Source organism: Liolophura sinensis, chromosome 8 (genome assembly GCF_032854445.1).
Source record: "Liolophura sinensis isolate JHLJ2023 chromosome 8, CUHK_Ljap_v2, whole genome shotgun sequence".
NCBI lineage: Eukaryota > Metazoa > Mollusca > Polyplacophora > Chitonida > Chitonidae > Liolophura > Liolophura sinensis.
The window spans coordinates 26,524,707-26,596,795 of record NC_088302.1 but is presented as its reverse complement, the minus strand read 5'-3'; the positions used below and the strand labels follow the sequence as shown (position 1 = coordinate 26,596,795).

The 72,089-nt window shown below is 39.1% G+C and overlaps 2 protein-coding genes across 4 annotated transcripts in view; both read left to right on the top strand.

Annotated features, from left to right (window-relative positions):
* Positions 1-6,328, top strand: part of LOC135472773 (acetylcholine receptor subunit alpha-type acr-16-like) — an 11,673-nt gene extending 5,345 nt beyond the window's left edge. Inside the window, exons 3-5 of the mRNA XM_064752441.1 lie at positions 447-556; positions 2,406-2,938; positions 5,564-6,328. Coding sequence (XP_064608511.1) covers positions 447-556; positions 2,406-2,938; positions 5,564-6,141 — 1,221 coding nt within the window. The 3' untranslated portion in view covers positions 6,142-6,328. The remainder of the gene's footprint in view (positions 1-446; positions 557-2,405; positions 2,939-5,563) is intronic.
* Positions 6,329-29,855: 23,527 nt separating this feature from the next.
* LOC135472826 (neuronal acetylcholine receptor subunit alpha-10-like) lies at positions 29,856-68,819 on the top strand. 3 transcript variants are annotated; one of them, XM_064752517.1, is made up of 7 exons: positions 29,856-29,993; positions 41,135-41,469; positions 43,943-44,166; positions 52,824-52,868; positions 53,748-53,857; positions 54,539-55,074; positions 67,359-68,819. In XM_064752517.1, the coding sequence occupies exons 2-7, from the start codon at positions 41,400-41,402 to the stop codon at positions 67,967-67,969; spliced, it is 1,596 nt and encodes a 531-aa protein (XP_064608587.1). In that variant the 5' UTR covers positions 29,856-29,993; positions 41,135-41,399; the 3' UTR covers positions 67,970-68,819. The 3 variants fall into 3 exon arrangements, with proteins under 3 accessions (XP_064608587.1, XP_064608588.1, XP_064608586.1); XM_064752518.1 differs by lacking the exon at positions 29,856-29,993 and having other exon boundaries at positions 41,060-41,469; positions 43,946-44,166; XM_064752516.1 differs by lacking the exon at positions 29,856-29,993 and having other exon boundaries at positions 41,060-41,469.
* Positions 68,820-72,089: the final 3,270 nt, after the last annotated feature.

Here is a 72,089-nt window from a genome sequence, read left to right as displayed (position 1 = left end):
TTGTTCTTCCCTTTGGATTTTTGTGCAAAATCAGATAAGGCTTGGGAGAAATAGTCATGTTGGTTGGAAAGATTTTTTTACGCGGTGAGGCTAAGGCACTTTTTACGTTATTGGCATTGCGGGACCATAGAATGCAAGTCAAACTCATTAAAACGCTTGCAGAAGGACTATGTTGTTGTAAGAAGGGTCGTAAATAGTGAAAGGAGTCAGTATTGCGGATTTATTCTGTAGTTTGGCGATCGCATCTGGCCAACGGCTGTAAGAATGACCTTCTACATTCGCTTCGATAAAAACAACAGTTCAAGCATGCTTGTCATGATCAACGTCAAAGAAAATCTGAAAAATTATGCGCCGAAAATTTGTTACTCATGTTGTATTCTCTATCCTACAAAATAAAACACGTACAAACACTGGAAGTCGATTGTGTGCTTTTTATCTTGCCACAGGAATGGACTGACGAAAAGTTACACTGGGACCCGTTACTGTACGGAAATCTTACGACAATTAGGGTCCCATGTAAGCTGATCTGGAAGCCTGACATTGTACTCTACAACAGGTAAATGCCGACGTACAAGAGCACAAACATACACTTACTGTATGAATGTATCCATGTGTTCTTATAATCATATAATCACACGTGTGTAGAGAAAATATTCTGATAACAAATGCTAGAAAGTAGCAGATTATTTTATTTATTCCTCTCTTTGCGCCATTCTCAAGAATAAGTCGATATTTGGTGGAGGAATATATCGACCTAGGCCCTTTTTCGATATGAATTATTATTTATGGACCATCGATTAGGGAATAAATCTACTTTCTGACATGAACATGTGAATCTAGGCGGGCGAGCTAAACTGCGTGTACATGTAACTCTGTCTGCAATCATCATTATGTCAGTCAATATTTCAATAAGCTGTTAATAACACAAGACCGATGGATTTTCTAGCATGAGACAAACAAATTTCAAAACTTCCCCCACATACAACTCTCGTAGAATGTGTTTGAAACTTACATTGCATGCTGGATATTGAGGATCTAGATATTGATATTAATGAAAGATGATAGACAAATGAAATTACTGACATAAATCATTTTTGTTACATGTTTCAAAACGGGAGAGTCAGTTATACTATGGAGGGGCCCGTTATAAATGACGCATTGCGGAATCAGTTGTCAGATGAGGGAGTCAGATATGAGATAAGATAGTTATGAGAAATGAGTGTTCGTGATTAGATAAGGGGACTTAGAGGAGACTAGAGAGTTACTTATCAGACAAACGAATTTTTATGCGATAAGGTTAGTTACAAGATAAGTAAGTTAGTTAACTGGATGAAGATAGCTAAATGACGGATTTGGACACGACATAAATGAATTTAATAAGGGAGGAATGAATAATAAGTCCGATTGCATAAGCAGCTTGTTCCAGTAGTTTCCATCCTTAATGGTGCATTTGTAGTTGGTTAGTTCACATGAAATTCACATGAAAGACAAGAGAAACGGGAAACACGAAGCCACCGAGGGCATGTCATGAAGCTGTGTGCTTCGGGACAGTGTTTAGCATCGACTTAATCACTAACGTCAACGCTCATGGACAAAATTTAGCGCTTCTCAGTGAATTGTGATACAATATCTGTTAGAAACATAATATACATCCTCTCTAGGAATGAATACTTTGAGCCATCCAGGTAAAGTACATTAAAGAAAAACACTGAAACTGGTCAACCGAATATATATTTAAACAATTTCTTACGTTGCAACACTCATCAAAGTGCCTTCAACAGTGAATGGGGTGAGAGTACAGACATGGTATACAATCAGTGAGTAAAAATCATAACAAAGGCATAAACCTGTAAAACAGGAACATATTGTAGTGTCGGACTAGAATTCAAGATGAAACCAGTTAAACTTTTCTACCTTTTGTTTAGGTTTTTGATGTTTTTGTTCCATGTTTGTGTGGGCGGGGGGGAAGCAAATTTTGATGAAGATTAGTGTACAATCTCTGTTGGTAACATTTTCAGGTGAGCGGCCGGTTGAGCTAAGCCCTCAGATGTACGCTGATTACCAAAATTGATTATGGATGGCATCTGTCAATATAATTGTAATGAATTTTGTGGGAGAGAATGGACATCTTCAATATCACCGCCTACACTTGTGTACATGTAGCTTGGGATGTTGTATACACGCAATGGGAAGCTTGGTTATAAGTAACATCTGAACACCATGAAATCGTTTCCATTTACAACAGACATGTTTCTAAATTCTATTTGTTTTGTTTGTTTTGTTTTTTTTAACTAAAAACGACTTTGGTGTTAAAACTACTGATAAATAATTCGCTTAGCAATTCGATTTAATTACAGCGTGTTTTATTACGTACATGGTTTTAATGCTATTTTGGTTATTTTCAGCGTTGAGAGCCACGAGGGTTATATGCAATCTCTGAGCATGGTGCAATATGACGGTCATGTGTTCTGGCCTCCAATTGTGCGCATGCGCAGTTCGTGTAAGATGGACATAACTTATTTTCCATTTGACGACCAGATTTGTTTGCTGAAGCTTGGGTCGTGGGCATACGATGGATTCCAGGTGGATGTCATGAATCGCACCACCGATATAGACTTGTCCAATTACGTCGACAACGGCGAATGGATATTAATTGACACGAAGGCTGTGAGAAAAGTCGTTCACTACCCCTGCTGCCCTGAACCATTTCCGGATGTGACGTTTTACATACACATGCGCAGGCGAACATTATACTACATGTTTAACGTAATTGTGCCCTGTATTCTTTTGTCTACACTCTCGTTGGCCGGATTTTACCTACCCCCGGATTGCGGAGAGAAAATCACCCTTGGACTGACAGTGCTTCTAGCCCTGTCTGTTTTCATGCTGCTAGTTGCGGACAATATACCAGCCACGTCCGAGTTCGCGCCTTTGATAGGTACGTATAGTCCATTTCATCGTTTTCATCAGGATAATAAATCTGCAGGCAGCTCTGTGACATAAGCTGCATAAGGAGCTTGTTACCAGTAAACTCAATTAGGTACACGTAATTCAAAACACCTGTGAGCGAAGATCCTTTGATCATGAGCTAAGTTTATTAGAAACATATCAAGATATAATGGAAGTGTACTCAAAAACCTGTAACTCTCTAAGCTGGCTTGACTGAGGTTATCACAGGTACAGTATAACATTTTCTTCATATATTTAGTTTAACTCCGTTAACGGTGAAACTGGAGTTTTCATCCATTATTAGGTGTTTTATGGTTGATGATAAGTGTTTTCCACGTTCTTGTATCGGGTAAACTTCCCAGATGGTACGGTTTTCGAGGTGAAGAGGTCAGTATATTAGATCAGTCTCGGTATATTAATCGGGATTTTCTTTTTATTAAAATGAGAATTTTTTTTTCAAATATACCATAACAATCACACACTTGGTGTGATTTTAGTTGTGATTAAGCAGATCCTTCCTTATATTCTGGCCCTCCTATCTATTAGCATAACCAATTCATTTAACGAAAGCCTCAGTGCAAGACGGCACGAAGTGCTATGCAGAAGATGCCGCCGCTATCGCAAATTTGCACTTGTTTAATCAGACTTCAGCGTTATTGAAGTCCTTTATAACAAAAGGTTATTCAGTTAACACACCGATCAAATATATCGTTGTAAATTTACTTACCATTTAACGGCTTACAATTAGTGGACATTAAGTGATGAATCCTGGTTTGTGACCGTGTAAGTTCAGACCACTAGCCCCTGACTAATCAGATCACGTGACTAATCAGATCACGAATCCAACTCCCGCTGATTCGGCTTCTGTTGGAGTTTAGCTGTAGTCATCTACCGTCGCTTCATTCAGTTAGATATGTAAATAGCAATTTATATTTTATTAATAAGTAATTTGCATAATGGCTTTACCTTGTAACCCACGATAAATACATGTTTACTCGAGTTTTTCATATGTGATTTTCGCGCTAATGGATTTTTTTACAGAATGTGAACAACTGACACATTTTCAACATCATTTACTACAAAATTTTCAGCCAGTGAATCCGCCAAACGTTCCTTACAACGATCTACATTTGTCTGAATGTCAGATTGACAGACGGCTCAGTCGCTATAACTTGATCGTGACCATTTGTGACCTCATAGTGGCTTTTCAACTGCACGGAGATTTTACATCAAGAGTTTCGAAAACACATAAGCGTCTTCATTAAATTAGCAAAATCTCAGGCGGCTTCGCCTCTCCGACTTGTCAGTCAGAATCCATACAAGGATTGCTCATAGCCAACACCAGGCTTTTGTACGATTTTCTTGCATTCTACACATTATGTTCGCGCTGGAGCATGCGGTATTGAAATTGAAAACAACTAAATTAGCTAAGGATAGGAATTTAACGGGTCTGTTGCGTCCAATATCATGCTGATGCTTGTTCATTGAGATTTCTGGGATCAGCAGCGATTGAATTGTTCACGTAAATCCTAGATGCCCATGCAAAGGTTGTTTAGCGCCATAGTGACATAACGGAGTACTTTTTGTGTGCAGCGGTACTCCGTTAGCGTTTTCCCACAGTGCCTATGCGATTCTTGCACAGCGGAGTACCTCGGTTCCAGATGATATAAAAAAAGGAAGCCTTCGGCCCACTCAACCCTTATATCCGCTCTCTAATGTTAACGCGCCAGGGCACGGTTTCCTTCGCCTGGAATGATTTCGTTGAACAAGAAACTGTATTAACGCTTCACACTTAATAGGCAATTCTTCCACGTGGATGGTTATAACGATCACACACATGTCTGCCAGACCTCTTTCGGGCTTCGCCTGTAAAGGCCAAACTAATTGAAACTCGTTATCAACGCGTGTAAACAGCGAGGGTCATTGAAAGACATTCCCGGGAAACCAAATGGACTTTCGTCGTACATATAGGAACTGCTATGTTCTCAATTTCCAGCGTAAATCACGCACTCAAAGACGACTAACACTAATTATAATGATTATGAACTTGTGACCTTGATAGTGTGGCAGATGGTTCACACGTACCTCTGACTGATCAGTACTTTGGTTATTGACACTCGAGATTCTTGGTACTCCGGTAGTTTCTATTCCGACTTGCGATATCCTTTCTGTCTTGTTTAAAAATTTAAGTTTTAATGTGTGATTACAAATGGCTTGGTACTGGCTTTGGAATTGAAGCATGTGTTTTGCCTTCGATGAATGTAATACAAATGTGAGTATAAATCAACGACTTTGTTGGTGTGGAAAGTTTGTGCTGTTGTTGGTTTTCTATTTCTTGCGTGTTTTTCTTGTGAGTGTGTTTTGTGTGTCGTTTAATTAGATTTAAGATCTTTCCTTTGGGTTTGAATGTTTCATCAAACCGTTCAGCGACATTGCCATAGCCATTTCCTGGCGTATCAGGATCAGGCTGATTCGGTTATTGCATTAAGTAGTTCACTTCTGCCTGATAACAGCCTGTTTCAAGTGTTCCGTTCATGTATCTTTGATAAAAATGACATCGTCACAATCCATTTTGTGATGCATGCCCACTTTGATGTTTATTTCTTTATTTCAGGGATATACTTAACCATAGTGATGGCCATCAGCGCAATCTCCGTGGTTTTGTCTGTTTTCGTTTTGAGTCTACACTACCGAGGAAATCGGTTCAAAAGGCCTCCACTCTGGTTAAGGCGGATCATGTTCCAGTGGATCGCCAAGATCTTGCGGGTACGAATTCACGACCACAACAACCACGACTGGTACGAGAAAACACTGACTCATCAACTCTCCGACGATTCTCTGAATTCTTTCATGACCGAAATAACAAAGTGTGATTTACATTGTAACGGGTTAAAACACCCCTTAACGAAAGAGGAGATTCGTCATACAGTAGGTGGACAAGGTCACCGACAGTTGGCGCCTGTGCACATGACGGAAGAGGAGGTGTTAAAGTATTTTCAGTTGGTTCTTGCAGGCCATGACAAAACAATGATGGAGAGAAGCCTAATTGAAGAATGGCAAGATATTGCCGTCATTGTTGATCGAATCTTTTTCTGCTTCTTTTTAACTGTGACTATTTTGTCAACAATCATTTTGCTCGTGATACAACCGATGACAAAGCACATAAACATTGAGCAAACAATCCAGAGTTAAATATAATTCTAAAAAAACGTATAGTTTTTTGAAAAACAGTTTTGAAAAGTAGAAAGTGTTAGATATTGTTAACAAGGACATTGTCAGTCCGATTTTGATACAAGTAAAATAATATGTGAGCTGGGCTGTTCCTCACCTTAATGTATATTACTCCACAACGGCGAATAAAAATGCTCAATTCTTTGTAGTTTGTGTGACATATTGTTTATCTTCTTCTGGCGGCTGATGGATGTCTAGGCCGGCTCCAGCATGAAGGCTCACTTCAGCACTTAATAACTTGTAGCACGCAGATCTCTGGCTGAGGTCTTCAATCCCATATACTCATTTACCGTGAAAGCGATTGTGATGCACGCCTTTTTTCAGTGCTGCAGGGAATTTAGATGGAAGACTGTTCTATAACAAAATTGAGGGTCAAAATAAGAAAGAACTGGAGAGATCTGTCATTAGACAGAATCAGTGTGCACAAAAAAAATTTTAGGTGAATTCTGGTCAGCCTTGCCTGGCGTGTCCAGATAACACACCATCAATGCCCTTTCTCCTAGCCTCGGTGTATTATCTAGTGAAAAAGAATGAATTTTCATGGAAAGTTGACTACCTGATTTTTAAATATTGATTTTAAATTTTGAAAAACTGCAAAGAAATCGGTTTGAATTTATGTGACAAGAAAACAAACCGTTAGCGTCCAGAAACGGCTGAATAAGAATTCCTAAAATATGATTTTGTCGATAAAAAAAACTGCTGTTGCAAGCAGAGGCGTTTTTAATATGGGAAGGCTTAGGTGATGAGGAAATGTTTAGGATCTTGTGTGTCAAGCTGATTTTAACAGAGGCTATATGACAGCAGGTCATTATTTGCCCGTGTAGATTTCGTAGGAACTCTGCATGAAACTCATTTTTGCTTTTCAGATATTTTAAATATCATTTGTCAGAGGTACACAACCCTCAGGAGTGGCTGTTGGCATAAAACTCACGTAATGAAGACCTCTCCGAGTGAAGACAATTTCTGTGCTAGGTTACCATGGGGACGTCCATTGTCCTTGGCGGTATTTTTTTTTTAACCACAACTGGATCGATAGTCCAATTCATTTGTCCCGAGCTACCGGTTAATATGACCTGCTGCGGAACTGTACCATTAACATGTCTCCTTAACAAATTAAGTTATCATTACATGCTATTAGAAAAGACCCTCTTGATCACATCGATACTGCGTTCATTGTTACATCGGATTTGGTGAAAATTTCTAAATTTGCTGCCCCCACAGTAGAAACATAAGTCAGCCTCAGGGGCATAAATGTTATAACCCCATAAACAATCATACGTGTACTTTAAAAGTTATTGTTGAAAACCAAGTTTACCAAATATGTTAACAGCGCTACCGAATGTATATTTATGCCCAGATGTACTCTTGGCTAAACTACGTACACAGGTGTATTCTGCTTCTAAAGTTATAAGGACACACCTGTCTAAAATGCCACCACATGGCGACCGCTTCTGTTCATATTTATTATGCTAACAAGGAGCACAGCATTTAAAAGTTGTTATGATATCATAGGAAAACACTGAGGGTCAGTGAATTGCGTGAAGATATTTCCCGTTGAAATATTTATTTTTTTATTTTCATTGATATTTTTCGCCATACTTGAAATAAGTCGTTAGATTTATACCATAGGATGACAAAATACGGGTCTAGACAGTTGTGTGTGTCTTGTGAGGAAAAATGCCTTCAATGTCCATATTGTCCCTTGTTACCCATATCAGACTGTCCCTTTTGTTGAAGGCTGAGTCCATTTTCAAAAGGCTTCCTTGACGTTACGAACACTTAACTGGAATAGCGATATAATGCCCTACAGGGCTGGTTGCCATGGTGTTTGTAGGTATATGCATGTAACGCTACTGGACCTTTCGTGCGAGCTAGCCTGTACGTGCAAAAATTGCAACAAAAAAAAAACAAAAACAAAAAAAAAGCAAATTTGGTAAAACTATTTTCAATTCTGCTTTCGTCATACATTGGCAATGTTTATGGTGTTACTTTCTTGTACTTTCCTCTCCACAAAGTTTTTAACTTGCAAGCGTAAGGGGCATGTCTGTTGTACAACAGTCAGACCCTAGCAATGCGTATGGTCCGGGGTTTATAGGCCGAAAGCTGACACTGAATTCTGTGTTTCCATATATACAGCGGAAAATCACATTGCTGCCATTGGGATTCTGCCTAATCTAAGTTAAGGCATCGAGGTAACAAGTAAAAGCTGATAACGAATGTCAATCGATTGGTTCAAGGTCGTATATTTTAAGATTTTTTTAAGATGCGAGAGAACGAGGCCCCTTGGAATCTGCCCTGAGATCTGAAGGGAGGGTCGGAAATACAGCGGATGAGTGCATCCACCGGAAATTCCACCATTGGACTGATTAATTAGCTACCTTCACTGACATGGCCTTAACCAGGTCCCAAACTTGGCATGTTCTGAAGGCAGTAACGAGCTATTTATCGTTTAATAGAAAATCGAAGCAAGAAACGTTTGCCAGATAAAAAAAAAGTCTTATGGAGATAAATAAAGTGTCGGTGGTTTGTCTGTGTGGGTACATCGGAAACAAGCGGCCGGGTAGAAGACAGTAGGCTTCTTTTTAAAGTGCACTGTCCACTGGGGCTATTTGTATCACCTCAGCTTTTCCGCCTGTAGAATTCCAGCTGAATGATTGACAAAAAACGCTAAATTTCCTTTAATCGATTCAAAGTCTATTCACAACAGAAAGGGTGTCTCTCAAAGAAAACCCCACAAATCTGATGTTCTTCACTGAGTCTTGTATATACATACTTAGTATATGGACGTGATGCGCTTTTTTTGCGTGCCAATGAACTGTAAATAAGTGAAAGACTAGTTGAAAATTTACAAATAAACCTAAAAAATTATTCACCGTGTCCGAAATTACTCTTCTATGTACTTACAATATAACTTGTAATTACATTTCAGAGAGCTACACGTCGCCTGTAAATTGTAATTATTACAATACCACAGGAAGTTGTAACTTTCCAGCTTGGCGTTCAGCGTGAAGGGGATAGTGCAACGACTGGTTGACCCGTATCAGTATAATGGCTCGGGCGTGGCGCATTACTTGCCTGCAGTAAGTCTTCTCAGTGAAGCAGCACTAGATAAAAGAGCGGTGGAAATGCGTTCTGCAGCAAGGAGACACATCACATACACCCTAAGGATTCCTTCGTCGTCATATGACTGAAACCCCAAGTACTCACTCACTCACTTACTCATGGGAATATTACGTCAGAATATTTCTTAGCTGACTGGAGAGAGGCGGTTCTTGCTACTGTAAAAGCTCCTCTTTTTGGCATAAACCTATAACGTCGTATAGGCTGTCCTATACACCGACCTATACGACGCTATTTGAAGCGACGTCAGTTCACTTAAAGACACGGTTTTCCTTAAATAAACTGCGGAACTAGTCAGTTGTACTCGTCTTGCACATAGCCTAGGCTCACACAGTGTAAAATTCCACCACCCCCCCCCCCCTCCCCCCCCCCACCTCGACAAAAACTGTAGTTCAACAATTAAATTTATTACATCCTAGAAATGTGCCTAGTATTGATTGCTTAAATTCAGTATATTTTCAGCTTCAAGGAAGAACTTTGCTCACTTCGTACATCACACATCGATATTAAAAAAAAACAGGTGCCAGTCATTAGTTGCATACAAAATATATTAGGCTATATCCTACACACTACAAACATGGCACATTATCGATACTTAGTGTGGGCAACCACGTGATGCTCATGTGCACTGTAGTCCTTGATTACAACGCTAAGTAGCGCCTCTGAGAATAGCAGTCTGAATAGTTATATGCCCTATATCTCCACCAATACCACACATACAGACTTCACATTTAGTGCATGTATATTAAAGAGGCCATACCGGTGATTTTTGGCCAACAAAATTGCTCAGCGAATTCCAGATCTTTTTCTGTTTTTTTTAGAATAACCTTAATCGGTTTCCAAAGTTCCCAAAATTTATAATACGGGTCCGCCTTTATAGCTTTTTCAAACTTCAGAATCATTTTAATACCATAAATAAGAAGAGGCAGGAATCTGACATTTACGGAATGCTGACCTATTTGATATACTTTAGATCAAGTCCGAAAATTGTATTTCTATAGCGAATATGGACTATGGACATCTTTACTATTGTGTTGTATGATGTGCTTTAATCTTTACTAATTCCTGATTCCGGCTTGGAAGACGATATTAACTCTAGCTCACAACGCCATTTTAAGTCAAGTATGAAACGTTCAGCAGAATGTTTTCTTCTCGCCCGATCTTCAGAAAGCTTCGACCAAATACTGATGTCTTGGCCACGTCTCGAAGAATCAAACCAATCCTGTCCCAAGAATGTTAAAGTCTACAGAGGACAAAGCTAGGTGACCTCATACAGCATGTTAGCAACAGAAAGGTTTTAAAATCTAGACATTTACTTTTTTTCAGAAGTATGTGCCCAGTAAAGTGTTGCCTGCCTGGTGTATCAGGGGTGGCCAAAAGCAGATAATTTTACGCAAGAGTGCAGAACAATTCGATTTGCTGAGATTTTCCTGTGTTCTTGCCCGATATGTGCACCTCTACATTATTGAGATAACACCAGACTGTTCACCTTCAGCCTTAAGCCATGCATGTTCTGAATTAGCTATAACTGCCACCGACGGTTGATCATTTGGCACTATTGGCAATTGTAACTTTTCTTCACAAAATCCTAACTGCCAAATTATTCTTGACATTTCAGTTGCACAAAACTACTCAACAATAGATATGATCATTTGGGCAAGGCACAGTATTCTAAGCCTGAAGAGGGAAAGTCGCTTACTTCTAAAATAGACAGAATAGGGTTTGATTAATGAAAACCCTTGCCAATCGAACATTCGACTGGGTAATTAAGGAAACGCGTGGCTTAGGAAAAGCTCTCAGACAACAATACGACTTAACCATCCAAACTGTTTTTTTTTTAATTGCGGGCTTCACTTACTTTTCCTCGTGGGGTAATAATGAATAGCGAGGAACAATATTGGCAACAAACAACGTTTGTGTAAAAACTTAAATTCATTTTCTCATGAAATGGATTTCTGATTTTACGTGAGGGGTTGACCTTTCGCGAGAAAGAGGCTGTCAATCACAAAAATTGTAAGCTTTTTTACGAAAGTACACATAGACAGTAGGTGTGAACAAAATCAATTCTTTGTATGACTGATTCTCAACGTCTTGGCTACACATAATCACCATGTTTGATTTGCTACCGTACCCAATATTTTGGGTATTGTGCGTGGCGCTGAATTCCATGTATAAAATCCTTTTCGTGTCCGCTCCTGTAATACATTTAGCTCCATCGTCTCATGGAGTGTTTGTTGTCTGACATTGAGGATGAATTATCACATAAATGGACATAGCTTAGGTATACGAGGATAAAGTGCTCGATGAATGCATCGCAAACAGCTCGCGGGAGCCGTCGATATTTGGAAACTGTCATCGACCTGCTTCAGCCAGACTCTTTCTTCTGAAAGCCATGCCTTTAAATTGTTTCCAAAAGAAAGCAGGACTTACGGTCTGTTTATACTGGCCAAAGACCTTGCTTGACAGGAGGAATGGTTCTTCACATATGCATATATGGATCTACAAGGTCTCTGAAGGTTTCCTGAAGGTTAGCATTGCCCTCCAAGAATCTAAATGTCCGAAATGGACCGAGGTCTTTATGTAGAGTCTCCTGAAGACACCGAACTTAAGTTACCAAAGTCAGCATTAGCTTTTTAAGCGAGATACACCGTTCCACACCCGTTGCGTTTACCGCACCGGAAGCAATATTGACTTAATAACATGCGCTTATATTGTGCTGAAGAGAAGTTACTTCGAGGCCTGCATCGTGTGCGCAAATATACACGTACAAATACATATATGTCTAAATTAAGATGCAAGTGACAAAAACTATCAAGAAATATTGAATTATATACCTGCCTGCAAACACTGGTGGTGATGTGGGTATTATTATTCTTGGTAATCTGTTCAATTCTGTAGAAAAACTGCAATGACTGGTACGCTGCAAACTGTGTCATAGTCTGCAAGACGAGTATAATTATATGCGATACTAGTTTGTAATGATATTAATCTGCCAATATGCTTGGAGGAGCTCAGCCTCCTCTGAAAGAGTTGTAAAAACCGTCATATTTACATATTGTTCCCAACAGAATGTTGAAGAAGTCTTAGCTATGAGCGTAAGCGTTGCCATGACAATATTAACTCTAGCTCAAAATGCCATATTACATAAATAGACATGTTCATTTGGGCAAGGCTGTGTAAAGTAAACCGAAGGGAAAGTGTCTTAATTCTGAGATAGACATAAAAAGTGTTTAATTAATGAAAAAATGCAAATCAAACCATCGACTCTTTCGGACTGTTTTACTTTTGGTTATGTACATCGCATAATCACGAACAACGAGGCACAATCCTTGCAACAAAAAAACGTGCGTGCAAAAAATTGGACAAATTTTTCTAAGAAACGGAATTTACATATGGGTCTGACCTTTCGCTAGCGAAAAAGAGGTTGTCAGTCATGAACACTGTAAGCCAGTTTTATGAAAGTAAATGTATACAGTAGGTGTGAACAAAATTCATTTTTTGTTTTACTGATTCTAAACATCTGGGCTACACATAATCACCACGATTGATTTGCTACCGTACCCAATATTTTGAGCATTGTGCTGGGCACTGAATTCCATGAACAAAATCCTTTTTGTATCCTTTCCTTCAACACGTTTAGCTCCACCATCTCATGGCGCTTTTGACATCTGGCATTAAGAATGAATTTCACGTAAATGGACATAGCTTAGGTATTTGAGGATAAAGTGCTCTATAAATACATCACAAAGAGCTCACCAGCCTCTTTCTTTTCAAAGCCATGCCTTTAAATTGTTTGTTTCCTAAGAAAGCAGGTCTTACGGTCTGTTTATACTGGCCAAAGATCTTGCTTGACAGGAGGAAAGGTTCTTCGCATGTGCATATGTGGAAGTACAAGGCCTCTGGCTTTTGATGAGGGTTAGCTTAGCACTTCCAAGTCTCTAGATGTCCGAAATGGAACGGGGCTGTGGAGTCTCTTGAAGGCACCGATCTTAAGTTCCTGAAGCCAGCATGAACTCTTTAAACGAGATACACTGTTCCGTGCCCATTGCGTATACAGTTACGGTTCACCGGAAGTGATACTCGCTTAATAATATGTATTGTAACAGGGAGAAGTTACTTCAAGGCCCCCACCGATTGCGCGAAAATTGGTGCTGAGGTGGATATTAACATTCTAAGTGTTCTGTTCAATTCCATGGTCAATGACCAGTACATTGCGAACTGTGTCATAGCCTGCAAGACAAGTATGATTATATGCAATACCAGTTTGTAATAATACTAGCCTGCCAATACGCATATGGAGATGCCTTTAAAACCTCGATATTTACAATTTTGTCAGTAGCATTTACCCTTTAAAAATGACCTGTCTAGTTCATCAGGAGTAGCAAAAACAAATTCCTACACAATTTTACGCCATACCATGGAATAATTCGATTTACTGGGATTTCTCTGTGTTGATGTTCAATAATGCACCTCTACATTACTGAGTCGACATCAGACAGTCGAGTGTTAGAGGTAAGGCATCTTCTGAATTAGCAATCACTACCACTAACAGTTGATCTTTAGCCACTGTTAATAATGAGGACTTTTTCTTCACAAGAACCTCAACTGCAAAATTATTCTTGAATTTTTAGAATCACGAAACTACACCTTGACGGGTATGTTCAAAGCGATATGGGCAAGTATCTGTACACTATACCTGGGTAGGGAAAACACTTTACATCTGAGATAGACAGAACAGCGTTTGATTAATGAAAGCCTTGGCTAGTTGAAGAGTCGGTTGGATAATTAAAGAAACGGGGAGTTTGGGAAAAATCTTTCCGGCTGTTTTTAATTTAGTGACGTGCCTCGCTTACTTTTTTAATGGCATAATCAAAAACAACGAGGTACAATCTTTGCAAAAAAATGGGTGTGCAAAAATGAGATTTATTTCCTAAATTACAGATTGTGATTTTGTTTAAGTAGGTTCTTTTCTCTAAGGAAAACAAAGCTGTCAGTGACAAAAACATTTGTATTTTGTTTGTATTTTTTATGATTTCATGCAAGTTAATGAAGACAATGGACGTGAACAAACTCGGTACGTTTGATTTCGTTGTCGCACCCAATGTATAGAGCATTGTGCATGTCGCTGAATTCCATGTATAAAATCTTTCTCATATCCCCTCCTTTAATACGTTTAGCTCTATCGTTTCAAGGCGTGTTTGGTATATGACATTCAAGATGAATAATGGAGTAAATGGAGATAGCTTAGGTATTAGAGGATAAAGTGCTCGATGAATGCAGTCCAAATAGCTCGCGGGAGTCGCCGATATTTGGAAACCATCATCGGCCTGTTTCAGCCAGCCTCTTTCATTGAAAGCCATGCCTTTAAATTGTTTTCCAACAAAGCAGGATTCACGGTCTGTTAAATCAGACGCAAGCTCTTGCTTGACAGGAGGAGTGGTTATTCACATATGCATATACGGAACTACAAGGTCTCTGGTCTTTAATAAGAGTTAGTTTTGCACTGCCAAGTATCTAGATGTTTGTAAGGGCATAAGATCTTTAAAGAGAATAACTTGAAGACACTGAACTGTTTGTACGGTTCCCGAAGCCATCAATACATCTGTGTACGACATGTCACGTCCCTGGCTCTTACTGCTACAATATTATTAATAAATACCATGCACTTCTCTGCGATATAGTGAAGTTACTTGGAGGTCCTTACCACATATTCAATTGTATAAGGGTATAGATCTTAAATTTAAAATGATTTTCTTACTCTCAGTAATCTCTTCAAATCAGTAGAAGAATCTAATGACAAGTATTTTTGGAGTAGTTTTCTGCCAGCAAGCCTACACTGTAAAAAGCCTCCAATCTGTGTATCGCTAACTTAAGGGCAGTGATTGTTTGTTATGGGCTTTTAACGTAGCTGTGAACATTGCTTTGTCTTTTGACCTCGGTTTTTTTCTTACAGCAGGCTGATCCAAATATCCACGTGTTTATAGTACGCCATGGTAATACTCCAGGCATAATGCCTGTCTTCGACAAACAGACCACTGCTTGGCATATTCACCAAAACGATAACTCTATACCAAGACTTCCAATCGGCTTAGTATTGAACATTGTTTTTCGGAGAGTTTGCTTTGAACCAGTGATACTGTTATAAAGTCCTCGGGACGTACTAAGTCTTGAGAAAAGGGTGTACAGGAACGTTTGTATATTTCCTTTTTTTCTGAGTATTTTTACCAGTTGGCATTAGGATTTTACGCCGTACTCAATAATAGTTCATGTTATAAATATGATGTAGGCCAGCATTAAGGTTGAAGAAACCTGGCAGAACGCGAGGAAAACCCACGACCATGCACAGGTTACGGTAACAGATTGTGGTCTCTATGCAAGTGGTATTGTTATGAAGTCATCTGCGAAACCGCCCCGCGTTCACGATATTCTCTGGGCTAGTAAGATTAATGTAACGTCTTACACACAGACTAGGTATGAAAACCAGATGTACCTGCGTGTGAATTCTGGGCAGGAGACATTGGGGAGAAAAGCATATGTACATGCGTGTGAATTCTGGGCGGGAGACAATAGCGGGGGGGTGGGGGGTTGTTTATCAGCATCGTTGTTTACGTTTAATGAAAAGTGGTAAACTGAGTTTTTCTGTGTGTAATAGCAACTTTATGATGAATTGTTATACAAATCTTACAACCAAATTTTTTTCTGTGACCGTGTGACATTTTTTTCAAATTCTATTTCATGTTTCAATGAATAATGTTTACATGACATTCATCTCTTTGTCAGCTCACCAACACTACACGATATATATTGATAATCCCAGGTAAGCGAATTGAGAAATGATACTTGCCGCTGGGAATAAACTTCTAACGGTTTTTAATTCCTGTAAAATCGTTACAGTTGAGACAAGTTTAGTATGTTCTTAAGACAAATTACACTCGTAGAAAATCATTTGTCATTCGCTAAAGTGGCTTGGCCAAAAACGAGAACACAAAAAAACTAGAGCTGCAATAATTTCGGATTGCTCGAGGCCGCCATCATATTATTGCCGGGCTTGCATGCGCGGGATGGATGAAGAAAAATTCTGGTTTCTTCATTTCATAAATGTTTGATATAAAATAGAAATTAAGACAATCCACAAGCAATCAATGCAATTGATGGCATGTTGTCATCAGCTATTTGATTCAGGGTGGGAAGACATTTCGACTTGAATGTCTTTGCCAAAGTTTTTTATAGCATCTTTCACAGCCTATTTAAAAGAGATGTCTCTCAGATATTCACCGTTTCTCCAAAAGAAAGAAGAAGCAAAAGATACAAAAACTCTCTGATGGATGTACGTGAAAAGCGTTTCTTTCTTTTCCTTCCTCGTGTCCCAAGTCCTTCACTCAGTTCGATCATGCAGCAATTCGTCAGGGCTGAAAATCATGAGTATCGAGGATAATTCCTAAGGCTTCCAAGTTTCGAATATATACATGGATACGCAATAAAGACGTTTCTACGGTCATTACCTATGGGAAAATCCCAATGTAAGTTGACAGGTCTTGTAGTTTTATTTCACAGACGTGCACAGAGGCTTTACAATTACCTGTCCTTAGTTTGGACTTTCGTATGAAAATCCTCACGAAGTATTCTAATAAATCGACAATAAATGAGGCAATGTATGTCAGGCAGTGTTTTTTACATTATACATTATAATAATGTTCACCTTGCGAACAGAAGGTGGCTCAGATCAAAACCTGCTGTTATAATGGGTCAAAAGTTCAGCGTTCTGGCTGGTGCTTTCTAGTTTTCTATGCCGGCAGGTTTTCACACTAAGATGTTCTACAAAATGTGTTTATACACCGAGTATTTGTACATGTCACAAAGTCCAATACAAAAGTAACAACGACATATGAGATTTAACTGAACAAATCAGTTTATTCTGTACTATAGCTTGTTGATCATATTTACTGTCAATGGGATAATTTGACACACAGCTTAGGCTATGTACGATAATTCAATGCCTCCAAAATGGAACCTGTTTAACCTGTAAGACAAGCAGCAGAGAAAACCATGAAGAATATTTGCGGTCATAGTTTGAATATGAAGTACTCATTTAAGCACACTTTATTTCGTAAACTTGAGATCGTTTTATAAAGCATTAACAACAGTGGACAGGTGACAAGATCTGACTGTGAGAAATTATAAAAGAAATTTGAAATTTTAAACGTTCGTGATTTCAACATGTGCTGTCACACAGGCAGAACATTGCACCAGCGTAGTTACCTATACATGGTCACCCCGGGCATTCTGGTTTCCTGTAACACTAATCCTGGCACATTAATCCGTGTGAGTGAATTTATTAAAGTGAACGAGTACAGAATTATTAGCTATCAAAGTCAAATAAATCATATCACATATACTCCATTTGGTATTGGAGCGTCTAACTAAATCTATAGACGTCTTTAAATGAACAATCTGCACATTCTATTGTGACCAAAATATTAATAAATCCTGCGGCATATTGGAGTCATCTCTTCAAAGTATAGAACAGTTTCTAACAAATTACTGACGAGGTCGCGGAGACAACCTCAGACTAAACTGTTTGGAAGAAAAGAGATACATTTTTCCAGGAGACGGCCGCATATTACTAGGCGAGTTAAGAGGCCAGTGATGGATGAAACGTAACTTCGCCTTTAACCTTAGTCTGACACGGCTTAAGGAGCACTGTATCCGATGTCGATCTAACCTTATTTGATAAATTGCCCATTTGGAAGGAAAATGATCAAAACTTTTGCCCGTCGAGACGTTGTCCGAAACCTCGAGACCTTCGACAGAGAAGATAAATGTGTTATACATAAAGATAACATTATTTACTTCATTGGGATAAGTTACTTTTCTTTTGGAGAGACAAGAAAATACGCCAACTGTCTTTCTAGGTAGTACCACCTCCTTGATTACAAATCCTGGTCAAGATTTGAACAAAAAAAGTTAGCCAGATATACTTTATAAGTTACCTTTTTTTTGGAGAGGTTATTTTCAAAAACCATTACCAGTATATGTTGTTTGTTATTGTTGTTTTCCTTTGGAATTTTATGTATTCATGTGTTCAAGCTGTGTTAGATTTACTGACTCGTAACCCAATTCAAGGCTGAAATAAACAAAATCTATGAAAGAGAGAAACACTCCCGCAGGACTGAATGACATTTCCAGACTTTTCTCCAGTCTTAGTTGTCTTGCATGTTTTAAACCATTTGGGGTTAATTTAGCAATATTGTAATAAACTGTTATTCTAAATTCTTAAAAGTGGCCTGCGTGGCTCAGTTGGTTAGCGCGGTGGCGTAGTGTAATGACCCAGAAGCCTCTCACCGTTGCTGTCGCTGTGAGATCAACTCCAGCTCATGCTGGCTTCTTCTCTGGCCGTAAGAGGGAAGGTCTGCCACAATCTGCGGATGGCCGTGGGTTTCCCCCGGGCTGTGCCCGGTTTCCACCCATCTGAATGTCGTATAAGTGAAAATATTCTTGAGTACGGCGTAAAACACCAATCAAATAAATAAATAAACAAATTCTAAAATAAAAAATTCTATTATGTTAAATTTCTAAATAAGCGACACTCGGTTGAATGGGATTCATCTATCCTTTGCTATGACATAAAACACCTCAAATTCATATTTTAAAAAAATGCATTAGTTTGATTGAACAGATTATACATAGCTTTTCGCAGCAAAAGGTGTGGAGGAGATATGATATTGTAATGTTGAAAAAATTGTTTAAATTCAATTCGGGCTCGATCAACCCACTCAGTGTTTTCCATTCAACGACCCTTAACGATCTAACAGTATGGGAGAGAAAACCATAATACGGCTCCAAGCTTCTCAAAACTCCGTCAGTGTGGAATAAAGACAGCCTGGCATTCACCCAAGGGCTCATTGTGCAACATCTCGTTTCGTTTGTAGCGCCACAGTGTCCCAGAAGCAGTAGGCAGAGCAATGAATTTAACGGCAACGTTCCCCTCCTGTGGGGAACATTTTACAGGGTAGACTTCGCGAATTACAGGAAGTCAGAAGAAATAATTCGTACAGACTGATGTCATTTGGAAATGGACAGACGTCGCCACTATTTCCCCGGGGGTGAGGTGTTCATGTCTGTATAGTACCGAAATTTTACCCTCCTGGGATGTCTTAAAAAAAACAACCTCAGTCTACTCTTTTAACATGAATGTTATTATGGTAATAATGATCCGTTTATTCCCACAAAACTAAGTTAAACTACAAATAAACAGAATAACATTAGATAGGCATGAAAACATTCTCATATATTAAAAATGCTACGGACATATAGAAAAAATGTAAATTAATTAGAGTGCTGCCTTAGCGTTACATAGAAATAGACTTTTGAAAAATATTTCGTAGACATAAAAACAATGTCTTTTTTATTGAAAAGACCTGTTAGAATGCTCTGACAGGGTGAAGGATTGCGTGAGATGACATTCATACTTCCACCAGCTAGTAGATGCACATTTTTGTGGCTAACGATATACCACCTAGGCAGCCTGGTTGAACCCAGCTCCCCTAGTTGTTGCTTTACGTCAAGGGATTTCCCACATATCTCATGCGGTGCAGTGGTCTTGTAATGCACCATACCGGTTTCCTACATGCATGACTCGTTGTTGCCGTGTAAGTGAAATATTATGAGGCGGCGTGAAAATCACTCAGATATAATTTCGTACGATGTTGTCGACAGGTACTTTTAAATATACTTGCATTATACATGTACACAGATGTAGGCTCGAGAATTGGTAAAATGCCGTCATAGAGTTTCACGAGAAAGGTTAAATGGATGGAGAAAATAAAACAATTGTGCATTAAGTCGTAAAAATATGTATGAGTATGGATGTTTCAAGACTCACCCTTGTTCTTACATCTTATTATTATACATCAGTAGTCTGATTTTGTTTGTTCTGAAATGTCGGTGTAAAATGAAGTTTATTCATGGCGTTAGGACATTTTGATCACAAAATCCATATCTGTACGTCAAATGGTACTTTTTTCTATTTCCAAAGAACTGCTTAAAATATTGCCTCTCAGTGTTGTATGTGTAGTATTCATAGTGTTAAAATGATTCTAAACTTCTAAATTTCTTTTGATGGTTGCCGCTGTTGTATATGTCAGGTGTACATAAAACTGTTGAAAATTTTAAACTCCTTGATTGTGTCGTTTTGCAAGAAGTTAACTATAAAGACACTGTATTTAAATGCAATGAGCGACAGTCGGGCAGCCCCGTTCTCTTACTTGAAGTTCTCAAGTGGTAGTACAACTTGTGTCTTACAGGTCTCAGTAAATATTGTTATATATGCAGTGTTCTCATATATTAGAACAAATTAGACTATGAATGCATGTGGATTAAGGAATTAGATACGTGTTAAATTCGGAGTATTTCCGGTAATCACTCTGGGATGCGTTCAACACTATGTGTACGTGCTATTTTTTGGGACAACAATTTATTTTTTTTAAATATAATGATTGTCCATTGGTATGAATAATTATAATAGCATGACAAGAAAAGAATTATATTTCAGTCAAATGTGATTTATTTATTTATTTATTTATTTATTTATTTAATTGGTGTTTTACGCCGTACTCAAGAATATTTCACTTATACGACGGCGGCCAGCATTATGGTGGGTGGAAACCGGGCAGAGCCCGGGGGAAACCCACGACCATCCGCAGGTTTCTGACAGACCTTTCCACTTACAGCCGGAGAGGAAGCCAGCATAAGCTGGACTTGAACTCGCAGCGACCGCATTGGTGAGATCAGTCAAATATGAAGCTGCATTGGTGTATTCCATAACTGTCTTCTTTCCCTAAGTTTTGTGAGTCTGTCAACTAAATTATTGTACTTGCGCGTCTTCATAGGTTGAACAGCTCCTCCTTCGAGCTAAAGGAGCTTGACTTCATTTGCGGCCTGCTCCATCATGAGAACAAATATCGCCTCACTGACGTTTGAATGGCCTTCCTTTTTAAACGATTCAATTTCTTCGTTCTAGCAAATGGCTAGTAGCTCTGGCTTCTCCTGTGTCAAAATGATATACAGCCTACACTACTGTATCCCCGAATATATGTCTTATAGCAGAATTTGGTAAAATCCAATCCTAAAACCATTCTGTCTTGAGATCATATACTATAAGAGATAAAATAACATAACTGAATCGTGATAACGCAAGTAAACCTTATTTGAACATGATGTACCGTTACGAAAGTAAATGTGAAAAATTGGAGTCACAAGACAAAAGACAAAAGTAAGGTCAATAGAAAATTTTGCTATTTTATGGCGTTCTCTTGATGGAATTCCATTCATAATAAATGTATTATTACGTGAACCAAGATCGTTTCCACATATTTGAGCTTTAAGGGAGTTGTAAGCTATAGAGAAGCATCTTGTTGGTTCAAGCAAGCATGTTTTTTCGATTCCCGTTATTGTATATTTATTTCAGTTTTAACCATAGGTAAATGGCGGGGGCGGGGGGACATTGAACAATACAAGATATTCTTTTTATTTATGTTTCTTTATATTTTGTCAACCTATATATTGGATCAGTTTAAACATAGTACAGACAGTTTATATAGATGCTATATGATATTCTTTCAGTGAAAGTTCAATGCGGCCAAAATACATGGTGATCAAATTGTCAGTTGGCTTTTCACCTATTAGGTTTTTTGGTCATTCCTATCAGAATATCGCATGGTGTAGTGTTTACAACTGCCTAAACTTATGGTATATCCTGCTGGCAGTCAGCATACGGACTAAATGTTTTATTATGGACAGTCATATTTTTCACGGTATAATTCGCTAGACAAGACTTGTTTCAAATACCATAATTAAACGGAAAAAGAATACTATCATATTTAAAGGCATACAGTAGAGGTGAGCAAAGAATATTTATAATTTGGCCTGTATCATCAACTACACCTCTTAAATAACAATTTCAAAAGCATACCATGGAGGTTCCTGCGTCATTTCGCAGTAAATCTGTCACTGTGAGCAGGATGACAATTAAGCTGAGCGACAACAGCGTCTCGAAGAATGTTAATTATCTAGGTGTATGTAGCTTGGGTCTACTGGGAAGTAAACACTAGAGGAAAATTCAGCTTTCAGCCATAGCATGAAAACTATATACATTATTCTGTTTGAAGAGCTTTAGAGAGGAGTAAAATCTACTATCGCAAAATACTTTTTCTGAGCTGCACAAGTAACAGAGATAGGCAGTGGTTCCCAGCATGACAATTCGCTCAGAAGTTCCAGATGACGTTCACCCAACTTCATGGTCTACGCTGAATATCACTTGAGAAATTCTCTTGTGCTTTTCGGCGTCTCTCTACAGCTTGACTGTAGAGCCCACATTTAGAGCTATCAAAAAGTCTACTTGCATGGGCGACATTTTCTGGCATATTGTGTGTCTGTTCAGTTTCAAGCTTGGAGATATTTGCTCGATGTAAATTGTTCTCTTCCAAATGCCCCACGTGACCGGAAGGACGCCGGTGTCAGTAAAACACTAATATGCAATGCCTTTTAAATAATGTTTTACAACTTTCCAATTCTTTTTGTCTGAGTACTTTTGCTGTTTGGAAGCAGATTTTGATGCTCATGCGACGCATTATTCCTGCTCTCCCAGACTGGGTTGCGGATTGATGTTGATTGCGATGTAATAGCAGAAATTGTCAACTAATTGGTTGTATTGTCACTCAACAATTGACACACTCGAAGCCTTAGTGGCCGAGGTGTTTAGCGTGCCAGAGCAAAGCAATGATCCAGGAGCCTGTCACCAATGCGGTCGCTGTGAATTCAAGCTCCACTTCATCTCCGGGCCTACGTGGGAAGGTCGACCAACCTGCGGATGGTTTCCCCCGGGCCCTGCCCGATTTCCTTCCAACTATCCCGGCCCCCGTTGTATAAGCGAAATACAGCGTAAAACACCAATCACATAAATAAATAAATTGACACACTCATGCTCTCCTCTTCGGCTATTTTGAACCGCCCTGCCCTTCAAGGTGTAAACCTTCCAAAATCTGAAATTTGTATAACTGAACATTTATACTTGGTACCGTCTTATACTCGGTACATTATTCTGCATGAAAACTAACCTTCAGTGCGCTTGTTCAAACGATACTGATGTTCAGTATATTTATTCATACTAAAATTAACCTTTGATACAATTTCCTTCTCATACATCAAAAAATGGGACATTTGGCTACACGAAAACTGACTCTGGTACAATAATCTGCACAAAGAAAACTAAAACTTTCGAATATTTATTAGCCGGTAACGTAAACGAGTCTAAACAGCCACAGCCATTTTTTTTCTAGACTGCTTGGTAACTATCAGTGAACTTCTAGTCACAAGAATTTAGTTTTGTGTCGTCTTTTCTTTAACTTTTCATTCACTCCAAAGTCCCCAGCTGCACTCTCCTCCTATATATTCTACCTCAGTGCTCTATTCACCTTCTTGGGGTATCCCCTGTGCTACACTTTTCCATATAACTACACTTAGTGCTGTTGGCATTTTTGTCGCATTTGTATCTTCGCTCGTTCTGACATAAAATCAGACGTTAATCCCTCTTCAAGTCCGTCTGAAAAGTGCTTTCTTGCCCCGGCTAAATCCCCTCAGGAATGACAGCTAATTACAGCATTTGACAAGGCCTCGGACCGTCTTCTCGGCAGAATGGTTACTTGTAGTCCTAACGGTTCGACAGAAATAATTTTTAGCCTAACAGGAAACATTCGACAACTATTCTAGAGCTTTAACGAAATGTGCGTAGGTGAAAGGAAAAACAAGTCACCGGTTTGTTTCCGAAGTCTGAGAAAATTACTCTGGCTTATGTATTCTAACAGGCCAGCATTTGTGAGCAGGCCTTCTTTCAGTTGAAACTGAAAGAAGTTGAGTAACTACTCTCGCCCTGTATAAGGTAAAATATTTGAAGTTGCTTTCAAACATCACCTAAATCCATTTTGTGAACATAGGGGAATAAGGAGTGAGTGAGTGAGTGAGTGCTTGGGGTTTAACGTCGTTCTCAACAATTTTTCAGTCATATGACGACGAAGGAATGATTAGGGTGCATGTACGTGTAATGTGCCTCTTTGTTGCAGGACGGATTTCCACCGCTCTTTTATTTAGTGCTGCCTCACTGAGACGACTTACCGAAGGCAAGCAAGCCGCCCCGCCCGAGCCATTATACTGATACGGGTCAACCAGTCGTTGCACTATCCCCTTCATGCTGAACGCCAAGCGAGGAAGTTACAACTTCCTCTTTTAAAGTCTTAGGTGTGACTCGATCAAGGATTGATCCTGGATCTACCGGTCCCGAAGCGGACGCTCTACCAACTGTGCTATCCGGGCCGGTCGGGAATAAGGAGGTAGAGGAAAAGACATTGTAAAAATCTTGGTCAGGCGTATAAACGGTTTCGATGGCTTATTGTTTTCCAAATCTTGGCTGGCTTAGGAAGTATTTTATTTTACGCCTGCAAATCTCACAAAAAACATCTTTATTACAACTGTTTGACAAAGAAACAGACCTTCACAATAAAAGAGAGATTACTTATGGGAAAAGGGTGTTCACCCTGCAGCATAAGTGTGATCATCGTCAAAACTGAGATGGAGGTGCAAAATTGAGCCAATTATAATGAAAGTGACTAAGCCCATTTCTTAAAATTATCATTTGCTTTTTTCAGTGCCTAGAGATACAATATAACAAATATCTTGGTTCATATCAAGCCTTTCATTTTCAATCCAATCAAAGTCAGCCGCTCTGTATTACTACATAGTGCTCAAGAGTATTTAACCTTCAAACTCTACATCTCGTTACGGCGGCTCTTTGAAGTTCTAAAAATAAGGCAGGAGAAAAGGAAGTATTTGCAGAGGACATGTTTAAAAAAATGAAATGATCGACCTGTGGTGGTGTATGCTTAACAGCTCTTTTATTTCGTACCAAGTTAAGATACATGTAGATGTGTTTTCTCTGAAACAAATTGAGAAACATTGTGAAAGTATTTCATGAGCATATTACTAGCAGTTCAAGGGCCACAGTGTTATAACAGCAAACGAACAAAGTGAATCAACGGGGAAGGGTAATCACATACACAGCTAATAGCGAATTTAACCAGAGACTTAAAACACTTCATTATTTAATAATGGGTAATATCCTCCAAAAACCAAATCCTGATTTTCCCTTCTTTTTCCAGTTTCCAATTAGTACCATCATCCACGTTGCAATATAATTTTGCCGGTATTCCCATTGTTCAAAAGTAAGCATATATACCCAAATGATTGTTTTAGAATATTATACCAAAGTTAACAGGGAATAGTCCAATTCTGTTTAGAACTGTCACAGCTGAAAAGCATCAAAACTGAAGGCATAAAAATGCTATCTGGTGAAATTTCTTCAGAGATCTTATAAGTGAAACCGTCTGATTAGTCGGTTTAAAGATATGCTGGGTTGTACACTTGAATTTTTGCTGGGTAAAGCTGTGTAATGTCTTCATTGACCCATCTTTACATTCAACCATACTGCACAATATAATACTGCACAATATAATACTGCACAATATAATACTGCGCAATGTAATACGGCACAATATAATACTGCACAATACAATACTGTACAATATAATACAGTACAGGTTTAACTCTGTTAATAGCATTATAAACGAGAGAAAATAATTTCTGTGCAAGTAGTATGTCTTAAACGATTGGTGTTTCTGACCAGACATTCTTCCAAGATCGTCCAAGCACCAGCGTGTGTGCTGGATTACTCGTACATTTTTCAAAGTATGAACGCATGAAACCAAATAGTGAACTACCAATCCGAAAGAGACGGATTGGTGAGTACGTCTCAACAAGATTTAGATTTCTTCCAGTGCTTGATTACATTGTGAACGAGAATGTTCACCAGCAGCCTGCGTCCCCTGGCTGACGTCTGGTAGGAATTGTAAATATCCCCGTGCAGACAAAGTCCTGAAGATGAAACAATCTTTCCTACGCATCGCAACACATAGAAAACGACGAACCTACAGGGCTTGTACGTCTCGATGCAGACAACTCATCTGCATGCCCTTTTCGTCAGATTTTTCCTTTCCAAGTCATCTTGTTCAGATATTAACAAAAAAAGAAAATGAGTCCTTCTGGTCTATTGACCAAGTGAAAGGATGGATTGCTGTCACTTTTGGCGGCTCAACAGCTCTTAGCTCAAGAAGAAATTCTTGCCAGTTCTCTATTGATTGTACTCAGAGTCGCCCAAGTCGGTCCCCTTTTGACCTTTAGAAGGGCTAATAATTAGTCTATTTCCAAATGAGGAACCTGATTTTCCTCCTATTTACATCAAGACATTGGTAAGTGTAAATAGTTAATTTAGATATTTTATTCTTCAAAATGTGAGAATCAGTCATTACATGTAACCAACGTGTCCTTTTTAATAAGAGATGGAAGATAAATTACACTGATTGTATACATGTTCAAGTAGCTATTCCAAAGAATACGAAATGATGCGAAAAAGACTTGTGAGATACCAACTATTAGGTTTAAAAAGCCAAATATCTCTACTTGTTGTTCATTTATTTGGTTGAGATTAAACCAACAATGCAGGTGGAAATTATATGTTATCTTATCTTAATGCGTTATGATTCTTCTTACATGTACCATGTTAGTGGTGAGAGTTCGATTTTTGTCAAAATGCGGATAATCCCAAAGTATAATCTACAAAACGTTATATAACTGTTGAATTTTTGAAATTATACATTTTCTTATCTCAGTACCAATAACATTCACGTTTTTTATAGAAATTGAAACTCATTCTTCTATCAGTATACATACAAATCAATACTGTTTATTACATAAACACTTCAAATATTTATAACTTTATATATTCTAATACAGCCATATGGAAAAGAGATATTAAAATATCTTGTAGACGGGGACCGTGAGTGCATAAAACTTTTCTTTATTTTATGTGTAATTAACAAATTTTTCAGCACGCCGTTGAACGCCAAGTGACTAATGTTTTATATATGATATAAAAGAAATAACGGCATTTGAAATCATTCTAAACTTAGTTTTACACTATGTTATATACACAACCTGGTGGCCTCCGTGGTCGAGTTTGTTAGCTTGCCAGCACGGCGTAGTGAGCCTCACACCGATGCGGTCTGTGAGTTCAAGTACAGCTCGTGCCACGAGGAAGGTCTTTCAACAGCCTGTGGGTGGTCGTGAGTTTCCTCCCACCATAATGCTGCCCGCCGTCGTATAAAGGAAATATTCTTGAGTACGTCAGAAAAAACAATCAAACAAATAAATACACACAACAACAGAGTTTGACCTTTACAAATCAGAACATTGACAACTTCCCTTTACTACTTAGTTGCCTATACACATAATTAAGAAATTTTCTAGTTCAGATATATAACTGATAATTCATTGATCAGGGTTTAACATTCTCTTTTCAACTTCACTCATTTCAGTGTCTTTGTGTGAAGACAATTTATCGTAACATCAACTACAGGCCTCTGGTATTCAAAAGACAATGTGTTTAATGAGCTTTTTTTAACCTTTTTTCACCAAACAATTACGAATATGTCCTCGTGTTCCTGGAGTCGGTGTCTTAACTCGATGAGCTGTACTTCATCGATAACCGCTGGTTCAGCGCAAAATATTCAATATTCTGTCCGAGGGAAAAAGCCATTTGATCGAAGTCGACCAGAGCACGTTGGGCTGGGGTACGTCAAGAGTTATCGCCACATGTTTTTCTCAGGAAATGCTGCATGCGTGGTGATAAAGGGAAAAACACTGGCTCCATACAGCACAGAGCAATACATTTGCAATTGGTGTCCAGGCTACAAAGTCATTTATAACGACAGCCCGCTGTAGCTCCTTCAAAAACTCATCACCCGGTAAGTAGGCCTATATTAATGAACCAGTTCAATAGGCACACGCAAGCCGATTTAAATCCTTTTCGTGCCCTCAAGAATTTTGCAAATTCTAAGTCCTGAGGAGCTTTAACAATGCTGTTTGAGGAACAAACTCACAAGATTCAGCAATATTCAAACAAACTATAATCAATTTGATATGATTAACTAGCCTTTGGCATTATTTAAATAGCACGTAAAAGTGCGCCTACACATATAATTGAGGTATTTTTGGCAACCCATGTATGTTAATTTACAAAATGACAATTCTTAAATCATGCCCTTGCACACATTCCGTCGTTTAATAATGACCCATATCCACTATCCAGTAGTCCATGTCTCCTTAGGCTTTGCACATTTCGTACCGTGAAACACTAACTGGTGCGATGTAAGACAACGCTGGCCACGTCTGCATAATTGTCCACATTGCTACCGTTAAATGACCAGCAGTGTGTCGTCTCACTGCTTCATGGCAGACCAAGCGAACTCTCATTACACACATTAATTACAATATGTTATTCGTGACAGGGAGTTTAAAAACCCAAAATCTCAAAAAGAGTGTGTGCTAGATACCATCGGAAAATCTGGATATGAACATGTTACCTAACAGAACAAGGCAGAATTGTGTGAACTGAATCATTACAGATGAAAAGCCAGCAAAAACCAACTAAATTAAACCTTTTTTTCATTTTCCAATTTGCCTTTGAATTTAAAGATGGAAATGTGTTTTGTACTTTTGTGTAAACATGTATATATGAGAAAACTTTTGTAAAACTATTTCCTGTCTTTATAAAGCGGTCTAAACCATTCTGCCATTTTTGTGAAGTGCGTTACACTTTCTGTGTATGTGCCCTTTTAAAACAATTAAGCATTACAAAAGCATTTCAACGCCACAGCATGTTTGACGTGCTTACGTAGCCTCCCGCTGAGAACTATGATTGGAACAGTAAGAATCAAGCTATTTTACATTCCCCACGTCGGTCTGGTAATAAACAGTTGTACCGAAACTATGCCATTGTCCTCTAAATTATGAGAGAGTTACATGTATAGATCAGTCCCGATATTTATTTGATAAAATGGCTTCATCATAGAAGCTGTCCTCGTTCATATTGTACATCATTGAAACATTATATGAGTAATAAATATAATTCATTTTTCCGTCGATATGATGTGCTTTGTTGAATTTCAGCGCAGGACTGTGTCTTTTTAAAGCTTTATAAATGTAGGTTAGACACGGTTTAATACCGAAAAGAATCCCTTAGGGAGAAATAAGCAAAAAAAATCATAGTGTTTGCCAACGAGGGTAATCACAGAGTTCCATTGCTTCTGTCAGGTTTCCATATCTCCAAACTATCCGATCATTTTCTCACATTACGCTCACACACAAACCTGTCTCTCCTGGGTTAGCTTGTTGCCAAAAACTAGCTTATGTCCCCTGAAATTAAAGCGGAGACTGATTGTGATAATCACTAAAGGTGTGCGTATAGCGGACGTCTCTCAACTCGACTGTAGATCGAAACCTCAGGGATGAAGCGGTGGGGAATGCCAGTCAGAGCGCTAGGAGCACAACGTTGAGGTGTCTCCCGCTATTTCATGACGATGGGCCATCAAGTAAGCTGCTTTGAGGTGAAGAAAAAACGCATTAGGGATTACTCGAATGGCTTTTGAGACTGGGTGCCTTAGTCAATAACTGGACGGAGCGATAAGGTAGAGAAGATAGCGTGTTGGCAAGGCGCGGATGGCAGGCGGAGGATGCGAGTCGAAATCGCGGTAAGTGAGAAGCCATGATCAATCAGATCTATTCATTTAACGCCTGATATATAATTCTTACCATTAACTTCGTAGAATCTGGCGCTGAGCAATCGGTCAGTTCTGACCAGAAGAGACTCTGTAACTTTACTATGACCTTAGCCTCTCCGCTGCACATAGTACATAGTTTAGAGGTTCTGGTTTGTCATCGGCTGTGGTGTATATAAGCACCAATACGGATGTCGGCTGAAGGTCAACAAGCGAACTAATTGCATGAGTTGTGGAAATAGGACAGTAGTTGATCCAGTAATCATTACAGAACACTTCATAGAATGGATTCTTGCGATCGCGGTGTATCGTGCACATTGTTATGTCAGAATGTTGACTGTTATGTTATATCGGAATCACAACGTCATATAACGGTCGATATGCACGTCAGCTATGTACTCTGAACAGTGTTTAATTAAGGTTTTATGGGAATATTGGGAAGTAGATATACCGATAGTGTTTAAAAAACGTGTACACGTGTGTATGGTAATACAGAATGACATCACGGACAGTAATCAGAATGCAGATAGTCATTTGGAAACCCAGTGCATGGTATATTAGAGTGATTAATCCGTGGATAAAAAAAAAGAACATATCATTCCACAATATTAACGAGCTTGTATCTCTCGAGGATGGAATATTCAATATTAAGTTTGTATCTCTGATCCATTAAGTCCATCTTGTGTTAAATCTGAATGAATGTATTCGCGGTATGTGTGGCTGTCACATTCCATACCATCATCATTTTGTTTGTCAAAAATCGTTTTTTTGGTCAGAACGATTACAGTTTAATTGTGTTTCAATTTCATCCCACAATGCCTTGTTTCATTCTGTCTTTGATTTTGATAAAAGCCTACGATTAAAATTATACAGTTATGCTTGTATAAAATGATGAACACTGATCGCGTGATCTTCTTCTGTGAACCTTTTTATCATTTGGACGTGTCTACAGTTTTGGTTTTAAAAATGTCATTCTTGGGCCAATCCCATTTGTTCTGTGTATTCAATCTTGTGATCCTGCCCAAATACTCAGAAAATAAACAAGTAATGAAGTGATAATAAAATCAAATATGTGACACCATTGTGATTCTTCATCACTCGTGTGTGTGTGTATTGGGCGAATGGGGGCGTTGTACGGTGAATATTCAACACCTGCACATATGCACTACAAAATCGCTTAGGTTGCACCATAACGTCCAAGAGCTAGGGAACAGAACGACTTGAACCTGATATGATGTAGTCTTGAAAAGAATTACCAATAAAATGCACTGATTTACACCTTTGCCTGACAGATATATTTGACCTCTTTGTCCATGTAACCTAGCCCTCATAACGATGCAGACAGACATATGACGTTACCTAATCGCCATAGCGATATAGACAGACATATCATGAAACCTAACCCTCAGATCGATACAGACAAATATGTCATGTAACCTAATCGCCATAGTGATATAGACAGACATATAATGTAACCTAGCCCACATAACGATATAGACATAGGCTACATATCATGAAACCTAGTCGTCATAACGATATAGACAGACATGTGGCCTTACTCGCCTAACCACAGAGAAAAATCCAATATGTATCTACACATGCAGTGGAGAGCATTGCATTGCGTAGTTACTGCATATTCTAACACCCACGGTTGTCAAAATGGATACCGTTACAATTTGACAACATGCCAAGTTTAATGGAAAGCTCATATAATGAGCATGATAACGGGACCACTTGGGACATGTGCTGTGTGTGAAGTGATGCGAAATGGCAACAAGCTTCAAGCTTCAGACACGACTGCACTTTAATTGGCATATAGATCGCGATATCAAAACAACTGAGACATTCGTGAAATGTTGTAAAAACCGGCAGATATAAGAAAAATTTATTTCCAAAAAATAAATGTAAGTTTCTTATGTCTTGTTGTTATCAGCTTAGAAATAAATTTAATATTAGTTGAAAATCTGACTGTAAATACAAACGGCATTCTTAATCATTGTTCGATTTTAGCTTTTCGCCGCGTGCTCAAACACTTGGCCGCCCAATCTTTCCATGCAGTTTATGCAACAATTCAAACTTTATTTATCTGTTAAGTAATGTCTTGATCATGAGCCGTACCTTGATATTTAAATCTTGTCGGCGTTTTGTGCAACTGCTGTTCAGTTTAATGGTCTTTCTACACGGCAACCTGCAAGTAGCGATAGCTTTAGTCTCTTTCAGTATTTCGACAAAAGCGTTGCTATTGATTCGCTAAAATTCGCTTAGATGAGGTTTACGGCGAAACAAAATTACATTACACGTCATGGTAAGAAGATACAAGAAAATTTTACCATTTTTAGCAAACACGATAACGGAATGTACACTTAAGAGGTAGAGGCCTCATCAAGCATCGTAAAATGTTTCACACGATTTCGACCCACTTGCCAGTACACGTTTACATTTTCATGGTATTTAATTGTGTTTTTTATGGTGTTTAATATATCTTATAAGAATCAGTTTTCATACGTTTTTACATTAGAAGACAGTCGATATATTTCGCTAGTCAACCCATACAGTAGAAATTCCTGGTTATTAGCTTATTCTTGGTGGAGAATACAAAATATTAGAAGTATTTATTTGCCATTTTTAAAAACTTCGAGATCCAAAGTTGTGTGTTTTGTATGCAAGATCATTTTTTCTACACCGTCAAGCAAAGTCATTTTGTAACCCAAATGATGGAATGATAAGTTTGTATATACATTCAACAATTAGAATTCTGACCTAAAGTTTGGTAGTGGCTCAGTTAATGAGCGCTCTAGCGTAGCGTAGTGACCCAGAAACCTCTCACCAATGCGGTCGCTGTGAGTTCAACTCAGCTCATGCTGGCTACCTGGCCATACGTGGAAGGTCTGGCAACAACCTGCGGATGGTCGTGAGTTTCACTCGAGCTCCGCCCGGTTTCCACCCACCATAAATGCTGGCAGTCGTCGTATGAGTGAAATATATATATATATATATATAAAAAAAATATAATAAGTGCGGCGTAACCAAAACACCAATCAATCAAATACAGTTGGTTATGATAATTTCATGGCAATTGCAAGCAGTACGTCTATAATTATATCGTAAAAACCAGATAGGTTGTCCCCAGATTTGTAAGCAGCTTGTTCTAGTAACTATGATAAAAAAAAGGATAAAGTAATAGAGCTCATTTGTTCTACAATACAAACTAACAGCAAAATGTAAGACAGAATACAAAAAATATGTGTAAACAGTTTATATTGGAAATAGTGTATGAAGCCTGTAATATATGAACACAGATTAGTGGCAGCTATTGAAACAGTAAGATGTTTTAGTAGCAGTGTTTTCTTTACGTGAATCCAGAGAGGTTAATGCCAATGATAATGTACTGTCATTAACACAGAGCGTACAACATATAAAAGGAGTCAGTAAAGTATAGTTCTAAAGTAACTCTTTTTCAACATTGCATTAACTCCCCTGTTTGAGTTGCGCTTTAATGTAAATTGAGGCTCTAGTCGTGGATTTGTTTCCAGCACGTGTGATTTTTCTGATTGCTACAAGTAAATTGTTACCATTACGTTAATGGTACATTTTTTCGTGATATATGAATATTCATATGATTTTCGATATCCACATTAAAAATCAAATTTTCGTCCCGCTTAAAATACACGTGTTTACCGAAATATGTGTTAGATTTAACAGTGTCCATCTTCCAACAGTCTAACCAGTGGTGTTAATTGACCCTTAGCGTGGGGCAGGGAATTTTGAGACTCATTTGCCTCCATTCTTCTGGGACCTTGGTAACAGTAAGCGAAGGATTGTGTTTCTATGAACACTTATATGTGGTATTACATGCAGTTCGTGGAATATCACTTGTCTTCTGTCCATATGACATACACACTGACCTCGCTCTGCTGGTGGAGAATTGGCCAAAGGCCGGTAAACTGTTTCGGACAATCCATTTTTGCCTTATCGATAACTAAGATAGAATTTATATTAAAATACAAATCCGAATATCACCTGTTTTATATATGGAGAAGGCAATTGTGGCTTGCAACATTCTATGTGTATTGTAGCTGTCCCGGAAAAAGTTCGCGTGGTTTTATGTCTGTTGGAAAACTTATGCTGGAGAACAAAATAAATTGTGTACATGTGTTAGATTTAATTATTTATGTTATTGGCGTTTTTTTCACAAATAAAATAAATATATCTCATGTACATTTGACGGATACGATGGCAGACAACATTGAGGTAGGAGGAGGGCGGGCTGTGAAACCCACGACCATCGACAGATTACGTATACAGACGGGGAGTATTTATATAATCTCTGTGTTATAAGCACCAATAAATATGCTTGATAACGAAATATGCTTATTTAAATACAAAGTTTGTCATGACCAAAATAATGTTCTGGAACAAAAACATCTGATAGTATAGGATCGGTATTTTTTCCCAGTCAAAACAGCAGAAGTTGACCAGTCCCCACGGTCATCGGCATATATTTATCACCTTCTTGATCAGCACCCTCCTCCACCCACTTCTCACCCGTCGTTTGTGGCGGCTGAGAGTTTTATGCAGCCGAATAAGAGATAATTACTTTATCTTGGAGTAAAGACAGACATGAATATTTCAGAGGATAAATCGGTATCCAGTTGCTGTCCGTGACACGGCGTGTTATGGTTTCACTGTCATCCATTATTCATGGCTTTTCGCGACTCGGCAAAGATACACCTGCAGTGTCAAGCCGTTCGTTACTGAGAAAAAAACTGTCTCTGCCGTGCAGCGGGATGCGCTTTTTACTCATCTAGGATCAGCTTCCAACAATGAGTGCAGAATAAGAAATTCGTTCTAAAGTGAGACAAGCGCAGAAGAAACTACTATTAGACGTTCCGTGTTGGAGAAAATGTGCTGAGAGAAAATATACTGAGTGAATTTTTGTCCAATAGTTTGATTTCCATGATCATAACTTAGCTGTATGGCTTGCAAGTACCTCAACCAAAGTTTATATCTGTAAAACTGAATCTTTCTTATTTTCATTTAAGATGTAGTGTTCGCGGTCCTGTTCAAGCAATTCGATTTGTCCCGGAAGGGGGTCTAACGATCTCCCCGGAATAGTGATTCTCAAGAAAATGAGAGACACTCTATTTTAAACATTTTTATCTGACGATGGAAGTTGTCGGAATGTAGAAAATGTTTACAAGCCTCTGTCAGACTAATATGAATATACTCTTAAAAGCAGAGAAACAGCGGTGATAAGTACACAGGTCACAAAGTCCATCCTTGCAACGGATTGCGTGAATTTGCAATTTCAAATCAACACAACCACTAGTTTTTATATTGAACAGTTGCAATGTTTTCTTCACAACATAACGATGAACATGAACCACCAAAGATCTAAGAAATTATATAAAGAAAAATTAGGATGGTATCAAGCAAAGAGAGGCTGTGAGCGGTTTTCAGTAGTGTTGGTAAGACGCAGGGAATGTCAGTTTGGGTGGTCTCTCCAACACGCTGTCTTGGTAAGACGCAAGGAATGTCATTTGGGTGGTCTCTCCAACACGCTGTCTTCTGTCTGAATAATGAACATTCATTATTTAGAAATCGTAATCCGGCGGCTAAGAAAGGACCAGTGTTGAACATGGGTGAACCAAGGGTTTTCAAATTCATTTTTCGTATATGGAGTTTAAAGTCCTTATATTGGAAAATTTGTGATATGTGAGAACAGAAATGAACGATTTATAGCCTATACCTATTACAGGCTATATATTCTACTCTCGGCGGATGTTGTCCAATATTTGAACACTGTGACACAGTGTGCAAATATATTCTGCGGCTTGAAACCGTTTACATTTAATTTTAACTGACATCATTTTCCGGTGTGTTTCATACGTGTATATACAAAAGTATTATGACTGATAAAGTAGTAAATGACCGTTACAACGTTTGTAGTAAATACTTTGTGTCATATCAGTAAAAGTTTGGTCGGTCCCCCCCCCCCCCCCGCCCCTTATGTATAGCGTCAGCTGTTCGAACGGTGCAGAAAGTCGATTGAGTTAATTAATCACGTCACGAGATATCCTTATAACCTAACTACAATATTCCAATGCTCTCAGAATCCAATGCCAATGAGCAATTTGATCCCAGTGTTACAATATCCTGAAGTAGACAGGCTGGTGTGATGTCTCCGTTTAGATAATAAAAGTTGTCTGATCAGTTGTAATATGAGAACGCGACGAACTCGACAGATTGCATAGCTACGGTTTCACGGCGACTGGCATACATGAATAATAGATATACTGTTTGACATTACTGAAATAAAGATTGATGATCTGAGAAAGATTATATAAAAGACCAGGTCATGGGCCATGGCGGTCAAATTTACCTTGAAGGGTATAGCAAGATGACCCCAACGACAAAGACATACGCACGTGGTTTATTGAAACCCTTAAGCCATTTATTGGCGCAAAAACAAGAACTAATTTCTTGGGTAGTGCTGGCGGAGTGCATTCCGGTCGGTAACCAGTGCCTGCGGCGTCTCGTGGAAATAGCAAATGTCGTTTAATTTTTAATCATTGGCGCGTGTTGTGGCAATTGTGTACATGATGCCCTGGTATTCATGTACCGCACACTCACGTACATGTAATCTATGTCTGACGTTTAGCTGACACATATCCTGTTGCTCATACCCAAACACTCGGCGTCAAGTGGACTCGTTCGCCACAGTCATGAAATTACACGCGAACAATAAACTTTCTGTAGCCCCCAGTCTTATAATTGCCCGCTATTTTTGGCCATAATGATATCCTGATTTCCAAATGCGTCCGGGTCCAGCAGTGCCGGATCTTCTTCGATGGCAATCACGTCTTTCGTTTATACGAGAGCGAGTGCTTGCAAGAGAGAAATTTGTTGCTCCCTTCCGCTATCATTTTAGAGCATCAGGCCCTCAGGCGGGGCCTAATTACCCATTCTGTTTGACCATTTGACCCCATTCCAGTTACGGAAGTTAGAAAGTGTTCTTATCACCCATTTTTCCAGTCAGGGACGCCTGTGTGGTGTAGATACCATTGGTAATTTTATCCAGTTAGCAGTATAAATATTATACCAATGGGTAACAGTTCCTTACAATCGTCATAGAAACCACAACACAAATGTGTCCAGAGACATCAATTAACATCATTTTTTTTTTCTGTGTCATTGCTTCGCACTCCATAATATCAGTTCAGTGCTAAGGGGTATTTTCATTTCTTGGAAGTCTATGATAACAATGAGGCTTAATCTCCGTCTGTTCAAGCAGCTGCATAATTCATATAGGCATGCCAACGGAGTTTGAAATGAAACAAAGTAATTTTCAGTCATTGTGAAATTTTTTGACACGGTTTAAAGTAATTCAAGCACATTGATAGAAAATAGCCTTGTCTTGGTTGTTATAATTCGTGCATATTCTTCCGGTCAATGTCGTTGTCTTCAAAACTGAAGAATAGTCTAGAATTACTCACCGTGGAAATACACATTTCACGGAAATTAGACAGATCCAGCATGAAGTAACGAGACCTCAAGCCAATGTACATACATACAGAGAACTTCACCCATGGAGGCAGTTACGATTGATGTGGAACTGAAAACAGAAAAGTGCGCACAATCACGAAATACACTGTACGGTAGTGAAAGATTTCTTCTAAGTTAGGCAGCCTCACTCATAGATATCTCATATAACCCAAACAGGAATCAAATAATAACCAAAATGTACAGCTTACCATTTTTGCCAGACAGTTTTTGCTCATTATCAATGAAGCAGATATTCATAGGTATCTATAACTTGATTTAGCAAATTCAATATGTGAACTAATGACTATGTATGAGGTATACGTTCGTCTGTAACACTGATCCTTGCGGAAGTGATATTGTTAGTTTATCCACATTGTTGATATCACCTTCCACAAAATGCCAGGGTCTCAATAGCTTCCATTGTACTTACAGGGCAGCAATGTCCACAATGCATTGCCGATGTCAGTATTAGCTTTCTTGAGACCCATAGTTTAGTAAAGCTTCCCAAACTTTTTGACACGTTTTTCTTAGCCTATTTACCCCACAGTTTGAGACAAAAATAATTGCAGATTACTAGCCCCGTAAACATATTTGCACTGTTGGATTACGACGTGTTTTGTTGTGCTTTGTGTAGAATCTGTTTTTCGGTGGGCCTTATCGCGGTATATTGTCACACCTATTATGTATGCAGTTCACTTCAACGTCAGCACAGTTTATAGATGTTTTTAAAATGTGCATTCAGCCCTTTCTGTGTTTATCAATATGTAAGTATGATCGTGCCAAGGTGAAGTTTCCTATACCAGTGCATTGTTGACAAAGCTGTTGTTAACAAAATAATCTGTTAGCCTTATTAAATATTTGACCACCCTACTTTTGCTGATGGGTTTGTGCTTCTTTGTACGAAAAGCTTTACATAGGTTTATGTAACTATGTATAGATACAAGGTTGACTTAAAGATTGGACGAAAACAAAGAACTCACGGTTAATAGATGGTCTCAACGAAAAAAACATAAAATGAAAAGAGGGCCAGTAAACTACATAGTAGGCATGGTTCTACAAGTAGTAAAATAAATGGCAAAAATGGATTCGATGAAAGGTCGGTGGGTTTGGGGCGATCGACTTGTTCTTGAACACATCTCTGCTTGCGTTTGTAGGAATAGTTTGTACATGTATGTGTTTTCAATACAGATAGCCCTTCAGTGTATTTTGGTTAATGGTGGCGTTCTTGTAGACGTTACATGCTTTACCATTTATAAGTTTAACTCTATACAATGTGTACAGAATTCAAGTAGATTTCGCAACTCTTATCTCCGCTATTCGGCGGAGCGCTCAAACTAGCCTTAGATAAGAGTGGTGGTTAACTCTGGCGTCCTCATTTCTCACATCCATAAACCTGATCGTCATCTTATATGTTAAAATATTTTGAATACGCTGCTAATTATTAAATACTAATTTAAAAAGTACATTGATGTAAATGATAGGTGTAATTTGACATTTTTCAGCAACTTAACGTTAACACAGCTATGAGCTGGAACGACTGTCTAGTGAATACATGTGTAGTTGATGCGAGCATCATCTAAAGCCTAATAAGAAAATGGAACACTCGTGGGTTTAATATTAAGAAGCTTTACCGGATAGTATCATGAAATACGGAGCTAAGACATCAGATCCTACGGCTCTTACTGGACTGATGAATTAATAGGCTGATGTCGTTTGGGGTTAAATCTGGAGCTTTACCGGAATGAGGCTGCATTCACTGAGTTTTTTCTACTCTGTCCAGCCGCTCTAGTCATCAGGAATAAACTGCTAAAACCTAAAAGTGAACCAGGCCTCGGTGACCCGTGGTAAGAAGTCGAAGTGGGAGTGCAGATTCGTTAATTGATTTCTCTCTGACAGAGCCCTCTTAATTAATGTACATTTGGCAAAAAGAGAGAGATTCTGGCTATGTTAGACCAGCTGTTTACACTCACAGGCTCCTCGGCTTGATTTCGGGAAACGTCTATATGATCAGCTGAGTTAACGTCCTCTAGTGTGCGTTCCACGGTGAGGCCATTGTTAATATTGGTGCTGATCTGCTAGCTTTAGTTAAGGTCCCCAACATTGGTATTGGCGGGGGAGGGAAGTGCAGATGGAGGGTAGTCAAAAAAGCCCTCTAGTGTTAATGAGTATTTTTCTGTTGTGTTATGGTGCTCCTGGTTGCAAGAACCCATTTAAGACTAAAATATTAGTATTATAATTCAAAGAAATTCAAGTTGCTTATTAGCGACTGTTCATATTTCAGTTTTGTCTTATATTTGCACATTGCCCATAGCATAAGAAACTATCTTACCCAGGAAAAGGTGGATGTATTCAAAGGGTTAAAGATATCGCCTAGAATAGGAGCGTATAGACAGGCTACAAACTTGTGAGAAGTGTCTAATAGGCCAATAATGTAATAATTAACACTGACAATTGGCGGAGTTTCGGTTGTTTGGTCTTTATAGCAATGTCACAGTGTTTCCTCAAAACGGAGCCCAATAAAGTAAGGTAAGGCAACTGGTTTCAGATTTCACTGTATTGTATAAGAAGTTTCTTTGTTCCTTCTTCCTGCCTGGCGGTTCTATCAGTAGGTCGTGATTGAGTGTCATTCGTACACAGTAAGTAGCGCTCCGAGAATCCAAGTTCAGAAATTAAACGGTTCTTCCTCGGTCAAATGCAAACCCTTCGGTAAAATCAACGGTCAATAATAAGATTGATTCTGCGGACGGAGTCAGCGCACAGTCGGCTTGCCAGGGCGTTAAACTGACAGCAGAGTTGGACCTCATTTGGTTGATCCTAGATTTAGCGCTGTGCGTTACTCTTAGCGAAGGTTGAAGGACTTTTCGAGTAGATCGGTAGTTGATAAGTGTGACATCACTCCGTGCAAAATCAGTTGAAGAATATCACACCATTTTCTTATCGCTAACGACTTTATCGATGGCAGGCTGAATGTGATGGTTCGTTTCACTTCGGGGTTTTCCATATCATTAACGAAGACTGCCGAATGCTAGAGTGACGGTAGTCTTACGAAAACTGACAACGAATGATCGATTGAAAAAAGGCATTTTTCATCTTGTGTGACTATGAAAGGGGCCTCTGTGTGATTAGGCTTCCTGGTATGGATACAGTTCAACTGAGACAGCTATCTGTGGAATGAACCTGGCCTCTGAGTTTAGCAGTTATCTGTCTGTTTGCTCTCTCTTGTACGTCTGTTTGTCCCACTCATGCCGTCCCGACAGCGTCAAGAATTGCAGCAAAACCTATGTTAAAACATGACCGAAGGGCCGTTCCGCTGGTTGCAAACAGAAAAGCATATAACTTGAAATAGAGAGGCCAGATTTGATCGATTGTCGATTCATTGGTGAGCAAACGAGGTTATCGCTTCTGTCACAAGCTGTGAAAAGATTGCAGGAGTTGGATGTTGGGCTCCAGCGCGATGTCTGTCCAGCATTAGTACACAGCAACTGAGACATATTTTTCGGTATTGTTCGGAACTCTCCTAAAACAATGCACCTTTCATTCTGACTCCGTGTGGGTTATTGGTTTTTCAGATGCTTACATTGACTTGTATCCCGTCAGCTGTGCTTTCCCCTGGCTCGGCTCAGCATGTCAGGCTGTGTTTATCCTGTGATACTGGACCGGTACCACTAGACAACACGTAGTTAACATTCTCCCCAGGCCACTTTTACCTTCCCCGCGTGGCCCAGCAAAGGCGAACGGATAGTAAGACAGAGGGCACATCTACTCAAATGACAGCTTCAGCAACCAACTATCCCATCTTCTGACACTGTTCGCTCGGCATTACAGTCGTTGGCTATGAAGGCGCTTTGGTGTGTGGCGCTTGGTGCTCTTCTAGCCATTATTATGAAATCTGTAATAGGCAAAGGTGAGTACTGCAACCCTGATGTTACACGCCTACGAAAACGCTATGGTTCTTACATGGATATCGAAATAATGTAAACGTTTGGTATATGTCGTCTTGATCAATTTCACAGCATCGCTTGCTACTGTTATAGCATTAAATTGCCCATGAGTCTGAGCATCAAAGTCAGTTGTCTAGGTTACAAGATTTTTTTACAGGTTATTCTCAGTGTTTCGAATTATACTTTTTAACGTATTAAGGTAAGAAATGAAGGCAGAAGCCAGTTTGATTCACATTCCATCCTACCTGTCCATATGTGTGACAAGTGTATAGCTATCCTGACCTTCACAATAATCACAGTATCTGGACCTTTACTGTGTTGGCGTTTTTGTCAATGAACTAAACGTAGTCTGATGCATAAATTTTAGGTGCAAACTCAATGAGCTGCTTTGTCATAAGCTTCTTGTCCATCTGTATTTGGGATAAGGGATGATGGAATATATCGGCCATGTTATTGAGTATGTACTGTACGAGGAATCGTCTCAAGAAATTCTTCCAAATCTACGGATAAATACAGACAAGTTCTGTGTCTCACCTCAATCATCATACATGATGAATATATTCCCAAAGCCCAACATGCAATTCAAGCACATGATTGCGTTTAACAGAGTGAAAGAGCCTCAAAAAGTAAAACTAATGTCAAGTACATCTTGCCCTTGTAGCTTACTTCATTTCTTTTTTGTGTCACTTCAAAGACGTGAATTGAGAACAAGTTATGAGGACCTCTTATTTCACTTCCAGAAAACTAGAAAATCGTATTAAAACTTACCATATTTATATATACCAATCATATATGATTCTTACTTTGATGTTTACTTTGAAGACTTAGTGATGCTAAGCAGTGTTATTTGCAAAAAATTGTACACATGAAACTAACTTGTAACACCTGGCCTATGGGCATTATACAGTATAATAACCTTCGCCCAAGAGCGGAGCAACTAATAGGTTAATACGTCATAATATGGCCAATGTGTGACACATGTTTCCTGTGGTCTGTGTGTACTGGCCATGAAATTGAATAGCTGAACGGGATCTGCTTTCTGTTAGCCTATATTTTCCTATACTCAACCGTGAGCCTGTTGGAATACGATTAAGCAGATTTTCAAGTTTAAAATACTCGTCATTTTAAAAGTTGCAACAGGGTAAGGTGGGGATTTGATTCATTTTCGTAACGCTTTGAACACAATCTTAAACTGTTTAACAAGTAGGGTGACGTAAATAGTAGAAGGCAGGATATATCCAACATATACTGCATAATGAGTCAGTTGCATGATTTGCAAATCCATACATTTGCAATGGAGAACGCTGAATGTAAAAGTATAACACGACAAAAGAGGATTATATTTTGGGAAGGGGGAACAGGACAGAAATGTTAGGCTCCTACTCTATCATTGGCTTCTATCATTTGACTGTAGAATTATTTATTTATTTATTTATTTTATTTATTTGTTTGGTGTTTTACGCCGTACTCAAGAATAATTCACTTACACGACGGCAGCAAGCATTATGGTGGGAGGAAACCCGGAAGAGCCCGGGGTAAACCGACGACAATGATCAGGTTGCTGACAGATCTTCCCACGTCCATTCGCTGTAGAAGTCATATCTTGCACATATTTAAGACATTATCAACTGAAATACTTTAAATACATGCAGTCTCCCAACAAAACTCAAAGTGAGGTCAAACCATTAAAAAAATGACAGAAAATTGACTCTGCAATGGAAAGTCGACACTGACGTGCGGATGGCTGCTCAAGTAAGATAGAAAAGCATCGCGTTTGTCAGTTTAAACATAGAATAGATATCAAAAAACAGTTTTAATCGCCGTTGATCAAATTCTCCCAGACAAGTACAGGGCATTTAAGAGTTGACTATGTCCTGTGCCGTAAACATCCTAACAGCCTCAACTACAATGACAGCTTGTCATATTTTCAATGGTATTACTAACGATCAGATCTTAGCCAGCAAAGCAAGGCAAAGGGGTGGTAGGAACGAAAGAAAAGAACAAAAGAGAACAGTTTATGTCTAAGCTTTAAGTTGAAACATTTGCAATTGGCCGCTAATCCTTGTGAACCCAATAGCCCTGACCCACGATCGCGTCACGCCGGTGCATACTGGAAAAACTCGGATGTAAAGGCATTTTTTATTGTTATTGCTTGTCGACCATATCGCCTGTAGTTTTAAAGAGCTGCTTAAATTTCGCTTTTAACATGCACCGTCTTAACTCTTGGTTTTTGGACTATGGAAATGTTCCAGTTCGTGCTGGTTTCCTCTGCGACCGTACGTGGGGAGGCTTGAACTATTCTTGAGTACGGCGTAAAAACTAATCAAATAAATAATGATGTAAATAAATGAGTCAATCAATAGATAAATAAATAAATAAGTATTAAAATGTTTATTATGATTATTATGTTATGTATATTATTGTTCCTGTTCTTAGCAGAAATGAACGCAAAATATGGTGAGAATGACTATCTCAAACCGGACAACTTTCCATCTGTGAAGTGGATTCCGTCCAATGACATCGAGGAGAGGATACCGGATGAGCAGAAACTGATGATGTATCTGACTCGGGGGTACGAAAAGTCCGTGAGACCCGTGAGAAATGCCTCCACCCCAGTCATCGTCCACATGGGACTCACACTCACACAGATTTTCGACCTCGTGAGTAAACATTTTATCTCACAGACAAACCTCTAAAGGCCTTCTTGAACATTAATTTAGAATACATAATGAAATGTATAGAAACTAGACAAGACTTAGGATTGATCAATCTCCTCGCCTGTCACATTCTGGTTGAAGTCGCACAGTGATTACAGTAGTCCTTCACGCTACCCAGTGTGCTGTGATAGGCGTGTGTGGGTGGAGATCTGTGGGTGGAAGTCATGTCACAGTGTCTTCGGTAGCAGAAGAACTGTGGTAACTGATGAAGGCCTATTATAAGGAGACATTTTGCTGACATGACCGATGTTGTGTCTAACATCAGGTCAGTACCCCCCCACTAAACATTAGATAATTACTCAAGCTATCCGGATGTTCATAATTTAAAACTGGATACACGTTACACTACAACGCAAGACGGCATAACAATAACTAGAAAAAAAAGAAACAGTTATTAGAATATCTGGGATGATATTTTACTTTTACAAGAAATGCGAAAATTAAAATAGCTATTGTGTAAAATAATTGCCATGACAAGTGTTCTCTTTAAAGTTTGGTATAGCCGTGAATGACGAACAAAAAAAGCGTTATCCCAAAAAATGAAACAGTTGTTTATTTTATATTTCATGCTATTGTGGAATTCCATAGAATAAAGTGTAAAATAAGTAGGTGTCGTCAATATCCATTTAATTCTCTCAATGATAGTATCGTAAATTGTGCAGAAGCTGTGTGGAAAATGGTTTCATTTTTAATAATTTACTTCTTGCAATCTAATCAACAACAACTTTTTTACAGGCGTTTTCTTGTGTTTTGATGTTTACAATTTGAACACATATTGCAGTATGCATCGCGCGTGACAGGAAGTACTTTCAGTGATAGAAATGACAATCTGGTCGGGGAATATATTGTACGAATCGGGCACAGTAAACTTGCATGGGATAGAAATGCAAATGTTCAGAGTTGTTCAGATATGGCATGACTACATGCATTCAGTGAAGCTGTACTTGCAGAAAGATCGGTGAACTCAAAACGCCAAATACATAAACACGATAAATTCTCATTACTCCACTATACGATTTCCCAAAACGCCGTCCCCAAATTTTCATCATTTTGGGGTTTGCCTTTACATACCTTTACAGTTTACATGTACCAGTGCAGTTGAAAAAAAGAACGCTAGCCTTGTAACTAATCCGGGTGATTGGTGGTATGCTGGCTTATCATACATGTACCATTCCGCAGTTACTGTCCCACGGCGCACATTCGTCAAAACATTCGTGACTTCAATAGCCGAGATTCAACAATAGGCAGAACACTTGTAAAGAAAAATACACGCAATTTTATCATTTCCAACACATTTTACTTGTGGTTATCAACTTGTGTTGGTGTCAAAGTTTTGAACAACTATTGTTGTTCACAATTTTATATCTACTGCAGATGTAGACGAATGCAAGTACACTGTAGCAACTATTGTTTACACTCTGTACCATCCTTAACATCTCACACACATACACGTATAATGTAGCAGCTACTTTGTACCATCTCGCACACGTACACTATAGCAACTACTCTTTCTATCCTGTCTACCATCTCACACACATACACGTATACTGTACCAGCTACTTTCTACCATCTTACACACACACATGCACACGTACACTGTAGCAGCTACTCTCTATCCTGTCTACCATCCTACACATATACACGTACACTGTACCAGCTACTTTGTACCATCTGACACACATATACGTACCCTGTAGCAAGTACTTTCTACCATCTTACACACACATGCACACGTACACTGTAGCAGCTACTCTCTATCCTGTCTACCATCTCACACATATACACGTACACTGTAGGGGCTACTTTATACCATCTGACACACATACGCGTACACTGTAGCAACTACTTTCTACCGTCTCACACACACATGCACACTTGCACCATCTCACACCCACATGCACACGTACACTGTCGCAGTCATTTTTATACCACACGTGCACTGTAGCAGCTACTCTCTGTTCTGTCTACCATGTCACACACACATGCACACGTACACTGTAGCAGCTTCTCTCTATCCTTTCTACCATCTCACACATGTACACGTACACTGTACCAGCTACTTTGTATCATGTCACAGACATACACGTACACTGTAGCAGCTACCTTCTACCGTGTCACACACACACATTCACACGTACACTGTAGCAGCTCCTTTGTACCATCTCTCACACACATGCACACACAGACCGTAACAGCTACTTTGTACCATCTCACACACACATACACGTACACTGTAGCAGATACTTTCTACCATCCCACACACACATGCACACATGCACTGTAGTAGCTACCCTCTATCCTGTCTATCATTTCACACACTTACGTGTACACTGTAGCAGCTACTCTACTGTCTCTATCATCTCCCACGCTTACGTGTACACTGTAGCAACTACTCACTGCCTTCTCTATCATCTCTCACACACACTTATATGAACACTGTAGCAGCTACTCTCTATTGTCTCTATCATCTCCCACACTTACGTGTACACTGCAGCAGCTACTCTCTACCGTCTCTATCATCTCCCACGCTTACGTGTACACTGTAGCAACTACTCACTGCCTTCTCTATCATCTCTCACACACACACTTATATGTACTCTGTAGCAGCTACTCTCTATTGTCTCTATCATCTCCCACACTTACGTGTACACTGTAGCAGCTACTCTCCACCGTCTGTATCATCTCACACACCTACGTGTACACTGTAGCAACTACTCACTGCCTTCTCTATCATCTCTCACACTTACGGGTACACTACAACAGCTACTGTCTACCGTCTCCATCATCTTACACACCTACGTGTACAATGTAGGAGCTACTCACTGCCCTCTCTATCATTACACACACTTACCTGAACACTGTAGGAGCTGCTCTCTAGCCTCTCTACTATCTCACACACACACGTACACTGTAGCAGCTACTCCCTAGCCTCTCTACTATCTCACACTCACACATACACTGTAACAGCTACTCTCTACCCGCTGTACTATCTCACACACACGTACACTGTAACAGCTACTCTCTACTCTTTCCAGTACAACTCATACATACATCGTAGCAACTACTCACTACCCTCTTTACTATCTCACACGGTTATAAAAGCGTACACTGTAACAGCTATTCACTATTTTCTCTACTATCTCACACACGTATACACGTACATCGTAGCAGCTACTCACTACTCTCTCTACCATCTCACACATATATACACGTATAGCTGTACACTGTAGCAGCTGCTCTCTACCCTCTCTAGATCTTACACATATATACACGTACATTGTAGTAGCTACTCAGTACCCCCTTAACCATCTCACACGATTATAAAAGTGTACACCGTTACAGATACTCAGTGTTCTGTCTATCACATCACACACATATACACGTACACTGTAGCAGCTAATCACTACCCTCTCTACAATTTCACACACGTATACATGTCCCTTATATCAGCTAAACACATCTCACACACATAGACACGTTGACTATAGCAGCTCAACACATCTTACACACATATACACGTACACTATAGCAGCTAAACAGATATCACACACATGTACACGTACACTGTAGCACCTAAAGACATCTGACACACACATACACGTACGCTATAGCAGCTGAGCACATCTCACAACATATACACGTCCACTGCAGCAGCTAAACATACACAAGTACACTTAGTAGATAAGTCCATCTCAGACACATATACGTGCAGTATAACAGATACGTCCATCATAGCAGCTAAGCACATCTCCCACACATACACACGTACACTATAGCAGCTAAACACATCTCCCACATATACACTTACAATATGGCAGCTAAACACATCTCACACACATATACACATCCAGTATAGCAGCTAAACACACTTCACATACACGTACACTATAGCAGCTAAACACATCTCATACATATATACATGTCCATTATAGAAGCTAAACACATTACGGACACATACACACGTACACTGTAGCAGCTAAACACATCTCACACATACACATGTCCACTGCAGCATCTAAGCACATATCACACACACGCACACGTACACTATAGCACCTGAAGACATCTCACATACATATACATGTCCACTCTAGCAGCTAAACACATCTCACACACATATACACTTACACTGTATCAGCTACTTACTACCTCTCTTCCATCTTACAGACATCAACATGCACACGTACACTGTATCACTCACACACATATAAACGTACACAATAGCAGATACTCTGTACCCTCTCTAGGACTATTCTTTCACCAGTGCATAACACTAAAATTGGTTTGTGAAATAAATCCCGTTTGAATGGTGTTCTGTCAAATTTTCTGGCCACCATCAGAGAAACATCCTCCTGCCTATCAAACCGAGCAATATTAGTTATCTATCCTGGCTGGCTATACAGCTTTTGCCATCTGTTACTATACCGACGTCTGACATCTGTTGAATTGTGGAGATGTCTAACCTATGCTTCTCTGGCCCTTCACAGCAAATACATTTGATATAGGAGCATGCAATCATATTTGGACTGACAATTTTCGATATCTTGTCTGGTACTTAAATCTTTGTCAGCTGTGCGTTATAGAATAATGAGATATTCTGATACCCTAGACAAACTATCGTCTAGATCGACTAGATGGTCCAGTGAAAATAGAAAACAGCAAAGAGGAGCGTCTGTTAATACAACAGACACTGGCATTTACCTAATGGCCTAATGAGTTTAATAAGAATGCTTATAAAATGCTTTTGGTCGCAACGTAATATCTGCCTGTAGATGGAAGTTTTCCAATATTTAGTTGTTTTAGACATAAGGTTAAAATGTTTTATTCAGAGCTTTCATTTGAAAGAACGCAGAACAGCTTGTTTATCATGAGCTTTGACACAAGAAATCAAAATATTCTTGAAATCAGCTATATCCAAAATTAGCCATGGTAATAGAACATTCCCGAATATGGTAGATTTTTGGTCAGATGTCAGATGAACAAGCACCCGTGTGACAAAAGTACGTGACATATGTTGGCAATAGATCTAATCACTGGTCAGAAATAATAGGAAGTTCAATATAGGCAACTCTAACTACACACACTTTTAAACGAGCCCACCCCAGCAATTCTCGTGAAGAGCTACATGGATAAAACAATAGTAGTTTTGAAGCAGATCATTTACCAGAAGACTTGGCCTTGTACTTTCCATAAGAGTTTACCAATCAATGTGTATTCGTGATGAGCTTTTATAGTGTGTGAAAGAGGTTCGTGACTTATTCTTGCAAATAAGCTCCGATCAAATTGTGGTACACACACCTGCGCAGGGATCAAATTGTGGTACAGTCATCTACACAGGGATCAAACTGTGGTGCACACACCTACACAGGGATCAAATTGTGGTATACACACCTACACAGGTATACATGTATTTACACAAGGTATTGAATCATAACGTCTTATTTGGTGTTTCGATAGTTATTATGTAGTGTCCTTTAAATTTTTCAAAACTGTTTTCCTTTCAGCCTCTGCTGTATCTGACTCAAAACAATTTTCAGGGAAGCGTAAATCAGATGTCAGCAGTTAAGTCGTGTATAGATCTGAAAATTGGCCGTGGGATTTGTGGCGTGGGATTTGTGGCGTGGGATTTGTGTCGTGGGATTTGTGGCGTGGGATTTGTGTACACATCTTATTAACAAGAATTTGAAAGCAAAAGGATGTTTAAGTGTGTAAAAATAAAAACTTAAATCCCGCCCTCGTCAGGGAATTAGCATATTCCCTCAATGTCGTTGTATTTGGGGCCTTGGTAACAACAAGCGATTTAAGCAGCAATGCATAGTTCGTTAAAGGCCACTTGTCTTCCATCAATATCTGTTCGTTAGGTATTTTCTAAATGTCAGTCGTTTATGCCAGGCAATCTGCTTTCCACCACCCATAAAACTGATTTCCATCGTGTAAGTGAAAAATTTGTGTGGTCTAAACTAAACATAAAACAAAAAAGCAGATGCATACATATTGTATTCACAACTACATGTGCACTGTAAGCACACTGTGTCCACAGCTACACATGCACTGTAAGCACATTGTGTTCACAACTACATATGTACTGTAAGCTCACTGTGTCCACTACTATATGTGCACTGTAAGCACACTGTGTCCACAGCTACACATGTACTGTAAGCACACTGTGTCCACAACTACATGTGTACTGTAAGCACACCGTGTCCACAGCTACACATGCACTGTAAGCAAACTGTGTCCGCCACTACATGTGCACTGTAAGCATAATATAACCACAACTACATGTGCACTGTAAGCATACTGTGTCCACATCTACATGTGTACTGTAAGCATACTCTGTCCACAATTACAGGTGCACTGTAAGAACACTATATCCAAAACTACATGTGCTCTGTAAGCACACTGTGTCCACAGCTACTTGTGCATTGTAAGCACTGTGTCCACAGCTACATGTGCATTGTAAGCATACTATATCCACAACTACATGTGCACTGTAAAAATGCTATCTCCACAACTACGTGTGCACTGAAAGCATACTGTGTCCACGACTACATGTGCACTGTAAGCATACTATAGCCACAACTACATGTGCACTGTAAGCATAATGTATCCACAACTACATATTCACTGTAAGCACAATATATCCACAACCACGCGTGCACTGTAAGCACACTATATCCACAACCACATGTGCCTTCTAAGCATACTATACCCGCAACTACATGTGTTGTTAAAAGAATGCTATATCCATTACAGCTGTCCTTTTGTGAACAAACTGTTCACCATGCTAAGTATGTATTCACACTCCATTCAAACATAATGAACATTTGATGTACAATAATTATTTGTGATTATAACACCGTTAGGTTCTCATTCTGCATGTTTTGAAATTCTATTCTTTCACAGAAGAATATGTAGGCTATACGTGTACTTTCAGGACAGACTGTAATTTCTCATTGGTTATAATACAAGCTTACGATTAGTCAGTCTTTAGCATGATCAATAAGACGTATACAAAACGACAGTGTCATATAACACTACGCCTTGTCCATATAGGCAGATCCTGAACACAAGAGAAGTTGACAGTTTTTACAATCTCCTTTCCTGACGGCCTTCCTTGGCCTTTAATAAGGAATTCTGTTTACAGAAGAAGTTAATTAAGACTGCGCATTCTTCAGACGCCGGTTTGTTTCCCTTCGTCGTTTATCCGATAAAATAGTTTTTGATAAATGTGCGAGTTTTTTCGTCAGTGTGTGCAATGTACTCACACTTCTTAAGCATTCAATATTAGCAAAAGACGTGTTTTTCAGCCTTAAACAAAGCTACAGGGAAAGTTCAAGGTTAGACGACAGAAACAAATCCCCAAGGCGCCAACTGTATTTGTGAGAAATGTATCTAACCTGAACACAATACTAATAAATACAAAGGCGAATACCTTAACTCAGTAATCTACACAACTTAGAAGACAATTATCTTAAATGTTAATATGCAAAGATTTCCGTGAATAAGCTGATTTGTAACATAGCAAGTAACCGTACATGGTGAAATCTGATGAAAAATTTTCATTAATATAGCATGTTAGCAAGATTGACAATATTTCCTATATGTGAATTTAATACTATTATAATCAAATATATGTGTGGAGATACATAGATATGTGGACGCCTAAATATTAGATGAGATATATGAGAATTTTGTCTCTAATATTGTGATGTTCAAAAAAAGTCTCGCAACGAGATGTGCGGACTTCAATGATTAAAGCAGCTGGGTTAACTGTACGGGAAAACAAGCTAATGTTTCATGGAGCCAGCTGCACGGCTTATTGACAGATGTGCAGAGAAATTGCGGGGTACGACGCCTTTATTGACACCAATCTGAGAACCACATGCGAAAACCCCGCAGGCCTATTGTATATTATAAAATGGACGTTATTTAGATGATGCAACGAATACATGGATAATAAAAACAATTAGGCATTTTCGACAAAATGATGGTTGGCTAATAGTTAGACCTAACCAGTGCGGCCCAGATTCGTATCAATTTACTTCAGTTCGGGTTTATTTTAAATCTTCATGCTTGATAAGTATCAGCTTACTAGACGTCACTGGTTTAGATTTATGCCCCAAATGCTGTGTTGGCCTTGCATTTAGTAAACAATAACATGAAAACAACGATATCTGTCGTTTCCAATTGTAGCGTAGTAGCAGAGCTTATGTTAGACCTACACTATAACGTGTGTTTTGTTTCCGTAACCAATCACATAAATTACTTCCGACTAGCTCGTTTCGATGGAAAATTATGGCCCGTGATTAAGCCAAACTACTATGTGTCATCAACAGCTTTCAGAATGCAGATTCCTGAAGGGATGGGGAGGAGGGTGTGCTTTGCAAAGTAATGTTTTGTATTTGTGCAAAACTTCCTAGATATTTACAGGACTCTCTCTTTGGCCACTGATAATATGGAGAAATGCCTAAGACCTTAACAGACAATGAGTCGGTAGAAGTTGCATTGTCCTATATGACACCTTTATGTTGTCTCCCATTCTAACTTAGTTGAAAAAGTCACACCAGAGTTTTCTATTGATACTTTTCTTTTTACAGGAGGAAAAGAACCAGATTTTGGTGACAAATGTCTGGTTAGATCAGGTAAGCCTGTCTCATTTCTTAATTAAGGCAAAAGAGGGGAGTGTCTTTCCACTCTCTTCTCTCTGGATGACAATAAGACTGATATTTTCACCCAGAAACACAATAGGTTTTTCTCGTTAGAATGGAGCAGGTGTCGTTATAGTGATGTGCTCATAAATAAGTCGAAACATTTTTCTAAAACAAGAGAAACTGTCCTACGTATATAGCCTAGACTTTGATTCCGTAGTGGAAGTTCTATTATTTTCTCATTTTTGTTCTTCATATGCTGGCTACAAACCGTTGACGAACTGAGGAGCAGGTTATTATTTATTTATTTGTTTGATTGGTGTTTTACGCCTTACTCAAGAATATTTCCCTTATACGACGGTGGCCAGCATTACGGTGGGAGGAAACCGGGCAGAGCCGGGGAGAAGAAGCCAGCATGAGCTTGACTCGAACTCACAGCGACCGCATTGGTGAGGGACTCCTGGGTCATTACGCTGCGCTAGCGCGCTAACCGACAGAGCCACGGAGGCCCCAAGAACGAGTTATTATCTCACAGATCTAATGTGTATTGCTTTGTTTGTTATAATGTCCATCATTCTCATATTTCCAACACCTTTGATTGATGATAGCTTGGGGGTCTTGACTCATCTTTCTTCAGAAATATATCAGTCACAACGTGCAAAGCATGCTATTGACTCCTATGGCACAAATGTTTTTGCACACAGCCTACATGTATCTCTTTACCAGCAAAACTAACACTTAAACTTCCACAAAGCGTAAAGAGGGGTAATTATTTATGGAACGAAGCGTTAATAGTGATTGAAATTTAACATTTCACCTTCATGTAACATTTCCTGAAAATATTTCTTCTTTGTCTCCACTTGGTGAGAACAGGAATGGACGGATGAGTTTATGACGTGGGACCCAAAGAATTTTAACGATATCCAGATAATTAGGATCCCTTGTGACAAACTCTGGTTACCTGATATCGTCCTATACAACAAGTGAGTATCTTGAGTTGAAACAGTTACCTGCTCCTAATAGGCCTAACCTATTTACTCCTTTGTAGCGGCCGAATGTTTTGAGCACACTTATTTGTTTGTTTTTTAATTGCTGGATATCGTGGGGTCATCATCAGTTAAACACATAGGTTCGTCAGTCTGCTTGTCAGCTAGCAGGGATGTGTCTTTGTTTACACCTATTTTGTAAATAATGTTTACAAAGATACCCAGAGTTTCAGAGTAACAAAGAGTTTCTTATATGGATACAGCTGAGTAGATTACCATGTATTGTTACACGTGCTACATGTATTTCGTTATAAGTATTAGGCCTAGTGTCATAACTCAAACGGTTTACGTTGTGTGTATTTTAGCCACAACAGTGCATGTTGTATGGGACGAATATCTAGAGTAAGATAGAATTCTATCTTTACATAACAATATAGATAAAAAGATGTTTTACTCATTGAAAATTAAAACAGTTCTAAACCTGATAAAAGTATCGCTAGAGAAACCTTTACACAAATCCTGATCCGTTGTAGTAGTACTGAAAACTTAGGCCTATATCCCTTTAAGTATGAAATTTAATATATATTGCTTGCACTGAACCTCTTGTTTGAAGTGTGTTCCTTCACTAAGGTTAGTTTTAGGTTGTCCCCACTCACTAACTGTTTTGTTGGCTATCAGCGCCGCGGAATACACGGATGGTCTTATGCCAGCGAATGCTATGGTGAAGTACGATGGGAACGTGTTCTGGCCAGTGCCGACCAAATTACAGAGTTCATGCAAAGTGGATGTCACGTATTTTCCTTTTGACGAGCAGAGATGTAAGTTGAAGTTCGGCTCCTGGACCTATGACGGCTTCCAACTGGATATCACGAATCGATCGAACGAGGTGGACCTGACTAATTACGTGAACAATGGAGAATGGGATCTGGTCAAAGTTGAGGTACAGAGGAACGTGGTATACTATTCCTGCTGCCCCGAGCCCTTCCCGGACGTGACCTTTCACGTGATCATACAGAGACGTATTCTGTATTACATGTACAACGTGGTGTTCCCCTGTATAATGATGTCGGCCTTGACTCTCCTGGTGTTTTGTCTTCCTCCCGACTCCGGCGAGAAAATCGCCCTGGGAATCACAGTCCTTTTGGCGTTTTCCGTCTTCATGCTGGCCATTGCAGAAAATCTTCCAGAGACTTCCGAATTTGTGCCTTTAATAAGTAAGTATAGGCCTTACTTCCTTGTATTATTTCTATATTTGTGAATCACATTTTAATGGTGGTGGGAATACGTCCCCAAATGTGGTCATTGCCAATCCTGATTTAAATCACACAAAAACGCCCTGAGCGGCCAGCAATACGTGCTTATGGATTTGACTAGTTTATTAATCTGTCAGTCCTGTCAGGTTGCCAGTCTTGAACAATGTGCTTGATTGTAAACAACATGATGCTGCATTGCCAACAAACTTATTAGATACATTAACTGCAATGTGATAGGTAAGGTAAGTTCAATAAGTTCAACGTCATATGTGTCTTCAAAAGAGAAACCCGTGGATCTTGACCTGCAAGTTGTTTCTGCAAATGTTTACACGTAATTCCCTTGGTTCATAAGCGGACAGTGTTTGATCCTACCAAGCTGGGAATGCAGAGGTTGACATTGTGACTCTTTTGTCCAGTCAATTTAATCAAAGTGCCTTTTCCCCACTTGAGTTTACGCCGGATGTGACTTGAAATAGTCAGTGAATTGTATTGTATACACTCAGTTATACGTATGGTCTTCTTGCCTGCCTGTAATTGATCTCGCGTTTGTGGACTTCATTTTGCAACCATCAATTGTAGGAACACGCAGGCAGCTCTATGCTTTGCAGGCTTTGTTGTAGAGCTTGCTATCCGGTTTAAGTTAACCGGCTAGCTTGATAGAGCCGAGCGCTTGCAACGAGCTGGACTTTTACCCCTTTTACCCCTTTGCTGTTTCACGTAAACTCAAGAAAATAGTTATTGGTGAAGCCAAGTTCACTAAGCTCTGTAGAGCTCTACTGAAAGGGAAACTTCGTTTAATAGTTCGTCAGTGTGATCATAAAAGATCCTCTAAACAATAACTGAACAACACTGTGACATCACTTTTGTTTTTGTTTTTTGCATCAGCTCCTTAATTTATTTGGAGTGCTTACGCCACCGTTTTTGAGTTTGAGGTGAATGTCTCGTTAGTTTAATTTGAGAGTCACAAGAATTTAGCCAGCTCCAATTTCTTCGTTTATTTGTGAGATTTACCTTCACCCTTTAATACCGGAGGATGGAAATGTGGAACGAAGGGGGCACGTGAAAAACATCAAGCCAGGAAATAACCACTTTGTCGTTATTACAAAAGACATTCGTTATTACATTATGTGAACCCTTTTACTGCCATATAAATCTTTATGGTCATTATCCTATGCCTTTGTCCTTTTCCCTATAAAATTTATGGAAAAATATCAGCGGCTGGCACATCATACATGTAGCAATTTTAAGGAAGAGAGCAACTTTTTAACCATGATTTTTTGTACAGCATTGTTTGCAGTTGTGTTCAGTCAGTGTGTGCCGTGTGAGATAAGCCTGCATGCTACATTCAAGAAGCTTTCTGACATCTTCTATGATGGTTTTTCATATCTACTGGAACAGCCGTTCGTCTGTTGGTTAATTTCCGGAACTGTTCTTTGGTTTCAAGCTGTTCAAAAAATCCTGAACAGGGAGACATGTTATCTTTTTGGGTCTGTCTAATTGCTATGGCGCAGTTCGTGATCTTCATACGATCTCCACAAACAGTTTTTCGGTCAGGATTGATCAGAAAAGGTCATATAAGCCCGCAACTCTCTCCACTACCATCAGCCACATGTTTTACATAGTGTAGAGATACCATAGCAACACACGGGACATCCATTGTGACTACATACCCCAGTCCCGGAGAATCAAACAGCGTCGCACGCGGAGAAAATGATTAAACAGTTCCGAGTAAACTGTACGTTTAGTTCTGCAACAACCTTTAATGAAGAGTAAATGATGTAATAATAATATCTGTACACGGAATGCAACAGTTTGAAAGAAAACACATTTCCGTGAGGTGCCAGGCTTTCAATTATGGTACCTAAAGTAGTAAGAAACAAACACTGTCTGTTTATTTGTGTATTCAATTAAAGCTGAAATTAATATGCATGCACGAATGCACCATGTCTCCCATTAAAAGGAACCTTTCCAATATACCATATTTACAATATCATAGATTATATCCTATATTCATCCATTGAACTTGTGCGATTTGACAACGTCATTTGTGACACTGCTCTTCCTTTGGTCCATACCAAAACATCTGTCAACTGTGAAGTTGATCGAATGAACGGCTATGAAGAAACTACAGACTGGACAGGCTGACATACATGTATACATACAGGGATTCTTTAATCTATAGTATATCCCTTGAGTGTAAGAAAAATGCAAAGACATAAAAACTGTCGCACAAATTTAACCAATGAAAATGCGTCTTTCTATGCGAATTAATTCTCGCGTCATTATTCAGATTCATTAGGCTTAGGTAAAACTGTCTTATACACCGAGGGAAGCCTCTAGGCCTATACACTACTCCTGGCAGACTGGTTTTATTTACAGAGAAAAGTGTCTAAGCCTATACACTTTTCATGACAGACTGGTTCCATTTAGCGGGGAAAAATTCCAGGCCCACACACTACTCCGGACAGACTGGTTCCATTCAGCGAGGAAAAATTTCAGGCCCACACACTACTCCGGACAGACTGGTTCCATTGAATAATAAGGATGACAACAAGGTTGATAGACAAGCACACCGTTTTCTTGTCGAAAGAGGATGCTTTTCGGTTAGTTGTGTTTGGCAATAAGTTGTGTTGGAAGTTAAAATAATTATTGACTTAGCTTTTGTTAACAATTCTGCCTACTGGAGAAGGCCATGAATCTGTAAGCAAAGCATTTCTTCGTACGGTGGACCTGAACTGGATGTTAGAACAAAAACTAGATAGACATATAGGTATAGATAACTTCATACTTCTAACCCTGTCTTCACGGCACGCTGAGGCCAGAGTTGTTTGACCTTTGCTCTTCGTCGTTACCCAATGGTAACGGGTAATCTTTAATCTTTGAAGCGGCCAATTAAGTGCAGTTAACTCTCTTAACGACTATAACGTGTTTCATGGGAGACATGAAATGCCTGAAGTCCTAAACCACCTGTGGTTTATCTTCAAGCTTAGAAAAACACTCATCGTTAATCTCAATCGTGTCTGGCAATGTTCACGTAGACCAAAGATCAAGTGAACGATTACGAAGAACACAAGTCCTTTATCACGCAAAATGTCAGGTGATTCTAGTTATGTAATTTCTACAGCAAATCAATGTCACAGGCTTGCATATTTCTGTTAATGTTAAGACGCCATGTATTGATCTATGCTCTTTAATGTAGACATTGATTGGTCCTGAACGCGACGTTTGTTTAAAGGGGAAAAGAAGCACTGATGTGATACAAGGATTTCAATGGGAAAGACTGGTCCGTTACATGTAACTGGTACTTAGCATATCGTAAATATCTGACAGTACATTAGTACAGTTGCAATTATCCATTCAAGCGTAAGGGAAAGATAACAAGCTACATGTAGACACATTGATAGGGCTAAGCAAACTCGTTCCGCATTGATTGTAGAAGTAGCCTGCTGTTACGAACATCACGTCGTGATGGAGTTAGCGGGTTTCAGCCAGGACGTAAACAAACCCTTGTAAATGGTATGGACAATATCGTAATACATTATGGTTACCAGTCTTGTCGTATCAAATTACTTCGCCAGTCTTTGTTAAGCTGAAATATCTCTAGTACGCATACGAATTTCACCTAATAGACATCTGTATCTCATATATTATGGAAAGTCAAAACTTTAGTGTCTTACGAATTAAATCACAAATTAAGTCAGATACATGCAATCCGCATTGCTTTTACCCCAGTTCAGACTAATTGTTGCCTTTTTATAATGACTTAGCGGAATATCAATAAAACAAAGCTCTCGGCCTTTGACATGTAGAACATTCGAGACAGAGAAAATACAACTCTACGCAGTCTGCATTCCTGAAAGGAAAGGATAGGTGGAAAAAACAGTAAAACATTTTTTTTTAATGCAGGATTTTTTTCTGAATATTGCGAGGGAAAACATCGATGGAGAAGTTCTCCATTCGTCACATATCGGTCACCTTTACACTCAACTGTGGTCTGTTTCTATTACCATGCTAGCCACGAGAGGTTTCGCCTTTGATGCCGTAAGAATGATTTCCCAAAGCATGGCTTCCGCAATCCCCTCAGCATTTGAAGCAGTAATGGTGACAAAGGCCTGACAAAAATGAGTCAACCCCTCAGTATTATCCCCTGTATGCTAGCCTTGCAACCTTATTAGACGAATAATCCCGAATTCTAAAAAAAAAAAAAATAGTTTGCTGGTTTTTGGATCCGATGAATCTGTCGTTTGCGTTGTACATGAATAATAAAAGTGTTCGTATTATGCAGTTTGGCCATCTTTTATATGTACACTCTGATACGCAGATACTTTCTACATCTTTGTATTCCGACTGTTTTTCGAACGTCTTGTTTGTTGCAACTACACCAAACCATATATGATATACGAGATAATGTTATCGAACGTAACATTATTATAGATGCTTTAAGTCTTTGTGCGGAGGCGGAAGTGTGTATTTGAACAAATGTTGTTTTGTTTTATTTATACCCATTAAGCATTAATAGTGTTTTATTTTAAAGATAAATCTGTCCTTATTTAAACAAATATATATTCATTTATTGTAGACAGTACGGCTCCATAGATCTATGATATGAATTATTGGATAAATTAGATATGTGTGTCTTGAATTACGTCGAGCAAAATCCACCATGTTGGATTGCTAGTGTTTAAAATGTATCCTGAACAGGCTAACGAAAGCGTCAGCTTGATGCGTGGAGTAGCCATAATGTCTTGGTGATGATTTGATCACATTGCAACTGGCAACAAACTATTTACATTTATAAACCCTAATGACATTAGAGAAACGCTTTAAATAAATATAAATATATCATATTCAAGGCTTACAGCTGATTGGAATCGTGTACATTGTACATAAAGCCTATTATTTTCAAGACAAGATAATCAGGTGATACTTGTTGATCAAGATACATGCAAAACCTCAGGCCATTGTTGCTCAGCTAGCCCGACTCCGCCTTCACTGCTGAATCACCCTCATCATCTTCCGCTGTACTTCTTCAGGCCCTGATTTAATACTTTCCAGGATTTATCGTCAAAGAGTTTGCACTGGTGGTGTAAGGTGGCAGACGTTCTGCTAACAATGGAAAGTTTGCACTAGTGGTGTAAGGTGGCAGATGTTCTGCTAACGACGGAGAGTTTGCACTAGTGGTGTAAGGTGGCAGACGTTCTGCTAACGGCGGAGAGTTTGCACTAGTGATGTGAGGGGGCAGGCGTTCTGCTAACGACGGAAAGTTTGCACTAAGGTGAAAGACGTTCTGCTAACGGCTGTCCTATTCCATAATGCGTTATCAGAATTGCATAAGGTAATGGACACATACCCCTCCTCCTCACACACACACAAAGAAAATAGGGCGATATTTTTAGGAAAAGTTAATGCGACGTTTTGTAAAGTGCGACATTTTTTTTTTACGAAACCCGGAATGATTTGAAGCCTGCTAACCTGACATCTTCTGTAGCTATTCCTCTATATGGCTAGCACTCTTAATAATATGAAAGATTTATTTTTAGTTGGTTTATTTGTATTCTAGGATAGATATCAATTAGTTCAGGAGGCTGATCTCAGTAATGATGTGGCTGGAGTTTGAGTTATCGAACATCATCTGCCAGATATATCACATTGCTCACTCCCACGTGATAATGATCAACGTGTCAGTTTACCGATGTCCTCCTGTCCCGGCGTTACTGTGACCTGGCGATGGTGCAGCCCCCTGGGGATTTATCGGATGCCCATTAACTGTGGTGGGGTCGAAATTCTTTTCACCTTTCTTGATCCAATCTTTTTCTTCACTGAACAACTCGTGTTACTCACAAAATCTTTCTTTTTGTCATTTTATGTTTTGACTTTATTGCACAACAGATCTCTGGTGATTTATCAATACTGCCTTAAAGCCGAGTTACATGTAACCTGAGCGTGTGCTTCAAAGACATTATCCTATGCCCATTCCTGGCTACAGTTTTCTACTATTATCAATCTCTATTGAGAGAACGTCCTCTTTACACCGGATCTTCTACGTGAGGCAAGGCAATTCCTGGAAAAGCCCTCCTGGACAAATCCACATTGCACTTTTGTTGACATCACGAATCCACCTTAAGCAAAAATCAATGATCATTGTTTTAGAGAAGTATACTCATCATATCTTTGGCATTGTATGCAACACATACAAAAGGGTGAATCTTATGTGGACAATATGGGGCACTCCGACCACACTTCAACAGTAAATGAAGTGATAGAAGGTTTGAATGGGAACCAGTTCCGAACATTGTCTAAAACAAGGTTGTGGTATGTTGACTTTGTCTCCAAAGAGTAAGGTTAGAAGTGCAGCGGACGTCTATGTCTTTGTGTGGCATGGTCAGTGTATGACTGTGGTAAGTAAGGTGGACAAAGCATTTCACGAAAACAATTGCATCAGGAATGTAGCATTATACACTTTTTCTTACCAAATGAAGCACTCACTCGATTAGTAGAGATGCAACTTCAAGTACCATGGTGCGTCAACTCACACATTATGATAAGGATCCTTAGCATCATTGCTGTGTGTGTTTACTATCTAAACGTTCTTCACGCCGTGTAACGTCGATTACGGTCTCCACAGATTTATGACACGAGTGATTTTACAGATAGCTCTAATTTTATTTTCGAAACTAACGAAGTAAACATTTATACTTCTTCCAATTTTCTTATATTTAAAACAAAACAAGGCAAACTACTAATATTGAAGTCGGTAAATTTGGTATTCTATATTTCGGCGTAATTATGCAGCCATCTTCAAAAATACATAGGAAAATAAATATTCAGGCTATAAATACCTACTAAAGAGTAAAAAATAACCAGAACGTTGATTCACAGAACTGCCGGTTTGTGCCTCAAAGGCAGTGATGTTAAACCTATCACGGTGCAGTATGGTGGAAGCATGGTTCCAATGTCGCCATTTTAGAATGCTGTTTCACTGAACCATCACCTCGAAAACTCTCAGTATATAATCTTTTCATGGTAGGTTTAAACTAAGACAGATTTTGCCAGTTGGGATAATAATTCGTAGAAATGCAAAGATATTTGGCGTTCATTTCGTGTAAATAAATGTGGCCCAACGGATTTTTTGTGGACTAGATCTTCAACCAAATTTATGATGCCAACACATTCGTGCCTCTTATATATTCCCTAATCAATTTGTTTCAGTATTTTATCATTACTGATCGATGTGGATAAGTGCTACAATATTTGCATCCTGTGAGCATTATACTTAGCACACTTGTAACGCAGAACCATTGTAAATGAGAGTCGCTTGCCTCCATGGCTGTGGTGATGAATGTGACAGGACCCAGGAGCCTCTCACCATTTCGGTCACAGTGAAATGGTCACAGTCCAGCTCATGCTGGCTTCCTCTCTGGCCTTGCGTGGGAGGGTCTCCCAGTAACCTGGGGATGGTCTTGGGTTTCTTCCTGGATCTGCCTGGTTTACTCTCACAATAATGCGGGACACCGTCGTATAAGTGAAATATTTTTGAGTTCTGCGTAAAACGCAAATCAAATAAATAAATAAACAACCGAGAGTCTGACTCAGAAGTTAAGTGCGTGTAACAGGGAAAGATTGGTGGCACTGTGTTGCCGAAGCTCACTATCGTCACTTTCTTACACAAATCTCCATGGTATTTTGACCGATATATTAGAATCATGCTGCAATGTATATAATGTGCAAGTTACATGTTTATGGTTCTTGAAAGGAGAACCTTTCACTCGCTGATCAGATGAATGAAGCTGTTCCTATAAAAGGATGAAGAATAATAGAGACGGATATTAAGAAAAATAAATCACCTAAAGATTTAATAGAGTGTTGAAATGACCTACATATATAAATTTTCTCATTCATGATCTATTGTTGACTGTGTAGAACAATCTTAAACCATTCGCCTTCAGCATTGTCATGGAATCTTGGTGTGCAATCAAGGTTGTGGTAAACATGAAAAATATCATAAAGCTTTATGACAAGCTTTTGTGACATTCGTTCTGTTATCTTCGCCCATCAATCACCCATCAATACGTACAGATTTAGCCATACAACGCAGGACGCATCGCTCGTCGACACGTTCTTTACCATTGTTTACGCATACTACCAAATACAATGTGGTTACTTTTCCAATATCTGATCTTCAGGCAAGTCAAAGCCTTTCCCATCATATTCGCGGATCATTTTTGACCTGCCATGAATGTGGTCATGGATGGACAACAAGGCTTAAACTATTATTTTAATGTGAAGAAAGCACTGTTAAATGGCACATGCTAATGTATGGTATCCGTAGAGGAAAACTACATTCTGCTGTTAATGTATTTACTGTTTGTAGATTTATCCAAAGTAGTAAGATTTATGTAAATTTATTTATTTATGTAATTATTTAGTATATTATTTAATCTATAATATTTTATTATTTTTTGTGTGTGTTTACGTCTTGCACAAGAATAGTTCACCTATATGACGTTGGGTAGGTTTGGATGGACGGGACAGTCCCAGTCAACCATCACAAGAAAACATTATGACTTTAAAGACTCAGCCGATCCGACGAAACCTAGATTTGAAATCTGGGATTCATTGGCCAGGAGCTGAATGTCGACCGAGAACGTTCTGGAGTAATTAGAGGTTAAGAAATAAACTTGTCAACGTTTTGTCCCCCCGGGCGTCGGTGTAGTTGGTGTGTAGACATTCTTTCAGCGCTGATTGTCTTTCCATAGTTAACGAGCGTGTATATAGTCAGTGTTTATCTGTGAAAATGCTGAGCTTTTATATTTGATGACGGATTTTTGTCAATAATTGATACGACAGCCGGCCGTATTGAGATGTGACGTTGATTGAACAACATCGAAATGACGGCATATGTGTACAAGCCCTGCCATCAGCCCAGCCTGTGGTATGAAGGAGAAAATAAGGGAATGAAGCTAGGTGCCTGTAATATTTATGACATTGCCAAAGGGCTAATAACGTCGTCTTTCCTAATATTTCTATTCCATTTAAAGTACTGTCTGCCAGACAAGTGTGTTATACCATAGTATTAACACTAATATACTCTGGATCAGACAATACCAGCACCAACAACAAGGAAATTAACTGTCAAAATCCGATCTGAAGCTTTGACGTGTGACACATTTCTGTGTCACGGATGGTTTATATATGACACAACGCCTAGGCGTGTGACACACTGCTGTTTCTCGGATGGTTTATATATGACACAACGCCTAGACATGTAGTACATTGCTGTATCCAGTCCTCAAACAAGACCTATACGTGTTGTTATTATGTGACTTTCCTTGTTTTTAAAATTTTCAATCATTTTCTTTCATATTTTCAGCTTGATACACGATTTCTTATTTCTAAAGAACCGTGTTGATACACCTCAGTGTAACCTGCTGGAAATTTACCTTTAGTACATCTGTGATTCTTTTCAAGAAGGGACCAAACGACATTATTCACAAAATCTCTCACAGAGAACAATTTGTGTCAGTTACGTAAAGGGCTGTCTGTCGTGTATAATACATACATATCATAAGCTGTGATTCTGGATCAAATTTCTGTTTCTCTTGATTTTCGTTTGATGACGTCTTTGTTGGCAAATGGGTTTAAAGAAAAGTAATCATTGTACAGTACGTGAGGATATGTTCTAACAATCGGAAATACTATTTTTAACAGACGTTTACAAACGGCGCCTTTAGACTAAACACACTTATTTGTACGTGGAACGAAATCACCAGAAGCAAAATATTAAAAAAAAGGAATCAAATGACGCCTTCATTGTCTGCCAAATTATGGGACTGGCTGACGTGAGCAAATTTAGAATAATTAAGGAACGACAGATTATTTCTCCACAAACGTTACATCTGGTAAACGCTGAACGGATGAATCCATATTTAACTGGTGCGTAATCCAATAAATGAAGAGATACGGGTGGACTAGGGTCAACAGAATGGTCAATGTTGAGCTGATTACAGTATTATATCCAGCTTGCGCTCAGACTAATATGAATCAACATTCATTTATTATACAACGCTCAATCATATTTCCTTTAAATGTATTCATTTCCATTATTGATAAAAATGAGTTTTGCCTTTGGCGTTAAATTGCACATCCAAAAACTATAGCATTGCTTAAGTAGAGTATTTTTCTTCAAAATAACCATTGAACAGCCATCAAGGTATTGAGGTAGTTCACACTCGTAAATTATTTACTTCTTTCCTTTGGAAATTACACACGGCTAGAGCTCTTAGTGTAGCTCTCTTTTGATTTCACATAAGGCTTTATTTTCTCACTGTCTCTATAATCGTAGACGTTTACGAGAACATGTCCCAAGTGGTCGGTATACAGTTTACTTCTGTCACCTTCACACTCTATATGTACATCTTTAGGCATAAAGGGCCCCCGAAACATGTGCGTATGAGCACTGATTCATTGAAAAAATATTTTGACGGATTGAAGACGCGGAATGTGTTTAATAACGACTGAATGGTATATCTAAGAAAGAGAAAAGGAAAACTGTCCAGGATCTAGTTGGTACAGTTATGCCCTGCTCATAATTCACCCTCTTCTACTTTCAATCAGACCTAGAACCTCCATGTAGAGAGGGCTAAGGTCTTGACTTAACCCCCATATACTACATCATCATTATTCTTCAGTTAGACTATTAAATACGAGACAATCCCTAACAACTCAGAGATGAAGCAGAGGTGTAAACATTCCCCTCAGTATGAGGCTCATTTATTTCTCTGTCATAAAACGTCTCCACCTGTCTCCTCACCTTCGAGTTCAATTGAGATTTATTCACTTTTATCAAAGCCGAATACTGCCGGTCAGCCTTTTGGCTTTTTTGGGATGGATTTACCCTGTGGTGTTCTCTGGAAGAGTTAACCCAAAGAATCGATTTAGTAGTTTCGTTGTTTATTTGACATGATTCCCACCGCACTCTCCGGGAGTCGTCCGTCTTTCTTCACATGCAAACCATGTGCAGCCAGAGGTTTTCGTCCTCCCAAGCTGCCATCTAAATGGCTCCTTGCTGACAGCCGCCTCATCCCCAAATCTCCGTTAATCCCATTGGGGATCACAAAGAAGTTTTGTTGAACCAACCTTTATCGTTAATCAAAGTATACTGTGTGCCCTTGAGCTCTCCTGCTTCTAAATGAAATAAAAAGTTTTTTAACAACAACAAATATAACTCAAGTCTTAGGGCTGTTCACGAAACGCCGTTGGTTTGTTGTGTACTAGATATGAGCTATTTTGTATATTTTGCAGATGGCGACACGCCCTTGTTGGATACACCAGCGAGCTATTTTTCCTGCATGAACTTTCAAAATTGCAGAAGTACATTTTTTAGAAGTAATATGTTATCTCGATCGGTAGTTATTTACATATTTCTGATACACCTGTCGTACAGCCAATACCCACTGCTGTTTTCAAGAGCAGATAAAGCATGTTTTAAATGTGCAAAATTGCCACTGAGAATGCATTACTGAGGTGAAACTCCTGTTTATAGCGTGCCAACGACTCGCCACCCACCGATACTTCTCGATGGCGGGAATAACTTGCACAACCAGGTTTGACACCAAACCATTAGCAATTATCTACGTTCGTCTTGGGGTATTTTTTTATCCGTTCTCACTGATTTGCTTATTTACCTTAATGGCGAGATAATTCGATTTACCATGACCTATTTGCTTGTTTTTCCCCCTATTTGGTGCAATTTACGGGGGCTGCGGACAGAGGAAGACTTAACGTTATGACAATTAGATTATTTATTTTGCCAAGATGGCCGGATTTACTTGATACTTACAGTATGTATGGACATGTAAGGCACCGTACACAATCAAGTACTTACGCTGGATGCAGAGTGCTGGGTACTTGCAATGGCCAGCGCTAATACTTTATTTATAAGGGAAACGTATTTATAAGGGACTGTAACCGTCTAGATGACCTGATCAAACACTGTCTGTAGATGATGCCCCAAATCGTGTGAGCATATTGTATGGTTATATAGATTTTATTTCTAACAAACACTGTCGATATTGCATTTCGCTGTGTTTCTTCTGACACTCCGTTTGCCACAAATCTGGTGTCTGACTTCATAGTGGTTATACTTGCTTGTGCATTTGCTCCCTCCACCCCCTCCCTCCCCCACCCCCAACCAATTTACATTAAGCAGTCATCAGATTAGTAAATCAGTGTTTGTCTGTTTACAGGTATCTACCTAACCATTGTGATGTCATTGACGTCACTCTCTGTCATCATGACCGTGTTTGTATTGAACCTTCATCACAGGGGACCCAGTAAACAGGCCGTTCCTGTCTGGCTTCGCAATATCTTTCTGGGTCGCATGGCTCGTTTGTTATGTCTTCCCGCGGGTGAGCCTACGTACAGGGACTACTACTCTGGCGACACAGCCCAATTCCTACGCAAGGTGTCCTTGAAAATGACAATTGAAAACATGGCACAAGAGTTAAAGGACGATCTAGAAAACGGCATGGCAGATACCTTGCTTGACCAAAGTGGTCTGCCATTTTCTAACGAGAAGCAAGAATCACGAACCAACTCCACTCTCACCAGCGACCACTACCGCCGAACGAACAGTAAAAACCCGAGGAACGTCTCGAAAACAAATGAAGAAATCCTACGGGCTTTGAAACGACTGATAGAAAAACACGACAGAGAGGATCACGAGTATGAGATAATACAAGAGTGGCGGAAAGTGGCCCAAGTGGTTGACCGTATTTTGTTTTGGATATTTTTAACCGGGACACTGGTCTCCACATTGACTGTTCTTGTGATTGCTCCTTTAACCAGATCATTTTAAGCTGCCCTGCTGTAGTCGCCAACTAAATACATCCACTCCCATTGATTGATGCGTGTTGGAAAATTGAAAATGGAAGCTTCCCATTGTGAGCCGCTCGCTCCGCGCTGATCTGTGGATGATGGCGGATGGAGGAGACCAGTCTACAGCAGATCTCTCACAGCCTGTTTATATACCGCCGGCTGAGGAACCCAGAAAACCGAACAGACATGACAGATCGACCGGCGCAATGGCATGACCGGGGGAAAAAGTTCCAGATGGACGGGTGAAAAGTCAAGAGGACTTGCCGCTAGAACTTCCCCAATAAAAGAAACTTAATGATTACACCAAAGTGATCAGATCTGAAGAGATCGTATTGAATAGCAGGCCAATCAGCGGCAATGTCGAGAAAAAAAGGCTCCCAGCGGAGAAGTCGGAATTGTCCAGTGCATGCCATGGGAGCTACAGGGCAATTCCAGCGTGAGCCGTTTTCATCATCCGGAAGAAAGGGAATCTTGAATGGCCAAACAGGCGGTCCTGTCTAAGACATATAGAGTGTGAGGGGCATCTCTGTGTTGACTTATTTTTTCATCAAAATGCACCAAGAATCCATCAGTTATGCTGGACACACCCAATTTGTAGCATACACTATATATGTATATGTAAAATAACTTTGATTCGCAATCCAAACGTCAGTAACTATCCACGTTTTCAAACAACAATTTCAGGTTTCTTTCTTTAATACCAAATTCCTTTCAGCGACGTTATTACATTTCTCTTTAGAATATTTGACAGGTTTCCATTTGGTTTTCAGACATACAGCAAGACAGACTTGCTGCCATTATTTGACTGTCTTTGAGGAAACTAAATAATACACAGGTTCTTTCGTTTCACCAGTTTTTGTTGTTGTTCTTTGTCGTTGATGCCTCATGCCCAGTATTTGGCGATTCTTTATTTTCTTAGAGTAAAAAGTTACTGACGAATTTTCCGACATGTGACGCACAGATATTCGCACCATATCGGTATAAAACAAGTGGTCTTCAACGCATGATACACAGCGCAAATGGCCTCACGAGTCTCGTCGGCTGATCATCGTCACAAACGACTATTTTTGAACAGTTATGTTTTTATTTCATCTGTTCAGTAGTGGAATGGATTTTGGCGTCATAATAGACATTCGTAGAGAAGCCGTCAACCAAAATGGACGTTCCGTGTCAGTAATCGCGAAACAAATGTCCTAAACAACCTTCAACAGAAACCACAAAAAACTAAGACAGCAGTTCAATTCAACACGATGAGTATACAGACCTCATATGTACTTACAAGAGAATTACACTTATTTTCTGAACTTATGAAACTTTGAGTGAAACCTTTTGATGGCATAACCTTGGCACACCAGATTTTGCAGATGGTTGAAATGGTCACATAATACACAGGATCTAACAAGTACTGTCAGGCAAAATATGTACACGTCATATACAGGGCCTTTCGTTATAGTGATATCCAAAAAAGGATAATTTTCAACGTCAAACTCAAAACTATCCCTCTTTTAATCAATGTATACGTGACACGAAACGTGACAGTAGAAGTACAAAAAGCTGTTACGTTGCGTACAGCGATACTGGTGGCCAAGTATCAAGGACCAATTGAATGTAAAGTAAGAAAACGCTGTGAAAGAAATGCGCTGAATTAATTTGTTACGATCGGAAAAATTCAGCTTTGGCAAACATCTGTTTACGAACAAATGCCAACACGCATAACGAGGAATTGCTTGATTTAACTGCCCAAGTACATAGAGAATGGAAAATTTAACACATTCAATCTTCATGGTACAAATTGTAACAGTACTGACAAAAACAGACAACCTAGAGAAAAAGCATGTTATAAATGAAAAATAATCAGCTGGGTTTGTACCCCACACTACCAGATATAATATGCAATGAGTCTAGTGCTAACAACCAGCACAGCGATTTGTCCGTGTCCGACCTTGGTGATCACCGCACATGTCTAAGTACGTACATTTTAGGTTGTCGGACGCATGGTGTGCAATCACCCCACTCTAGTGTACCAACTGGTTTGCCTTGGCTCAGTTCAGTTTTGAGAGCCGGCTAGGACTGAGTGCATGTATCTGACAGGATATGTTATTAGACTATAAAGATATAAAATTTTGGTCTAAATGGTTAGAAAGAATAAACGGTGTTGTGTGTTGTTTTCTTTAAAAAAAAAAGATCACTAGTCCAAAGCCATGGCGCTCGTTTCGTAGTTACTTTTCTGTGCGGCATCCTAAAGCCAGTCTCTTTCTTACGTGCATGTAAGGTGCAGATCTGAAAAGAATTTGAGAAGCGCCATATTTCTTTAACGGCTCAATTTGGCCTAATGAGAGTTACATTTTGGGGGCTGGTCAGGACTCAAGGTACATGTGTGGACAGAGCTGGCTTACGTGCACACATTCAATACTCTCCGTTCATAATTTTGGAGAGGAGGGAGAGTTGTTCACTTTTCGGTTTGAGTGACAGGCGGCCGACATGTGTGGCAAGCTACATATGTTAAATGGACAGGCCTAAATTTTTATTTCTGAAGTAGGGTGGTGTCATTTAAACATTTCTAGCGATAAAACTATTGATCGTATCTTAAATCCTTTGACACCCATCAGAAACTACATGTCTTGGGTTACAACTTGGCACAAGTCTGGGATTTGTTGCTTCCGTAATTCTCGAGTTACAGGCCATTGAAAGTACGTAACTGAAAAAAAAAAGTTTTTTGACCATATCTCAAAAAGTTACAAAGATAGGCAAAATCTGAAAGCAGATTCACAAGAACACAAGAAACACGGTTTTCTATGTTCAGTGTGAAAGTACAACAATGCTGAAGTACCGGTATTTCAAATATTTTTTTTCATCAACATCTAATAAAAACATTCCTTTTCACAGCTCTTAAGCTTTCAAAAAGTTTTCAGCAAAAAAAAAAAACGGAAGAAAAATAATAAAAATCCGAACAATTTTCATAGGTGCTCCAGCACAGAGTTTTTGGCCACCTGATAAGATGTAACATCTGGAGAGCCTGTCGTCTCTTTAATACAGTGAAGGTGGGTATATATGGGTTGTTTTAGGTGAGCAGCTTCATATACATGCAGATATTATTAATGAGAAATTCAAGGCGTTCGTTCTTATTGCATCTGTGTTAAAGGCATGATACCGCTCCCAAGAGTCTTGGGGTACAATGTCATCCAGGGAATTCCTCACCAACATCACAACACAAAACAAATGTTACTACTTGAACGAGCTATAGTCACCTGAGCGCGTAAATGCTGTTCTGATCTTAAAGGCATTGTTACCTTATCATACAAACTTGATCCAAAAAGTACATTTATGTATAAAGTATTTTACAGAAAATGAATGATATTATCAAAACAGCTGTATGACCTAAGGGTGATCTAAATCCGCTATTCACGAGTGGCACTTTTAAATGATTTAATTAATTTAAAGGTAATTTCTTGTGAGAATGTTGGTGGATAATCCTTATCAATGCCATGGAATAAAGAACTGTTTAGATTACTTAAATTTTTACTGCTTTGAGGTGTTATTAAATTTCATGAATCCAACCTTTCCGGACAAAATACAATAAAAAAGTAGTTGATATATTGACTCAAATTACCTTAATATTTAACAGTTCCTCCAGTATGCTCTTTATATGCCATTCCATTAAATTGAGGTTACACCACTTCAATCGCTATAGAAACCATTGCCTTCGGTTATGGGCCAATTCATTGCGTCACTATGACACTGCCCACATAGTACTGAGTGCAAATACAGAAATCATCACACAAGCCTCGTCTGATGTAGCCCTCAGGTTCTCACAGCGCAGACGGGCGGATATTAGGTTTACTATTATATATGAAACATGTCACGGTTGTAAGTGGTGTTACATTTAAGTGATACCATGAGATAAATAAATAAAGGATCTATTATCCAGTACTTTGTAGAGTTATGATCATACTGTAGCCATACATTTATAATATGTATACATCCAGTTAAGTTATTCTATTCGGTAAGTGACGAATGACTTAAGTTACTAGTTTTAAAAGGTACACTCGCTATAAAATAAAAATACAATGCTCACTGAGCATTAATTCTCATACATAAAC

Coding starts and splice junctions, on each gene's coding strand:
- LOC135472826 (XM_064752517.1), top strand. CDS start 41,400: ATGAAGGCGCTTTGGTGTGTGGCGCTTGGTGCTCTTCTAGCCATTATT. Junction 41,470..43,942: donor GAAATCTGTAATAGGCAAAG/GTGAGTACTGCA, acceptor TCCTGTTCTTAG/CAGAAATGAACGCAAAATAT. Junction 52,869..53,747: donor CAAATGTCTGGTTAGATCAG/GTAAGCCTGTCT, acceptor TGGTGAGAACAG/GAATGGACGGATGAGTTTAT.